Raw genomic sequence first — 72,089 nt, 5'->3', positions numbered from 1 at the left:
GGATATATCGATAAGATTATGCATCGAGTATAAGATGGTTAACTAAGCTACCATAAAAAAATAAATATTTGTTATCCCGTATCGATGATTTGTTTGATTAATTACAAAGCACCAAGGTATTCTCAAAGATCGACCTTAGGTCTGGATACTATCAACTATGAATTAAGGATGATGGCATTCTGAAGACGCTTTTCCGAAAGAGATATGGGCATTATGAGTTCATAGTGATGTTTTTTTTACTCACTAATGTGCCAACTGCATTTATAGACCTAATAAATCGGGTATTCCAACAACATTTAGATATTTTTATGATCATCTTTATTGATAACATTTTGATATATTTCGAGAGCATAGATCAATATCGTGACCATTTGAGGATTATTTTAGAAACACTAAAAGAACATAAGTTATTCGCTAAGTTCTTGAAGTGCGAGTTTTGGCTCAAAGATGTCATGTTTCTAGGACATGTGATCTCAAAGGATGGAATGTCTATAGATCCCGCCAAGGTGGATGTTGTGCTAAACTAGAAACAACTAAAGAACGTTAGTGATATCAAGAGCTTTCTCATTTTGGCAGTATACTATCAAAGATTTATCCAAGATTTTTTTTGAATGGCTTTGCCAATGACTAAACTCTTAAGAAAGAGAGTTAAGTTTAAGTGGAATCACAAGTGTGAAGAAAGCTTCTAAATCCTGAAGAAGAAGCTCACAACCGTGCATGTATTGGCTTTACCATCTGGGCAAGGTGGTTTTATGGCGTGCATCGATGCCTCAAAAATAGGTCTAGGTTGTCTATTTATGCAAAATAATAAAGTAATTGTCTATGCATCTCGATAGTTAAAGATTCATAAATGAAATTATCCAACCCGTGACTTGAAATTAGCAGTCGTAGTGTTTTCATCGAACATATGGAGAAACTACTTATACGAGGAATAATTTGAAGTGTTTATGGATCATAACAGTCTCAAGTACATGTTCTCGCATAGAGCTGAATATGAGGCAAAGGCGTTGGCTGAAATTCATCAAAAAGTATGAGTTTATCATTTTCTATCATCCAAAACATCCAAATATCATACCAGATGCCTTTAGTCAAAAGTCTGACAGTGTTTTAGTCAGTCTTGTGAAGAAAGGATATAAGCTTATAGAGGACTTTGTTGAGTGAAAACCCTTTACAAACAAGCAATGTACTATCAAGTTGGCCAGTTTAACTGTTCAACCTGAGATCCTCACAAGGATTATAGCATGACATAAAGAGGATCTCCAGTTGTTGCACGTCAAAGATACAACAAGGGTTTGGGCACTTAGCAGATGTGGATGACCAAATCCATGAATATGATCCACACATGAGCTCTAAGATGAGAGAAAGAAAGACGTGAGAGAAGTGATGCCAGTGGAAAGTAGAGACGTCTGGAGAGAAGAGAGAATCATTTAGAAAAAGAGGGGATGACTAGAGGGAGAGAGAGAGCTTGACAAACTTCAATATATTTTTATTGTATTAAAGAGGAACCTCAACCCTCTATTTATAGAGTAGAAGCCTACAGTTCAATTCTAAACTAATTGTGACCTACTAAGAATAAGAAACTTAATAAGAGAGAGGCTCTTCAAAGCTCATCTCTATCGGAACTCCTACACTAATTAAAACTCATAAACAATTAAGAAAGATAAATAATTAAAACTCTAACTAATCAATGACTAATTAATTTTAAAAAAAATGAAGAAGCCTATGAAAGTGGCTCTTCTTGCTTCTGGCGTGAACAAGTGTCATGCGTTTGTTTCTTCTAATATGGACATGTATTCATCAACTTTTTCATACGTGACGAGAACACCTTAGCTACCACATCACCCTTATAGGTCTTACTTAAGTTTGAACGACCCTCACTGCCTGCAAGAAAAGATATGTGGATACTTAAACTCAGATCTGCACCATCTTATCAAATTCGGGCCATAACATATTTTTTAATATAATTTTGCCTCAAACTTTTTGAAAATGAGTATGAAGCCACAAGCATTTTTAAAGGACAGCGTTTTCAACTGTTTCTACTGAAGGCCACAATGGAGAGATATTTCATGAAATGGTCCTTATTCAATCTCTTTGTGTCGACAATGTTTTAGTTCCAAACATTTGTTTGTCTCCATGATAAGCCACCGGGCATTTTAAACCAAACCGCTCCAAACAGATAAAGGCATATCTCGTAAAGTTCAAAATTGATGAAACAGAACCTGGTTGCAAATACTCCAACACTTCACTTTTGCTATTGGAAGAATGAAATCATGCATTTTGGCAAGTACAAACAGATTCGAAGGCACTCGGTAAAGCATTCCTATCATCAAGGTCCGCTTCAATCTGGATATGCAAAGTATAGCCATGGTGGATTCACCATCACTGATTAGTTTTAATTTGACAGTACCTACAAAAGCATGAGGTCGCAGACTCTTTCATGAGCAGTAGCAAGTTTACACTCTATAACAGTATCCTTTTTTGTCTTTTTTTTTATACTCACTATAACAGAATATCATTGCAAAGAAATAAAGTCTAACAATCTGTGACGAAGATTACAAATACTGGGAAGCATGTTCCGCAAGGATGGTTAAAATAAATCAGCCTAAAGATACAACAACAATTTCAATGACCATCGACATCCAAATAAGGTTTGCACTCAGCCAAGCAAAGTCTGTCATGATTCAGCACCGATTAGGACTCCTAGTCACACGGGGCATTCATGTCTAGACACTGAAATGTAAGCCATCTGCGCTCTATACAACTCAGGTTGAGCCACCTGCATCATGCATAAACTCTAGCTTCAAGAGATGTTTTTAACTTACTGAACAGCAGCAATCTAAACCCCAGTGGGCACCAACTACCCTTACAACATCAGCATTGCACACTAAGAATCAATTCCCCAAACACCACAATCTCTTTAAGCCTCCACCCAAGTACAATCCATGAGATGTGCACTTGATCCCCAGGCTAAACATGACCAAGCCAGTCTGGCAACAAGGTTAGACCACAACTAAAACTTGTCAGACAAACTCATCTTCCATTTCTTCATCTTCTTCCCAGTCCTCTCCTATCAGCCACTGTTCTAGTTCATCTACTTCCTCATACTCACTCCCACACAAACTGCTGAATGAGTCCCAACAGCCGGAACCTAGCTCCTCTCCGTGGCATGCAATGTGCAAGAAGGGGCGGCTTCTGGTCAGAGATTCAACCATATCCCTATTAATGCTCCCATTAACTCCCAACCATCGCAATCTGGGAAAATAAGGTTTCTGGAACCAACGGAATGCTAGCTTGGTAATGCCACCACAATTGTAAAGATCCAGTAATCGCAAACAACTTCCAGGCCTTCCACCTTCTACCTGCATTGATGCCAAAGCCATCACAGAAGTGTCCCCTACACATGAGCACTCCCGCAATCGCAGTTCTGCAAGGAAAACTCCACTTTTTACCAGCATCAGAATTCCATCATCCGTTAGATTAGGTAAGTTAGAGAGGTCGAGAACTTGCAAAGAACGTCTGAAAGAAGTGAATATAGAAGATATGCATTTATCTGTTAGTCTAGCACAACCCCGTACAGACAATGAGACTAAAGAAGCTGCACCATGACCAATATAAGATGAACCAGTATCGCTAACATAGGATCCATCTAACAGCAAACTCTTCAACTTACAAAGACCACTTATAGCCCTCAAAGCATCATCTCCAATCCCATGACAACCTCTCAAGTCTAAAATCAAGAGATCCTTGTTTGAGACCAATCGTGTAATGGCAAGATCAGTTAGCAACTTACATGATCTCAAGCCGACATATGTTAGAGAAAGAGAGGTTGCACAGATGTCATGAAATACCAAATCAGTTAGTTGGGTTCCATTACAAACCTTAAGCTTATGCAAGTTAGAGCATGAATGAAGGATGGCCCTGAAGCCTGCATCCGTGATTCGACAGAAACCTCCAAGATGAATACTTTCCAAACCTGAACAGGTTTCTGACATTAAGAGGATCCCAAGGTCATTCACTCGGTTGAAGTAGGTCAGTAGGTATTCTTGGCTTCGAACAACTGAAAGATGCTTCAGTTTTCCATTTTGATTAATCTGTTGTATTCCAAAGTTAGTGAGGTCAAGGCTTACAATTGGTTCTATCATAGGTGCATCACGAAGGTCCAAATGAGAAAGGGACATGAGGCCCCCGGAGATTGTACTGACCAAAGAGTCTGTGATGATATCCACAGAAAGGCATAATTTCTGAAGACTGGGGAAAATGGCTGGCTTTGCATTATTCGGCAAACGTTGAATATCCACATTCAGACTCAGAAGTTCCCTCACCATTCCTGACAGAATAAAGCCAATCTCCAGAACAGCTAGTTTTTCTGATGCCAATGCCCAGACTTGTGAGAAATTGTGTCCAACAAATGTTGACATGTTAAGTAACAAAGTCAACGACTGCACCAACCATGATAATGCAAAATAGATTAGTTTCGGTATGAATAATAAGGCATCAAACTAACAAGTTAGCATGAAGTAAGAAGTGTCGCGCGCTCACGCTCACACACACACACAGATTCCTGCACACACGCACAAACAGATTCATGCATATAGATTCACGCAGAGAACTCCAATATAAAACCAGAACACACATGCAGATACAAATTTCATAACTAGCAGACTAAGTTTATGGTTTCTAAATAGAAAGAAAAAGCGAAGGTATAAACAAAAGTTATTCGTGAGCATGGAAAGCTAGGACAAGCAAGATACCTATGAATGGATGCACCAGCCACATACATGAATCTTATCGGTATGCCTATTTCAAGAACGCATAACATTATCATCATATAGATTTTTTTTGGTTTTATAACACAATGCTTTATAGAATGCAAGATTACATAGTCTTGTATATTATAAGTTCTGAACCACTCGGTGCAAGTGTTTGGATGTTTGACACCAAACAAACTAAGGATATAGACGTGCATTATCCCAATTAATTGCATCTTGGTAAACCAGGTAATATATGTGACTACAAGAAGATCCATAATCCAGTAACTATTTGCATCGGTGGTCAATCCATTCATCTCTGATGAAAGCTGCTAATCATATGATACTTCCAGATATTGTAGGCACGACATGTTGGCAAGATGTACTTGATCCAACTTGTGCATGACACAGAAAAAACCATCACAATTACGTAGAGAACTAAGACTATGCTGAGATGATTTAAGAACATTCTAAGACTCCATGCAAGCTGGTTTAGATGTTGATTAGTAAGCCATAATCCAGTTTACCAATGACAGATATTTGGAAAAGCTTAACTCTAAAAGTTTAAAGAGGTGAGACCAGGCTGATCAGTTTGAAAGAGAATTTAGGACTCTATATGCACTGGATCAAGCCAGGTTTAATTATGCGCTGAAGAAATATAAATTTGAATTCTCCATGTGGTAGTTATAGGACACATATTGGCAGCCCAGGCAAAAGAGCAAAAGGTCCCAACTTGTTGATTTGAAAGCTTTCTACAAATTAAGCTTGAGAATGAATGTTTGTTCTCCGTTAGCTTGAATAGAGTGAACTTCATTGACAATGAGGCTGCATTCTTGAACAATTCTACCTACCACAAATGCTTTCTAGTTGTGGGTCATTATGTGAGACAAGACATCCTTGAACCTTAGACCCAAGGAGTTTGGCGTAGTGGGATGGGGCCTAGACTGTTAGACGGGCAGTCTAGGTTCAAATCCCATGGGCATGATCCCCCTGCGTAAGCTGAAGCTTGGCGACTCCCTGGGGTCGAGGGGTAAGCCCTCAGAGTTTTACGCCGACATGGACATAGACCGTAGTACGGCAGGCTGAGCCAGCATGGTTAGGTCTCTGCGCCTGGGGCGGTTTCTCCAAGTAAAACTAAAAAAAAAAGGCATCCATGAACCTCCCTGCAAGCACCTTTCCTAGAATTTTATATAGACAGCCTAATAATGAGATATACTGAAACAAGAAATGCCTTCATCTGATTCTTTAGGAACCAGAACCAAAAAAGACCTATTCATTTCCTTCAGTAACCTTAAAATTCAGACACCTGCATAATATATCGGTAAGCATCTTTACTATAATTTTATAAAGACTGTCTAACAATGAGATATACTGAAACAAGAAATGCCTTCATCTGATTCTTTAGGAACCAGAACCAAAAAAGACCTACACATTTCCATGAGTAACCTCAGACTTAAAATTCAGACACCTGCATAATATCTTATTCAACGGGGGCTCCGCTTGTCTGGTAGGAGCAGCGAGTGCACGTCACCTTGTGTTGGGACATTGCAAGTTCAAATCCCAACGGTATGGTTGTATAACTGGTGGGGGTCGGCCTAACCCCAGCTTGCCTATCTAAAAAAAAATCCAACCTGAGGGCTCTGGTCAAGGGCATATCCCAGATGGCCCCTCTTAACTACCTATAAACTAGGACTTCCAACAAAGAGTTACAAATACTATTCACGACAGCAAAAGGGAAATTCCTAACCTTCCACAGTTGAATATGACAAGCTTGAAATCTTGCTGAAAATTAATCTGGAGGTGGAATCTTCCACAATTCTCAAATTTCAGAGATGGTAATTTATCAGCTCTTCATCTTGTTGAAGCAAGTTAATGGAAGAATTTTTTTTCTACAGGTCCACACAATTGAGAGGCTGGACTTTAGGTCATTTCTTCCATTCAACTTCATATCTAATTTTTCATTCATAAATGGGTTGTGTTAAATATGGCCCTTTCTTGGTTCACACCTGGTGTTTCCTGAATCATAGTGACAATACTGAATCAACTACAGTTCCTTCCTGTGTTACCTGGACACTCCTAAAGACCCAGCTTGTTAGTGTCCTACACTGACACTTCTTGACATGGTTCGGACATAGCTAGTTTTGAACCTCAAAGTGTCTGATACTCTTGGACATGATATCTCAAGTGTTGGACACTTCATGTGCGGTGTACAAATATTTCAAAAGTAAAGAAGCTTCTGAATATTTTATAAACTGTCTTTTGTCTTCTCATGTATAGATTACATGGTGACAATGAATATCTCTAGCACCAAATCTCCTTTCGAGTTTTAGTTTTAAGAAGAGCCTAGCAATCTTCCATTTAAACTTCAAGGATTTTACAGATTAACTTATTATTATTTTTTATCATATAAGCGTCTTCATTTTATTGGGGCTCAGCATAACTCTCTCTCTCTCTCTCTCTCCATGTCATGCCAAAGTGATTGTTCAACTTATAGTTGAGAACTGTTGATCTTTCTTCTCATTGCTTGTTTTGCCTCACTTCTTTCCCCTCTCACTTGCCACATTTTGTTCTTCCTTCTGTCACATTTAACTATAAAACGAGAGCCTGTAATCTTTTTTCTTAAATTATATATACTAGTATGGTAAGCAGCCCATCCATATGGCCGGGCTCTAGAAAAGTAAGGTTTAAGTCAAAATTTTATTATGAGAATAAATAAAATTAACAAACATATAAGTATACAACTAAAATAAAATGTTTTTTCTTAAAAGACATTTGTATGAAAAAAATATTAACGCAAACAACTACATTTTTATACCGGGGTTACCGGAAGCGCCCATGGGCTTAGGGAAGCACGCTACTCCAAAATGCGCTTCGAAAGAGTGAAACGCGGCGCTTTCGAAACACACAGGGAAGCGGCTATTTTGATTGGGAAGTGTGTGCTTCCCATTTCTCTCCCCACTCGCTCCCCAGACGATTCCCACTCGCTTCCCAATATTAGGATGCAAATTTTTTCTTTTCTTTGGGTTTGGAGCCTTTAACAAAAAATTTTTTTGCCCAATATTAGGAAAATTCGATTCTTATTCGCTTCCCACTCGAATCCTAGGTCGCTTCCCTCTTCACTTCCGGTTCACTTTCTAAGTCGCTTCGGTTTGCTTCCCTTCTCGCTTCCGAGACGATTCTCGGTTCACTTCTAAGTCGTCCTATGTTTCCCGCTTTCTAAAATTTTAGAAGGTCCTCGCTTCCCGCTTTGCTTCCCGCTTCCTCGACTGGCAACTCTATTTTATACCACTTGTAGTTGAGGAAGAAAGTGCTAAACCTATGCCATATCTTCACAAGTTCTTAACAATTGATTATTCAAACTACCCCTCTTCCTCAAGGAAGCATACTTGACTAACTTTGCAGTTTACTAAGAATCTCAGTATTTGCAAAAAAGAAGGTTTAGCTTCCTTGGCCTCTTAGAATGAACTCCTTAAAAGCTCCTCTCTACAAGCAAATATATGCTATTGCAAAACCTTCAATGTCAAGATGAACTTGGGTTACATTGTTCTCCATGAAACATGCAAGAAGCACATCTTAGATCAAGCAATGACCAACCAAATCCACCATATATAGTCAAAGGAACTAAGAGGGCACCTAGGCACCATGGTGGGGCGTATCTGTCAACAAGAAATGCAAACAAAAACATGTGTTAAAAAAACTTAAAATTGTAGAAACATTTCCTAAATTCTAATTTAGGATATATATGCCACTATAGGTATCAGTTACTACACATTAGAAAAACAAAGCAACTAACTTATAACTTGTTTTTCTTCAAAACCCAAGATTTTGAAGAAAAATAAGTTGTAAGTTGTCACATGGACTCGTTAAAAAGGTCATCGCACCCACATCGACGCAACACAACGTGACGCGGGTGCGACAAATATTAAAATTTATTGCACCGAATACCCTTGGGTGCAATCAACTCGCACCCAAGGTTATATTTGTCCAAAATGGACTCGATCAACTTTGACTAAGTCCATTGTTGGTCCAATTTAAAAAAATTAAATTTGGGGGGGGGGGGTGATAGGCCACAATCGCAATCCCCCCCCCTCCCTCCCCACACCCCCGGACCCCTCCTCCTCTTTCGACAATGGCGACGACGACAAGGAGGAGGTGAAATAGGTATATCTCTCTCTCCTTTTCTTCCTCCTCCGCCTCCTCTTTTTCTTCTTCTTCCTTCTCCTCCCCTCATTGGCGCAAGGGCTGAACCTAGGGCTGCTCCAAAAGAGGCTATGGTGAACCCAAACCTAGGATCACTAGAACCAAAACCAAGCCAACAGGGTTCGGTTTGGTGAACGCAGACCTAGGTTCACCAGAACCGAACCCAAGCTTGGGTTGGATTCTGAGTTCGTCCAATTTTGTTTTTATGAATTTTATTTTAATACAAATTTTATATTGTTTTTATGAATTTTATTTTAATACAAATTTTATATTTAAGTTGATTTAATTGTGATGTTATTTTTTATTGATAGAGAATAGAAATTGTAGATTGTTAATTTGATTTATTGCATAATTTATGCATGATGAATTGATGATATGATAATTATTTTTATTTCATTAGTATTAACTTAAAACTGTTAAAAGTTATATATATACCCTCCCTGCACTCAAGTTTTTTTAAAGTGCCGCATTGCTGCATTTGCACCTGTATCCGCACCCTCATCTATGTGACATAGGTTGTAAGTTAGTCGCTTTGTTTTTCAATTATGTGTAGTAAGTGATACCTATAATGAAGTGGATGAAAATTAATGGAGGCACTTATTTCAGCTATTTTAGGAAATTATTCCAAGAATTAAGGGCTTTCACTTTTCTAAATCCACAAACTCCGTTCAATGCACAATTTTCAAATAGAGCCTTAGAGAGAAGAAAGAGCTCAAGGAAGAAAATACATGTTAAAATGAGATTTAGTACGAAACTCAAACATTAAAGGATGAAATTGTGAGTTATTTCCAGATGGACAGTTTTCATTTAGAAATTGGACAGAGATTAACCTGTTTTAGGAATTTCGTGAAAAGTTGAGCATCTAAGCATAAAAGTTAGAGCAGATCAGTAAATTAAACATTAAAGGATGAGATTGTGAATTTACCTTCAACTTCATGGTTTTCATTCAATAAAAGGGCAGACACTAACCAGTACACCTTTTGGAGGTATTTTATCAAACTTTGAGCATCTATTTCACAATTACAAAACTTCAGGTGATTAAATGTAAACTGAGCACCATGTGTGTGTGTGCTTTTGCGCATGTGTGTGTAGAGAGAGAGAGGCTACAAAGGGAAACCCCACCAAAATATGAAGAAAAGAATGTAAAATATGAGAACATGCATAGAAGTACATATTGTATCCTATATGTTGTTTGTGTGTGAAAGCAGTCTAATTGTCCCAAGCAACCAACACCCAAAAAATATCAGTGTCAACATAGGTTAGGGGTGTAAACAGTTTGGATTCAGATCAGTTGTAGCCAATACCATACTCGACTAATCAGATGTTGGCTAAACGGATTCGAATTCGGATTTGGATCCGGACAGTGAAAAGCTCATACCATAATTGGTTTTTTACATGTCAACGGATTTGGATATCAGTCAAATCCTGATATTCATCAGATTTGGTAGCAAAAAAATAGAAACAATATTCGCATCTGATTATAATCAGATATGGTTTTGGCTTACCAAATCCAACTAAATAGATTCGGATTCGGTCAGATATTGGATAAAATCTGATCCATTGACATCCCTAATATAGGTACATCAGGTGTTTTGAAGCACTCATGTTACATAAATATGTAGCCAACAGAATTCTGAGAATTGCACCATTGAGAGTTTGTTCTAGTTCTAATGCACAAGATGCACATTTACCATATTATCTCTCCAATTTAGGAAGATGATGCCTACAAAAATTACTTTGCTCTTTAAATTGCAAGAAGTGCAAATGCTTTAATTTTCTTTTACTCTAAGATAAGATGTTTGTTTATATTGATTTGTAAAGCTATACCCTCTTTGCAAAGGACAAAGAGCAAACAAACACGATTATACTCTTTCATAGGTATTACACATCTAACCCAATGGAAATTTTAGGAAAGAGCCTTTCAGAAGAGGCATGACCAAGTATTTAAGAACCCCTCTCATCCTTTCTGAAAATTTGCTACCATTAAATGCTTCACTAAATATACTCAACGGATTTGGATATCAGTCAAATCCTGATATTCATCAGATTTGGTAGCAAAAAAATCGAAACAATATTCGCATCTGATTATAATCAGATATGGTTTTGGCTTACCAAATCCAACTAAATAGATTCGGATTCGGTCAGATATTGGATAAAATCTGATCCATTGACATCCCTAATAATAGGTACATCAGGTGTTTTGAAGCACTCATGTTACATAAATATGTAGCCAACAGAATTCTGAGAATTGCACCATTGAGAGTTTGTTCTAGTTCTAATGCACAAGATGCACATTTACCATATTATCTCTCCAATTTAGGAAGATGATGCCTACAAAAATTACTTTGCTCTTTAAATTGCAAGAAGTGCAAACGCTTTAATTTTCTTTTACTCTAAGATAAGATGTTTGTTTATATTGATTTGTAAAGCTATACCCTCTTTGCAAAGAACAAAGAGCAAACAAACACGATTATACTCTTTCATAGGTATTACACATCTAACCCAATGGAAATTTTAGGAAAGAGCCTTTCAGAAGAGGCATGACCAAGTATTTAAGAACCCCTCTCATCCTTTCTGAAAATTTGCTACCATTAAATGCTTCACTAAATATACTCACCTCTTCCCCAACCAGCCCTCCAAAATGAAAGATAAATTTTGCTTCCAATACACTTAGTTCAAGTTGACCCATTCAAGTTTCATGCTGTTTTCTTGTTCATTCTGACAAAACATTGCAGTTCAAACCCTCTAACTTTATATAAGTTGTAAACTAAAGAAACAAATCCCCAAGTCTTGGGACACGTCCCCGTTTTCAAACATGAAAGATCATATGATATAAACCGTGCTTCTATTTCATTTTGATTCATTTAGGTTATTCAAATATTTGTTCAATCCAGATTCTCAAATAACAGGTAACGTCGATTATTGCCAACCTCATGGAAGAAATTTTATCTATTTTTAAGAAAAACAACCTGAGGATGAAATCCTGTTTTCCCAAAAATTTTAAGCAATAATCCCGCAGTTAATTCGAAGTCCAATCAGTTAGCTTCGAATGCTTGGGCTGTACCAATTAGCTGTATGAAAGCAGTTGAGGAACGGTTGCATGTTCTTTACCCAAAAAAAGGTGGGGAGGGGAGGGGAGGGAGAGAAAGGATGGATGGTTTAGAGTTCAAGAGTTTCTCCAACTATAGAAGCATCCAATCAGCAGAAAAAAGGAAAGAATAAGGCAACGACGAGTCAGAGAAAGATATTCATCCTACTCACTTCCAACTTAGAGCATCCCCGCAGCAACTGTTCGAGATCCGAGCAATGGATGAGCGAGTCGTGCCCTTCAGCGAGAAGCCCTACAGACAACGACCTAAAGAACAAACACATTGCAAACGAACAACACCGTGCACGATCACAATCGCCGCAAATACCTCGCCTATGCCAAAAGAAGGCGCACTAAGGGCAGATACGGATATCGAAAACAGACCTCAGATCCCTGCAATTCCTTCCGATCTCGGAGAGAAGCTTCGAACTGAACATGTCGCAGTTCTGCAGACAGAGCTCGTGCAGGAACGGCTTGACCAGATGAGCGATGGACAAATCGTCGAGGCGCGCGCAGTCGAGCTTGAGGCTCCTGAGGCACGGGTTCAGCGGCAGCAACCGAGGGACCATCTCCGGCTTCAGAGCGATCTCCTGATAAAGAAAACGAAATGAAACGAAACCCTAAAAAATCAAAAGCGGAAGAGAGAAAGCAAGAGAGAAATGAAAGAGAGGGAGAGGTACCAGTAGATGGAAGGCGGGGAGGAAGGAGAGTGCGTGGGAGACGGAGGCGTTGAAGGCTCTGCAGGCGGCGGCGGCGGAGCAGAGGGAGGAAACGTCGAGCTTCGACATGACGGTCTGAAGCAGGGCCTGAGGCAGCATCTCCAGGCACAGCGACTCCGTTTCCGGACGTGCCTCCTCTTCTCCGGCGCTGGCGCCGGACGGAGTTCGAGGCATCGTCCCTCTTCCTCTCTCTCTCTCTCTCTCTCAGGTACTTGGTAGGCTCGGAGGATGACAGAGTAAACACACCTCTCGTTTCGTTTTCAGAGTACACATGCGCTTTTGTTTGCTTTTGGAAGCAATTGATCATGGGGGCATTATAGTGCGGCTGTTATTGCCTCATTATTGGCAAAGACCCAACGTCCATTTGGCTCATGTGGGTCCGGTAGATGGACCCAACCCAAACCAGCTCGTAACATGGGTCGGTTCGTGTAGGGGCTGGCCTTTTCTCACGAGGACACCGGATGCGGGTTCAAAATCTTGTCCACAAATGAGACACAAGCACAAGGAATTTTTATTTTTTTAATTAATAAAAACTAATTTTTTAATGTTTTAATATAAATAATAAGAAAAATTATTTTAAAATATTAAGATAATGGTTGTACGAATCGTGTCCAAATTAGCATAAAGATGCCCAAATGGTGCATTCTTATGACATAGGGACCGGAAAACAAGAGAAGCCGCTCGTTGTCCGGCTTGTGTTCACCTCATAAAGAACTCATTTGAACTCGTGAAATAAGCTCACAGGCCCAACACGACAATGAGCAGTTTGGCTCCGCTTAGTTGAGCCAGCATAAGGTTGTTAATTAATAATAAATGAGGTTTTTTGTAAATTGGTTCTTTTCTTGTAGCCAATTTGCAAAATAATTCCTGCCTTATGCCATTTTGCAAATCGGTCCTTGCTTCTGTCAACTGTGGTCAAATATTGACCATGGTTAACTGGTCGCCGCAATGCCGTTCATCAAATAGTTCTTCGTGTGTGTTAACTTTTTGCAAGTTAGTCCTTACCTTATTCACATTTTACAAATTTGTCCTCCTGTAAGAAATGAACCGTCAGAAAAGCTAACAGTTAATCTCAAAGACTGATTTGCAAGGGTTAATGAAAAGGTAGGGATCGATTTGCAAAAATAGCATAAGACAAGGACTATTTTGCAAATTGGCTATAAAACAGTGATCAATTTAAAAAAAAAGTACTAAAAATGTAAAAATGTTGCATGATTATTTTAAGGTTTTTACAATTTGATCCCTACCTTATAATCTATTTGCAAAATAGTGCTTACCTTATGCGATTTTGCAAATCAGTACCCGTCTTTTCATTAACCCTTGCAGGTCAGTCGTTGAAGTTAACGGTTGTTATCCTTCAAGGTTAGTAGTTAAAGAGCAGACAAATTGACAGTTTTGCCCTTACAAAAAGACCAATTTTCCAAAAGCCAGTAAGGTACGACTAATTTATATAAAGTTATTGCACTAACGACTATTCGATGAAAGGCATTTTGGTGATCAATTAACCATGGTCAGTGTTTTGACCATAGTCAAACATAAGTTGTTGACAGAAGGACCAGTTTGTAATAACGAGGAGAAAGTTGAGGACTGATTTTAGAAAGGCAGGAATTATTTGGAAAATTGTCTATAAGGCATGGATCAATTTGCAAATAAACCCATTAGTTTATAGCATAGTGTCTAGATGGTTGAAGTGTTTGGCTTGCAATCTATAAGTTTAGAGTTCAAATCTTATTGCTTACACTTTCACACAATGTCATTGTTTTATAAATGAGCCAGTTTGAGCTTGGGCGAGCAGGTTTATAGTCCAAATTCTATCATTTTCAATCTTAAAAAAAAAAGTATTTTTTTTGTCTAGACGAGCTCATTTGAGCTCGATTAATTCAATTATGGCTTCCCATAAGCTTGAGCTTAGTTCAGCTCGCCACAAGAATGAGCGGAGGTTGAACACAAGGTTGTTAAATGCGATGAGGCGAAGCGAGGCGTTGAGCCTGTGCTTCGCCTCTGAGGCGTATGCCTCAGGTACTGAGGCGTACGCCTCTCACAACTGGTATGAAAGTGAAGCGGTGGGAGGGGAGGCAGGGAGCGGCGGTGGAGCAGCTGGCCGGCACGTGGCGGTGGATCCACCGGCACTTGGGGTTAGCACAGCCGACGAATCGGGCGGAGAAGGAAGACTTGGGGATGAAGGAGGGGTTCTGGAGGTTGATGAGGGGCAATTTGCGCATCACAGCATGTCTCAGTACCTTGAGCGTGCGCCTCGCCTCTGAGGCGTACGCTTCAGGTACTGAGGCGTACGCCTCTCACAACACTGGTTGAACATTCTCTGTTCTTTTCATTAGGCTTGTTTACAGTCCCTAGGTTCATGCCTTCACAAGCTTAGCCTGAGATTGTATCAAGTTTGTTGTCCTTAGCAAGCCAAAACTTGAACAGCAGCTGCCTGGTTGATTTAATGTCACAAGTAGTGTTCTCAAGAAGATCTAGGCCAGAAAATTATCCTAATCAACTAAATGTTTTTTATTTTTGAGAAAATTTTGAAAAACATTGGGGTATACAAAATATAAATAATATATAATCGTATAAATATACAAGTATTAAATTTTTTTTTATTTTTATCGCATTAATAACAAGATAAATGTGCAATATTATATATGAAAATATCACATTTTTCTCAAGGATGTGTGGGCTTTTGAAAGCATCATGATATTTCCAAAAAAGATCACCAAAATTTGTGACACAGGGATTGAACTCAGCTAAAATAGGTAGGCTCACATAATAAAGCCTGGTCCGGGTAGGATCTAGATCTTTTATTTAGAGTTAATTACAATTAACCTGATGAATCATCCAACTATATCAATACCTAAGTTCTTAACCCACATTTCAATACTGAGTTGTATGGTGCAAATCTTAAAAGATATGGTTTAGACAATGCAAACGCCCACAGACAAGAACAAGCGCTCATTTACGTGGTTTATTTCAGATCTGAACCTACATCCACTGTACTAAGCCTCACTTTCTCTTCATGTGAGAGAGCAGGTTGCCTCCTATATTTATAATATGATGTACCACTATTTGTTTTTTTTTTTGCCTCGTAGAGAATGAATGGCCATCTTAATATGCTTGCTACGACTGTTGTACATAGGATGTGAGCTAAATGTGAAGTGCCAAGATTATCACACCACAAGATAGAAGCTCCAATCAAGGTAACCTTCAATTCTTGTAGAAGATATTGAAGCCAAGTGATTTCTGCAGCAGCATTGGCTAGAGCTCCATGATATGAGATTGTGTGGCTTGCTTTTGAGAGCTCCATGATTTGAGATTCTGAGAGTTACATGATATGAGATTCGGAAAAGAAACACAACATAATTTTCCATAGATCTACGATCATCTGGGCATCTAGCCCAATCAGAAATGGTAGACGACTGTTGATTCGGAGACGATTTGATTTCTAACCCATAATGAAGAGTTCCCCTTCAAGTATCTAAGAATGTATTTGATTGCAGTCTAATAAGTCTCACTTGGATTTTGCATATACTGGCAAACTATGTTGAGCCTTGTCATGGTGGCATACTACAGAGCACCCACAATGTTCCTATACAAAGTTGGAATTTTAAATTTTAACCCAAATAATGCTGAAAGAGCTGGACTCAAAGCCATAGGCATGGAGACAGGCTTGGCACCTTGCAAAAAAAACTTTTCTCAGCAATTCAAGAATATATTTGCATTGAGATAATACCATACTAGAGTTGTTCTGACACACTAATAGTATAAAGATCCTAGATTTGTTAGGAAAATTCTTTTCTCGACTTCGAAATAAGTTACTGAACAAAAGCGTCTGAATTTTCCATAATTATCATGTCATCCACATAAATCATGATATACACAATATACTTTTCATTTTTTAAAACAAATAGAGACATATCATCACTTTTGGCTTATGTGAAGCCCAAGTCTAAAATATATGTGCTCAGGCGATAAAATTAGGTTTTTGTTGTCTATTTTAGCCCATAGAGAGATCTTTCGAGTTTGTAAACATGATTTGGAAACCTATCGTTTGGAAAGTAGGAAGGTTGTTGCATATATACCTCCTCTAACATATGTTTATGCAAAAAAGACATTTTACACATCCAATTATTTTAAGTTTGTAAACACCCTCATTTTGACCAATTATAACCCTATGGATTTTGTCCAGATGTCTGCTTTCTCAAAGCACCAATATCTCTTGTCTAAAACTATTGGATCTACTTCAAATAAAATTTTAGCCTGAAAATGATATTTTTATTCTTTTCATCCTCATGGAACAGAACATCATAATCTTTTCAATACATTAAAAATCACCTCAAACGAACATCAAGCTCAAAAGTTATGGCCAAAACAAAGTTTGTAGCCTATTTGAATTTGGTTATGGATCAAAATACATTCTAGATTGTCATCCAAACTCACTTTTTGTCCTTGATATTTGCATTTGGACCCTACTTGTTGTTCCAAGTATGAATCTGAAACTAAATTATGGTTTGAACTAAATGGATCTTAATTAGATCTAGTTTAATTGGCGCTCTTTCTATTTGGATCTAGATCAAATCCGAGCCCAACTTATCATCCAAGTTCAGTTGTTGTCCTTATTATTTGGATCTAGAATTGATCCAATCTAGTTTGTCATCTTTATTGTTTGGATCTGGATTGAACTCAGGCTGAGTTGTTACCCATGCAAGCCAAGTTGTCATTCTAGGGAATGAATCTAGATTTGATCTAAACTCATTTCACCAAGACGGCAACCTAGGTGTTGTTTAGAACTAGAATTGCTTATTTTAGGCCTAGTTTGCACTTAAAAGCTATCTTGGACCCAAAAGCTTGTCAAAAACCTTAAAAATTGCTCTAAATCCTTCTTAAATCCCATAACTTAGCTTATATTACTTACCAAATCTCATTTCTTAGCCCCTAAGCTAGATCACCAGCCAATAGGAGCTTGCCACATCATTTTTCTATTTAATTAGATTTAGGCTCCTACATGGCACATGGATTTGGATCTTTTGGCCCAAAATATCTCAAACCTATGTCTAAAACCTAGTCCTACACCTATAAATAGGTGACCAGCCCTTAGTTTGGCATCTATGATCTTTAAGCCTTCTTAATCAGACTATGTCGGATTCACCCTAACCCAGTGCACCCATATGCATGCTCTGCTAGAGCTTGGATTTAAGCCTATATCTAGATCCTTAACTCACATGTCTCTGGAGCCTTTGTCTAGCCAAGGTTTTGTCCATCTGTTGTTGCACATATCATTATTGTAAAAAGGACTACTTAAGCTTGATGTGAGATTTGCATTCATTGGTTTTTCTAGTTTTATTTGCTACTATTCTCGATATAAGTATGAACTTGTCTAACCGAGACTTATGCCTTTTGAATCTTTTCGAGTTTTGGCGGTGTTTCTACACCATAAAACTCACTATTTTCTTAGGATTCACGTATAAAGTATGTGGTGTTACACGCTAAAGTCAAGAGCGAAGAAGAGCTGACATTTATGGCGAGGATGATCCCTTCTCACCGAAGAAAGAAAGATGCTCGACTTACAAGTGGGGATCTCATTTCTCCTTCAACAAGATCTAGATCCAGTTCAATCAAAATATTTGTCAAAACCCCTCATATCTGCGTATTCACAATATTCCAACCATAACTCATAGCCATAGACAAGACAAGTCTAATGATGGTAGGTTTAACAAAAAGACTAAAAGTTTCAAAAGAATTTAACCATATACATTAATTGTAGCCCTTGAAACAAGTCGGGCCTTACAATGCTCAGAGTACCATCAACATGTCTCTTTATTTTGAAGATCCATTTACATCCAACATGCTTTGCTTTCTTAGAAGGAACTAAAGATGAGTGTTATTCTTCATGCAGCTATCATATTCATGCTTCATGGCTTCCTTCCACTTAAGATATCTCAAGGCTTCTTTTAAAGTAACTCGCTCTTTGTCTTAGAGCAGATAGGTAAGTAGGACCTTGGGAATACTGTACCTAGTGATTGGGTAAATCTTGGGTTTCAAGGTTTTATCTTGAAGACAAGTTGTCATTGGGTGAGTTTGAACTGGAACCACAGGTTGTGATTAGGCTTTTATGAGAATCGACTCTTGCACTTGGAGATGTTGGTGGACCTAGACTGGAGTCTACATTGGTATCATAATTTGCGGGTTAAGGTTCATTGGTCTCATGGTTGACACTAATTGACTCATGATGACTGGTATGAGACAGCTCAAAAGGAGGAATCATGACAGTAGGTAACTCCACATGACACGGTTTGAAAGACTCTTCATCAAAAACATGCCTACTTTGCATATTCATGTAGTAATATGCATGTCGTTGAGGAGCATACCCCAAAAAAAGATGCACCGATCTGATTTACATTGTAAATTATGTTTCTAGCAATGATAACATTACACCCAAACACCCTCATAAACTTAGAATCATGAGTTTCCTAAAACAAAACTTGGAGACTTGAACTTCAAAATTTTGGTCGAGTTCCATCTATGAGATAAACCACAGTGCTAATGCATATAACCAGAACTTAGCAGACATTTGCATTCGCCATTAATGACAACCCAATGTCAACAATACGATGGTGATGGCGTTCAAGATTGCTGTTCTGTTGGTGTGCGTGTGAATAAGTTATTCAATGACCAACAACACTCATTTAAAAATTTCATTGAAACTCTCCTCCTCAATCCCAATGAAATTTTTTTATTTCTTCCCTGTAATATTTTTCACAATGCCTCTGAAACCTCAAATTTTTGCTTAAGTAAATAAACTCACATGTTTAGAGAACTCATCAACAAAAATCATATAATATCCAAAACCATTATAACTTGATGCAAGAATACTTTGAAAAGATTAAGAATATTGTCCATCGGTTATCTGTCACCGGTAAACCTGTTCTTGAAAAAGATTTGGTGATGTATGTGTTAAAGAATAGGTCAAATGCTTATCGTGCCTCCAAGATTTCTATGGAAACTAGAAGGGAGGCAGTGATGTTGGATGAATTGTATGGGCTGCTCCTTATACAAGAATCTTGTTTAAGCAGTGATGAGGTCGGGTCAGAGTTTATTTATGGCTCCCACTGCCAATGTTGTTACGTGCCAACCTAATAAAGGAGGTTTTTCAAATCCAGCAAAAGGAAATATAGGAGGTCAATATAGAAGCGGAGGTCGTAGATCATGAATGTCATAATATAAAGGGGGTTAGCCTCTGTTAGTGTGTCAGTTGTGTGAGAAACCTGCTCATGTCATTAAGCAGTGTTTTCTGTTTTATGATGGGTTTTCTGTTTTATGATGGGTCCTGCGCACAAACAGAAAACAGCAGGAAAGCGGTGGAGAGCATACCTGAGGCCACCATCAGAGAATCAGATCTAATGGTGATGGCGCTGGTGGCTGGAATAGGGTGAGATTCACTCCTCATCCGGATTGTAGCCCTCCAATGAGCGTAGACACCTTCAGCAATCGGTGGGCAGAATCCCTCTTCCCTCTTTAGTGGAAAAAGCTCGGAGAAGGTATGTCTTCTTAACCCTTCTCTATGTTTTTCACTATATATGGGTTTCTCATTGACACCCGTTTATATAGCCTGTAGCAGGAGGGTCGGTTAGCATAATCGTTCCCTCCCTAAATTTCCTTATGTTTATCGGAAGGGACACTATAAGGGGAAAGTTACCATATTGTGGGTAGCTACCACGATGTGTGACTTATCTCAACATTCTCCTACTTGTTTTGATGATAAACCAGTAAACTTTATGAGAATTGCTTGATGAATAGATTGGCCTTTTAAAATCTATTCTACAAATCCTTAGTTAAATTTATAATATTTATGAGATTAACAACAACTATAATGAGAATCAATAAACTATATGTGATCACTTTATTCATATGCATATGTCAAAATAAAGAGTTTAACAAGTTTATCATCAATACATGTTCGGAATATAATCCTAGTGCTAGCCCTTTAGTAAGAGAATCAACAATTATCTCTTTGGTACCAATATTAACAATATGCACTAGATGATTTTTTGTCCTTTCCTTAATAACAAAGTACTTTAATTCCATATGCTTACATGACGTAGTACTTTTATTGTTATTTGAAAAGGACATCGCAGCTTTAGACTTTTAGTGACTTCTTGATGGAATCGACCACCTTTAACTGTGATATGAAGTTCTTCAACCATATAGCATGCGAAGTAGTCTCGTACAATGCTATAAACTCTGCCTTCATGGTGTGAGCAGCAGTGGTCGTCTGTTTTTCACTCCTCCAAGACATCGTGCCCCCAGCAAGTAAGAAGACGTACCCAGTAGTAGACTTTCTATTATCAAGACACTCTCCTAAGTCAGCATCTGAGTAGCCAGTGACCTCGAGGTGATCAACTTTATGATACGTCAACATATAGTCTTTTGTCCCTTACAAATACCGCAAGACTTTCTTAGCAGCCTTCCAATGAGACATGTCTGGATTAGACTGAAATCTATCAAGCATCCCTACTGCGAAGCAAATATCTGGACGTGAACAAGTCTGCGTGTATTACAAGATGCCAACAACTGATATATATGGATAAGCACTCATCTGTGCTTTATCAATTTTGTTCTGTGGATAATTCTTTAGGCTCAATTTATCACATTTTGATATGAGTGTTGTACCAAAAGAACAATTCTCCATCACATATTGTTTTAACACCTTATTTATGTACGATCTTTGGGAGAGGCCTAGAAAACCTTTTGCTCTGTCTCGACGAATCTCAATGCCAAGTATATAAGCAACCTCACCCATATCTTTCATATCAAAATATGATGCAAGAAACTATTTTGTCTCTGAAAGCAACTTTATATCATTGGTTGCAAACAAAATACCATCCACATACAACATCAATATAATGAACTTACTCTCACTTTTCTTAAGGTATATACATTGATCAATAATATTTTCTGCAAACCTGAAAGTCACAATGACTTGGAAAAATTTAATATAACATTGTCGGAAGGTATGTTTAAGTCTATATATTGATTTGTTAAGCTTGCAAACCAAACGACCATCTTCAGAGAAACCAAGAGGTTGTTCCATGTATACCTCTTCATTCAGATCTCCGTTGAGGAATGTTATTTTCACATCCATCTGATGTAGCTCTAAGTCATAATGAGTTACGAGAGCCAAAATTATTCTCATTGACTTCTTAGTTGAGACTAGAAAAAATGTCTCATTATAGTCAATGCTCTCCATCTGAGTGAATCTTTTATCAACCAATCTTGCCTTATGTCTCTCTATGTTACTTTTGGAGTCCTTTTTGGTCTTAAAGACCCATTTACACCCTACGGGTTTTACTTCTTTAGGTAAATTGACAAGATTCCACGCTTGATTCTTAGCTATAGAGTCCAACTCTTTTTTCATGGCTTTTATCCAGTGCGAAGATTGTTTGCTTTCAACAACTTTCATAAAACTCAATGGGTTAGCATCTATATCTATGAAATCATCAGGCTTCTGAAGGTACACCACATAATTAGGATGTATGACAAATTTCTTGACTCTTGTGGATCTCCAAACAGGTCATTCTTCAGGCTCAGATTGAACATGTTCATCTTGCTCATGCTCTTCTGCATTGTCCATAATAGGTTCACTTTGGATTTGTGCATCAACAATCGGGTGATCAACCACATCATCATTAAGGATAATAATATGGTATCTCTCGGTGTTTTCCTTAACAGGTAATGAAACTGGATCCTGTATTTCCTCAAAACCAAGGTTTTAAAGTGCATTTAATCCTACTAAACTATCTTCAAAGAATTTTGCCTTATCCGTTTCAACAATCTGTGGTGAATGAGATGGGCAATAAAACCTGTATCATTTTGATCTCTCTGGATAACCAATGAAATATCTACTGGTTGTTCTTAGATCAAAGGCTTTAATGTGGAGGTTATACAACTTAACCTCTGCAAGACATCCCCACATGTGCATATAAGACAGTGATGGTTTCCTACCTGTCCACAACTCATAGAGAGTTTTAGGCACAAATTCCGTATGAATCTTATTCAAAATATGTGCATTAGTTTTTAAGGCTTCACCCCACAAGTTCATGGGAAGTGTTGAATAATTCAACATGGCCCTGACCATTTATTTAAGCATATGATTTCTTATTTCAGCTACATCATTCTGGTAGGCACTACTAGGCATGGTATATTGAAGCACAATGCCTTCCTCTTTTAGAAATCGTGCTAATGGTCATTTTCTTTGACCCATCTTTGTAAACCTATCATAATATTCGTCACCTCTATCAGACCTGACTATCTTAATAACTTTATCAGTTTGTTTTTCTACTTCTTTCTTAAATTCCTTGAACATCTGAAAAACATCAATTTTTTCAAAGATCAGGTAGAGATACATATACAGTAAATAATCATCAATAAAGGTGACAAAATATTTCTCACCTGTGTAACAGGGGGTAAATGGTCTATATACATCTGTATGAACTATCTTCAATATCTCACTACTACGTTTGACACCATCTTTATATGTATTTGTATGCTTAGCCTTTATACAATCAACACACGGGTCATTGCTGGTAAAATATAGAGATTTCAAGATCCATTCATTTACGAGTCTCTTTATTCTCTTTTCAGAGATATGACCCAACCTTCGATGCCAAAGCATATAGGATTTATTGTTAATCATGCTATGTTTATTCTCAATCAATGCATATTCAAAAGTTAAAGACTCCTAGGTTTCGATCCTCATGTTCAATTTATACAAACCATCATAAACTGATGCAGAACCAATTTCAATAGAATTTCTGTATATAAATAACTTAGAATTTTTAAATTTAAAGCAATATCCAAATTTATCCAATCTTGAAATTGAAATTAAGTTTCTACTATATGCTGGAAAATAAAAGACATCATTCAGATCCAAATCTATGCCTGTATCTAAAGTGATCCTGCAGGTGTCAATACCCTTCAGATGCGAACGCATCTTGTTCCCCGAATAGATGCTCTTCTCATGCATTGTTGGTTCTCTTCTGTTCAGGAACAACTGTAGACAATTGAAAATATGAACAATAGCACCAGAGTCAATCCACCAGCTATTTTCAGAAATTTGTAATAAATTACACTCACGAGAAACAAATGACAAATTACCTTTCTTTTCCAACAACTTCTTTTACTTTATGCAATTTGCCTTCTCGTGTTCCTTCTTCTTGCAAAAGAAACACTTTATGAGAGCAGAGTCGGATTGCTTGCCTTGGAATGACTTATCCTTTGCTGACTTCTTTCTAGCATTTTTTTAATGCATTCTTCTTTGGTCCTACCTTGGATCTATAAGAATCCATATGTGCACTTTGCATTTTCTTTCCTTTCAATCTCTCTTCCTCTTCAACACACTTGGATATAAGTTTATTGAATGCCCATTCATCATTATATGTGTTGTAAGAGATTTTGAAAGGTTCATACTCCAAAGGTAAGGATGCTAGAATCAAATGCACTAGGAATGAGTCAGAAATTGTCAACTTCATGTCATTCAGCTGAGACGCTATGTTCCTTATTTCCAAAATATACTGACAAATATTACCCCCTCCAAAATATTTTATAATTATAAGTTTTGACATTAGGGTACTGGCTCTGGCCTTATTTGAACTCACAAACTGTGTCTCAATGGCGCTTAGAAATTCTCTCATTGTCCTGCATTGTGGGATAGCACTGCGAATATTTTTAGCCACCTTAGATTGCAAAAGCAATTGATTAAGCCTATTCGAGTGCGCTCACTTCTCAAAAGCAATCTTTTGATCAACATTACTTTGATCAGTCAGAAAAGCAGACTCATTTATCTTTATGGCCAGATCTAAATCCATATACCCTAATTTAAATAATATAGTTTCTTTCCAATCACTAAAGTTAGAGATGACAGAATCCAACTAAGAAACAACTTATCAAACTTGCGCCATTCAATATAGTTTGTATTCAGTTTCGTAGTTGAGCTATCTTTGAACTTGGTTGGAGAAGGTTTGCTCCCATCAAATCATAGGCTTAAGTTGTAACTCTCGTAACAAATAATTTTTGTAGGTATGCCTTATATGACAAGAAAATGATTGTTAGGTACTTGCGGTATTGATAGTCCCACGAACAGACTTGATGCAACAGGTGAGCTAGCCATATCTTATGGCAATAGAGAGGAGACACACAGGACCACGAGCTCACAAGCCGCAATATTGAGGAGACAAATAGGACCACGAGCTCACAAGTCAGCAATGAACACGAGCCACCACCGGGGGCTCTAATACCATAAATGATTTCAATGCACATGAAAAAGATAGATTTACGTGGTTTGGTCGTCAAGACCTACGTCCATTGACGAACTCTCATACTCAATGAAATCTAGAGAGAGGAGAGGTGGTGTATAACTATATATAACACCATTATATAGTTTTAGTATCCCACGTTTTCTAGATTTTGATATATAACCACCTTCACAGTTTTCTTTACATTGGAAGGTAGATTTATAGCCGTTATGGAAACTAATTTCCTTATCACTCAAGGTTCCTTTCTTCTTCTTAGTTTCCTGTTTGAGTTGGCGTGCCCATGAATCCATGTTAATTCTTGCCAGCTTATCAGAGTCTACGTTAACACCACCCGACTTGCTTCTCTAACAATGATAACATGAGGTCCAATCAAATTTTAAAATACATATTTAATCCTTTGAAAAGTATAATAACAAACAAATATCGCAATTACCATAAAATAGTAAAAAAATCAATTCAGGCCGATCCTGAGGACAATCTTTGAAGTGCCAAATCGATTTCAATCGAACGATTCAGTCCCTTATTCGATTTTAACAACATTGCCTGCATCCACACGTGACAGTCACGATAGCCCAAACTCTTCATCTTAGTAACAATGTTATCATATATATATATATATATATATAAAGTACAACAATTTGAAGCACAAGGGTACGTTTGCACGTCACCGCGGCACCTCTTTTATGGTTTTCTTTTCTGTGAAAACAGAATCGAATTCTTTGATTACAGAACGCTTTCAACAGAAAAGGAGGGTTCAGCGTGCCATGTTGGCACGCTCATCGATGCAAATCCACCATCTCATGTTTGTTTCGGCATTTTGTGCTAATGAAAATGCAGCGCTGGTCGATGCATTTCCTTGGAAAAAAAAAGAGAGTTTTCCCTGACAAGCAAACGCCCCCTAAAGGACGTGTATTTAATAACAATAATAATAACTCTCTCTCTCTTATGAACCCTACGAAACGCGCCGAAGGGGTTGCCTACCTCTCGTGTTGACCGGTTTTTCCTACGCGGAAATGCTTCAAAACCATGGGCAGCACACGCCAACCGTTTGCCGAATTAATCGTTGAAGAGAAAATAAACAAATAAATTTACAAAAAAGACACCTAAATTTTTAGCTATTTATAGAAGGCGCTTAATAGTTCGGTTATTGTATTTAAACATCTGCTTTACTTGAACGCAGACAAAAAATACCTGCACCAAGGGTGTAACCAGGTCAGTGGTGGTCAGGCCTTGTAAGACCACTTTTTCGGGATCTGGATCAATCACTGACCTAATTTGATTTAAGTTACGGGTACTGGTTTGGGTACGAGTCAACTTCTCAGTACAGGTCTAGGTATGACTCAAGTTGTGGACCCTATGTTCATGGTTTCAGGTAGAAACGAGTTGGGTATTATGAAGACCTGTTCTTTCATTGTGTTGAAAAAGTCGGACCTCAAGTTAACCCGATTTGTTCGGGTTTGGATATGGATGAGATTGTAGACCCATCTGAGTTAATGGCTTGGGCATAAATTGGGTTAGTTTGCAAATTGAAAATCAATCGAAAACCACTGTTCTAAAGCGTAGCAAAATGTAAAGATTAAAAGACATTACCTGAACTGAAATGCGTTTGGGTACCAAATGAATCCGGTTTTGGTTTAGGTTCCCTTGGGCATCAATGAAACGAGTTCGGGTATAAAAGTGAGTTTGGGCACACATTGCACACAACCTTTTGTGTTGGGTATGAAAGAAATCGTGCACAAACAGGTTCCGGTCTCTATTTTCATACACAAGAACCCGTTTATTAAACGGGTCATGTTCGTGTTGGTTAAAAAAAAATGTGGAATGGGTTTGTGTTAGATATCCAAATTCTTTTTATTCCGATCTCAATAAAGTTATTCAGACCATAATTAACAACCGTCTAAAACAGTAAAAAAAAACTTGCCATCCTTTTTAACATGAAAAATTGCAACTTTTTTGTTTTCTTGAATTTTTCAGACAAATATGGACAAAAAATTAATTAATCAAAAAACAAATAATTACAAAGGAAAAGTTTAAAATTTGGAAAAGTAAAATTTCCAGTAATTTACTGATAAGTGATAATTACATTTTTACGGGCTAGAGAATTATGATTCAACTCAGATTATCTAAACGGATTCGGGTTCAAAATTTTCCAGTCCAATTCGAATTCAGCTACCAAATTACATAAGAATCTTAATTCCGTTTAAAAGTTTTCCCCATTAGTCCGTCTTTCTCAGAGTTGGTACGAAGAAGAAGAAGAAGAGGAAGAAGGAAACAACGTCCATGGCGAGAGGAGGGAAGCATCATTCTTCCTCCAAAACGGCGTCATCGTCCTTTCGGAGGTGGAATTCGGGCTTGATGCTGCTCGTGTTTCTTTTGCTCTTCTCGGTGGTGCTGCTCGCCTTACTCGCCCTGGGGCTGCTCTCCCTCCCCATCGATGCCTCCTCCAAGAGGAGGAGCTCCGTCGACGTTTCCGACCTCTCCTCCCTCAAGTTCCAAACCGACATCCACAATCGCCAGTATGATCCCCCCCCCTCCCTCCCTCCCTCTCTCTCTCTCTCTCTCTCTTTCTCCGTGTGTGTGTTTATTTATTGGTGGTGTCTCTTTATTTCTTGTTTCTCAGAGAGATCGAGCCTGGGAATGAACCGAAACAATGGACGGAGGTGCTATCATGGGAGCCCAGAGCCTTCATCTATCACAATTTCTTGGTACCCACCACCATCACCATCATCCAACAACAAAAATAATAATAATAATGACGAAAATGATGATAAGTGTAACAATAACTGCAACAATTACACGAACAACGACGGCCACCCTGTGGATCTTTTGCTCAATTTGAATATCAGTGAAATGCCGTTTCTTTTTTACATGTTTTTCATGGATGGACCCTTTTGCTCGTCTGCTTGTGTGATCCGTGTCTTAGGTATCTTATTGTTATGGTCAATGCACTAATCAATCGAATGATCTTAGCTTGTTGGTGAAAATTTTCTCAAAATGTCTTTTTTGTCTTCTTAATTTGATTTTTAGACAGGTAAACTTTAATTGGATTCGCGAAAATTTTGATTTTTGACTCTCCCAGCTTCCCACCATTCCCTGGAGTCTTATGTGCTTTTGAAGATGATGTGATAAAACCCATGGTTAGGTTGGTTTTTCCAGAAGATACTGAAACCAAAACCAGAGATGGAACTGCGCATGTCAACTACCGTGCATAGGATCAACTACTTCAAATACGTAACAAGGCGATGTGATCGTAAACTATGCTTTATCTCAAATCTTATATAGCTTGCGTGCAGTAACAGAACCCTTAGTCTTGAATACCTCTATGATCTTTATTAGATCTTCCAGTGGTTATGTGTACTTTGTAGTGCAGATATAAAATTTAGATAGTTAGGACAATTAGTTGACAGTTAATTTGAGGAATGTGCGGGCATTGTGATTTTTGTGCTTTTGTTTGACAGACAAAGGATGAGTGTGAGTACTTAATGAGTCTTGCCGAGCCACACATGAAAAAATCAACTGTTGTGGACAGCACGACTGGCAAAAGTAAAGACAGCAGGTTCCAAGTTGCACAGTTTATTTCTTCTAGTTTTGCTCGAAACTCTATATGCATGATCTCATGAAGCATTTTATTGTTGGTTTCTGTATTTTTGGACCTTAAGAGTACGGACAAGCTCTGGCATGTTTCTGAAGAGGGGGCAAGATAAGATTGTTAGAAACATTGAGCAAAGAATTGCAGATTTCACCTTCATCCCTATAGGTATCTTCTCTATAGATTTTGATGCTGTTGCCTTTTTTTCCTTTAATGTCGGATGTCAGATATGATCCCCTACTTAAAAAGCTTTTAGGTGTAATTCCATACATTATGGCTTTTCCAGATATTGCACACAACTATACATTTTTGTTGTTGGTCAATATTCAGAAACCTTCTTGTTGTTTGCTTGTTTTCCTCTACTTACACCAACTTGCATAGCTACTCAGTTACTTTGTTGAATTTCAGGAATGAGCATGCTTTTCATTCTTTCTTGTCAAGCTCTACCTAATATGGTAGTAGTGGGTTAAAGAGGTTTGACTTAATACTCCATAAAGTTTCCAATCTTCATTTCCCTTCTTATCAGCCATTGATGCATGAATAACAGCAAAAAACAAGTTTGCAAGTATTTCATTAAGAATTTAAGATTGATAGTTAAGGCACTTGGTGAAGCAACAACCTCATGCCTCTCAATAACAATTTCATTGAAAAAAAGTTTGTATAATTTGCAATAGAACTCTCTCATTCACCTCTAATGGAAGTCTCTCACATCAATCACAATGGATGATTATGCAAAAAAAGAAAAAGAAAAAACTTCATGATGAAATATTAAGTATGCTAAACCTGAACGGAGCCTGCAATAGAGAATAGAAAAGAAAAAAAGGTGAAAACACCAGTTGTGACCCCTAAAGTTCTCAACAGAGAGGGGAAACTTTGTAGAATCTCATATATGATTTAACATAATTCGTGTTGTTTATGAACACTTGCTAAAAATATGGCAGAATTACAACATGTCATATTAAGAACTGAAATAAATAAGTAGTAGGACACCATAACATTAATTTTTTTTACCCATGCACATCTATAATGCTAAAATGACCAAAAAAATCCTTAACAAGTTATACTAATAAATCTATTCAACAAGGTAAGCCTGTCTTTGGCTATAAATAGAAGACATCATTAATGGTTTAAATAGAAAGGGAATACAAGCACTCTATTAGCATGATAGGAGTATCTAGTAATCTCTATGCTGAATCAGAATGTCGACAAGCTTAGAAAATCCAATCCTTGTGTGCATGTGTTTATGTTTACATGCATTTATGACTGCCAGAATCTTTGACAGTGTTTTCCAAAACTGCTTTCACTATTTATGCAAGAAAAAACAATTCTTCTCATATTCAATATATGAGATGTGCTGTTGAATTGTGCAGTTTAAATTTCAGTAGTCACATTCAATTTCCAAGTAGAATCCAGATGCAGACCATAAAGCTTAACCATTGGAATGGTTAAGTAACAAAGAAAAAATATCTCTGAAGAAAGTTGATCCTAATGACAATCTGATTTCCATAAATGCCCCCAGCTTGGAAATTGCCCAACTGCAGTCAACTTGATGTCATGCTTAAAATGGAAAATCTAATGATACATAAGTGGTGATATCCTAATAATGCTCATTATGATCCAATAAAAGTAATTTATAGGATCCTAGAAAAGGGAAACCCTTCAATTGCATGTCAAGCACTTAAATTCTTTATAGTGGTATGACATTATGATAAAAGTTGACAATACATGAAGTTTTACAGGAGGAAAATGTTATGAAGAGATCTAAAAGTCTGGTTCATTAATACAAAAGCGATCAGATGAATCCTTGGATCAAGGCGTCTTAAGGATGTTAAAGAATATGTTGGGGACTTGGGCTCATACCTGATTTTTAGATCTCTCTCTTTTTTTTGGATGTGAAATACCTGATTTGTACATATGCAATGTGAATCTGGTTCAGGGATGTGAGAAAGGTGTAGGGAACTCATAACAAGTCAAAAAACAAACAAACACTTAACTATCATTCATTACCAGTTTTGTAAAGGTTCAGTACAATGGCTTCATGGAAATCTTTGGGAAAATATTTGGTGTTTTAAATTATTTTGATGACCATTTATCAGTAGGCAGTTGTCTTACAGAAAGAAAAAAGCTAAATGGTATAGAAAGACAAAAGTAGAGGCGTCATTCCTTTATGAACATCATTACAGTTCTGTTGACTTGGCTTCTTGTATCAGAATTACAACTTTATTGTCAGTAGATTTGATTCTTTAGTTTGTTTTCTTTTATTTTGCCTATTTCTCTCTTCACTTATTAAAAGGAAAACATCATTCTTAGAACATGGAGAGGGGCTTCAAGTTCTTCACTATGAGGTTGGACAAAAATATGAGCCTCACTTTGACTACTTCCTTGATGAATTCAACACCAAAAATGGAGGTCAAAGGATAGCCACTGTTCTTATGTACTTGTATGATACCCACCATCGATATTCATTTATTTTAAAGATGTCAATTTTATTGGACTTCTTGTAATCATATAAAAAACTGCACTGATTTCATTTTTCCTATTACAGAACAGATGTTGAAGAAGGTGGTGAGACAGTGTTTCCATCAGTCAAAGTTAATAGCAGTTTTGTTCCTTACTGGAATGAGTTGTCAGAATGTGGCAAAACTGGACTTGCAGTTAGACCAAAAATGGGTGATGCATTGCTTTTCTGGAGCATGAGGCCTGATGCTACACTTGATTCGATGAGTTTACATGGTCTTATAGAAATTCTTCTTTGATCCTTTTTCATTTTACCATTCTTTGAAGAATTTAACAATTCCTTGAGGAAAATTTTATAATTTTAACAAGCTGTGAAGATTTTAATTCATCAAGTGATTGGAGGAATTTCATTAGTTGATTATGATATTTTGCTGTTTAATTTTTAACTTTACATTTTCTCATTTATGTGACTTTTTTTGCTCAATGACGTTAACTTCCCAACCTAATTGTTCATGACAGCGGGTTGCCCTGTGATTAAAGGAAACAAATGGTCATCAACAAAATGGATGCATGTTCATGAGTTTAAGGCATAACTCACAATGGTTCAAGGTGATATTATGTATGCACAAGGAGGATTATGCATTTTATGCTTTTCTGATAGATGCATTATATATTCTGGCCTTCTTTAGTATATGTGGATAGATTTCTTTTCTTTAGTGCTTGATTGTATATCCTAAATTATAGTTCATAACTGTTCTATGTCTATATTTCTGATTTAACCTTAAATGAAGATGATGAAGCTATTATTGGTCATTGCATTTCTAGTTGCTCATATATTGTATCTGTACACATTTTTCTACAGAACATGAAGACTTCATCCTGTTGTTTTTGGGCATATACTTTTGGACTAATTAGGGTTACCAAAAGTATCTGGTATAAGTGGGAATTATGTATTCTAAGTTTAGGGCGTGTTGCTTCCGAAAAGCAAGGGGAAGTAGGGTGTCAAAATAGGAAGCACAATTCCTGGGAGTTGCTAATCTTGAATACCTTTGTTTTTACTTCTTATTTTTAAAAATTAGATCTTTCAATTTAGTACCAAAATAATGGTTGCAAACGATCAAAATGTGGACACAAAGAGTCCCAAAAATTGAAAGTGCCACATATAAAACTAATTCCTCAAAAAAATGGGAGATCACTTCTATTATATTATATGGATCCAAAAAATTTGAAAAGAGAAAATGATACAGCGACACATATAAAACCAATTCATCAACAAATAGGTGTGCACTTCGATGATATTACATCAATTAATAATATTAAATCATATATGTTATTTATTTATTTAATTTCATTTATTTAATCTTTTGTTGTTTTGGTTTGATGCCATATATAAAAACTGCATAAAATGGGAAGCAACCAAATGTGTTCCAACTTGAGTTTCTTAAATGGGTCATATTTCTTGTATATATAGTACTAATCAATGAATATTATCAATGCAAATACTGTCTAATCGATGAATATTATGAGTGCAAATACTGTCTTTGTAGTAGCATAATATTGTAGTCTTGACTCAGGATGCACTCTTTGAGTTAGATAGGATCATGGATGTCTCAAGAAAAAAGTTGGTCCTGGTGGACTTGGTGAATCAGTGGGGCTAGTCCCACTTGTTCATGAGACAACTTGGTTTGCCTTTGTTCAGCTACTGTTTAATGTTGAGTTTGTAACTTCCTATGGACTATATTATAATGTACAAGTTCATCAAGTGTCTTGGCTAATAACCTATCAGCTATTTCACATGGATATGAATGCAGAAATGGGGTACGATGCAGATGCACTTAGTACAATCTTTGTATATATAATTCTTAACCTAAAATAATAGAACATGAACATGATCTCTCAAGTGCAAACTCTTGAACAATAACTCTAAATCACTGTAATTAAATCATCAAATAATAAAATTGAGTTGAAACTGAAATGCATTGTAATTGATGATAAATTTTAAGAGAAAAAGAACCCAAGTGGTTACAGAGTAAGTAATCAAGATCATAAAAGGAAATAGATAAAGTTAATGACACTGTTTATTGTGGTTGACACTGTTTTGACTGTGTCCATGAAGTTGTAATGAAACAAAAAAGAATACAAGAGAATGCCACTAAGGGCTACAAGAGAGTACAAATACAAAAGGGCCACTTATGGGCCAAATACAATCTCGCAAAACAAGATGCACAACTGCAAATAACAAGAGAGAAAAAGTATAAAAGATCTAACTTGTGTTATTCTCAAGAACGCTTAGAAAAGCATGCATTTTATAATGGGGAACTTCCCCTTATAAAGACACAACAAAGGGGCAAAGGGGCTAGCCCAACGACTAGTTGGGCTGTCCCAACAGCTACCTAATATAAAAAATAAAAAGTAAAAAACAATTTTACAAAACAGCCACTACTAGGCTGTCCCTATTATAAACTGGAAAAGACTAAAATACCCCTGACGGGTATTTTATATTACATACAAAAACACACACACACACATATATATATATATATATATATATATATATATACACACACACACACACACACAACAATATACATTAGCACTCCTCAAACTTACGGTGTAAAAAATGAAAGTTTGTCAAGGAGAAAGTGAAACGGAGGTGACAGAAGCTTCTTGGTAAAGAAGTCAGCCTTTTAATATTTTGGGGTGACATAGGGCAAGATAATGGTATTCTTCAGGAATTCTTTACGTATGTAAGGGCTGCACAATGAGCCAAGCTAGGTCAAGCTCGACTTGGGCTTGACTCATTTAAACCCGACTCGGACTCGTTCGAGTAATTAAACGAGTGGAGCTTGATCAGGCATTCAAGCTTGATTAAGCTTGATTAGTCCGATTAAGCTCAACTAATAGAGACATATGGGGACTACTTTTAGGATATGTAGCATTTTTGTTGGCTAATAATCATAAAACTCACTTTTAGTTAAGTGAGTAACGTGTATGTCGTGTATGTATGAGGTCTTGGGTTCAAATCCCGCCTTCTACACAATTAATTTCTTTTTTTTTTAATATAAGTTATTGCGGCTCGAGCTTGAACTCGAGCCGACTTTATACACAGTCTTTCAAGCTCGGTTAGATTTGAGCCGAGCTTTTTGAGCTTGAGTTTGAGCTTGGCTCGAGTTCGGCTCGTGTGCACCCCTACACGTATGTAGTAGCAGTCCATTTTGATATGTTTAGTCCTTTCATAAAATGTATGGTTGTCAGCTATATAAATGACACTCTTATTGTTATTGCATAACCTAAAGGGTGTCTGCAAATGAACCTCCATATCTTCAAGCAAAATTCACAGCCAAAAAGTCTTTGATGTTGTAGTAACCATCGCACGGTACTCAGTTTCAGTGGATGATAACGATACTTTCTGTTGCTTTTTGCGCTTAAAAGATACCAAAGAGTCACTTAAAAAGACACAAAAACTAATAGTTGAGCATCTATCATTTGGATCTCTTCTCCAATCCGTCAAAATAAGCAATTAACTCAAGAGAAGAAGAGGAAGACAATAAAAGACCCCTGAAAGTAGAATTCTGTAAATATCTAATGATCCTCATCACAACACTCATGTGAACTGTGGTGGGAGAATGTTGAAACTGGCTTGCAGTATGGATTGCATGCACAATATCAAGTCAAGTGATAGTTAAGTAGGTAATCCATTACATGGATTGCATGGCGATACAAAGTTGGATCTTCCAGAGGTGATCCATCATCTTTCTTCATTTTAACATTGATAACTTCTAGAATATCCACCATTTTCTCATCTGTGATCCTGGAGAATAAGCAACGTCGATTCTAAGAAAAAATCTAAGAAATCGAAGACCAGTCATTTTAAAATATTTTTGAAAATAGCTTTAATATTATTAACTCCCTGTTTGTATCAGGGTTACCGGAAGCGCCTAGCTGAAAGGGGAAGCACGCTTCGGAAGCGCGAAACGTCGCGCTTCCGAAGCGTGGGGGGAAGCGTCCCCCTTTTTTGGGAAGCGCGTTTCCCTTTAATGGGGGACGCGCTTCCCTTTAATGGGAAGCGCGCTTCCCATCACGCTTCCCCCACGCTTCCTCCTCGCTTCCCCCACGCTTCCCCCACGCTTCCCCTTGCTTCCCCTGTTTTTTTCAATTTTTTATTTTTTATTTTTATTTTTTTCGCTTCCCCTTCGCTTCCGAGACGCTTCCTAGGTCGCTTCCGAGACGTTTCCTAGGTCACTTCCGAGACACTTCCCGAATCGGTCCTAAGTGGTCCCACGATTCCCCGCTTCCTAAAATTTTGAAAGTGCCTCGCTTCCCGCTCCCGCTTCTCGTATCGCTTCCCGCTTCCTCAACTGGCAACCATGGCCAAGACTATAATCTGAAGAATCCGTCGCAGGTGTGTATGTGGGTGATACACCGCCCACTGGGTCTGCCGGAGGTGGCGGTTGCTCGCCTGCAGTCGAAATTGCGATCTTGCCGTCATGCTCAGCCTTGTGGAGGCAAGCATCCATGGTGTGCCCTGTTTCTCCGCAGAAACCACACTCCTCTGCTAACTCAGAGGGAACAAAATCTCCCGATGACTCCTGTGGTGTCTGATGGTGCACCCGAACGTGTGAAGGCGCGAAACCACCTTCTCGAGCATGCACCTCAGCCCACGCTGCTGCCAAGGGTATCTGGTAGGCGATCAGTAGTGGGAAGCCTTGCTCATCCGTAAAAATGGGTAGAGGAGGGCGGTTAGCCCAGTAACCAGCCCCGAACATCTCACGTCTGCCCCTCTCCCTTACGGAACAGCCACGTACACTACGCGTGCTCCTACCGCGACTACCATTAGAACCAATAAACGGATCCATCTATCCAACGGTACTACGAATAACACAAGAATATAATTTAGTCTAACATGCTATAAAATATCAAAGACTTACTTACAGCCCGATGGGATGCTCAATAGTCAAGATTTCACCTCTTTCTGATCTGGCTCTGATACCAAGTTGTAACGCCCCAAAATTTCGACTTGTGATTTCGAAAACCTTATCGAAAAACCTTTCAAAGATTTAAAGTTTGAACTTTTAAAAACGACAGCTGAAGACATTTAGAAAGGAACACAAGTCAACAATCTTGGGTACGTTAGCTGAAAAACCATCATTCACATGTACAACAACTTAAAGGACTTTAAGAAATAAGGCAATAGATTAAAAATCTGCAGTTTATTACAAAATGAGCATTTTGTCCCAAAGTTCAATAAATCTAAAGAAAACTCAAAAAAAAAACTCAGAGCCAAGCCGCCAGCAGAAAGAAGATAAACGATCCATGTTGCACCACGCCATCGGCCGCCAGTGAAGTCCTACTCCTCACCTGCCCATGAAATGGGTCAGTTTCATAACAAACCAGTAGGTGCACGAACAGATAAGTAGAATGAAAATAAAACAGGACATTCATGAGATAAGCAATTATGATATTTAAGCAATTAAAGCAATTGTAGTCTATTCTAACAAATATAATAAGTGCAAAGAGCTGTTAGTTGAAGCAGTGTAAGTCTCAGTCATCTACAACTATTCATGAATATATTCTTTAAGTTCTGATATTAACTGGCCTGTGGGTACGCACAGACGCGAAACGTAGAAACAACCGAGACCGATCCGGGGGTTTATTATGTCAGGTGTTTTCATTAACCCGGATGGCTGACTGAGTCCGCTCCTAAGGGGACGGTCAGTGACCAAGAGAGTAAATCCCCAAAGGCATTCGTGGCCCATGGATGCATCCAACTTCTGCAGAAGTGCCTGGGAGTTACCACCTAGGATAATTTATGGTAATCCCAATTCCCCTAACTCCGATGACTGGGGAAAACCGAGTCTTTTGCCCGTGGGGTGGTTGTTAACAACCTGTCCATCGGAGTCTTTGTACCATCCATCCTCTCCCTTGATGAACCGTGAAGATCGGATGGGTACGATGGAGGTTTCTTAACCGCCGCCCCATCCTACATGCTCTGGTCCATTAGACCCACTCGAGCATCTTGCGTGTGAAGGCGAATGGTCACCATTTATGTGATCTCAGCATTGTGCTAATTGCATTCATCGAGGTTGCTACAACCTCATCCTCTAACCATCGTAACCCACATGGGACGTACTTGTTCAAAAGTACGGTTGTACCTCCCTAGAGGTACGACTACGATGAGAGGGCAACATATAATGTTTTATGATTCTTTTGGTTCATAAATGACATGTATTGCTCTTTCGAGAAATTTGGCCTGTGGAGGCCAACATTAACTCATCTATATAAAGTGTTGAGTTTCTAATTCAAGGTTCTCCATGACCTCTTGTCAAATTTATACCATACCTGCCTTAAGGTTTGGTTATAACAGTAATTGCAGTGGTTTTCTTTCCAGAAATGAGTCTATTCACAAAGTCTACCTTAGGTATGCAGTTTCAAAAGTATAAGCATGCCGAACAGAAAATCACGAGTTAAGTAATCCTACACGTAAACAGGTATGCCAATTAAACTACTTGATTCTTTCTAGAATGAGTCTAACCATAGAATTTACATTAAGCATGCAATTTCAAAAGAATCAAAATGAGTAACCTCTGATCAGCCAATACTTTTTCAGATAAGCAGGTATGTAAAATAACTATTCTATCTCAGAAGTCTTATTTTATTTTGTTTATACAAACTTTTCGTGCGACTTTCCCCTACCTCGGGATGTCGTGCAGCTGCGTGCGTCTACGCGTGTAGATGATACGAGGCTCGGGCCGCGGAGCCAGAGCGGGGGTCCGATGCGAGGTCTGCAACAGTGCTACGTTAATTATTATGCGGAGAAATAGAAAAACAAGCCTGCCTATAGGAAAAGAGAGAGGCAGCAGGGGTGTGCCCCTGCCTGCCAACAATAGCGGGGCGACAAGGGATGAGCCCCTGTCGAAAATAGCATGGCGGCAGGGGGTCAGCCCCTGCTGACAGCAACGAGGCGACAGGGGTCTAGCCCCTGCCGACCGCAACGAAGCAGCAGGGGCTGAGCCTCTGCCAACAACCACCAAGTGGCAGGGCTGAGCCCCTGCCGAAACCACCGAGGTGGTAGGGGACCAGCCCCTGCCGACGGCCACAAAGTGGCAGGGGCTGAGCCCCCGCCAACAGAAACGAAGTGGCAGGGGCCGAACCCCTGCCGAAAGCATCGAGATGGCAGGGGGCCGGCCCCTGCCGAAAGCACAGGTCGACAGGGGGCCAACCCCTGCCGACAGCACGAAGTGGCAGGGGCTGAGCCCCTGCTGACAGCTACGAGATGGCAGGGGGCCAGCCCCTGCCGAAAGCACAGGACGGCAGGGGGCCAACCCCTGCCGACAGCACAAAGTGGCAGGGGCCGAACCCCTGCCGAAAGCATCGAGATGGCAGGGGGCCAGCCCCTGCCGAAAGCACAGGTCGGCAAGGGGCCAACCCCTGCCGACAGCACTGGACGGCAGGGGGGCCAGCCCCTGCCGATGGCCACAAGGTGGCAGCAAAAAGGGGTGTCGCAGGGGCCACAGGTCCCCTGCCGGCACTCCGGCGAACCCCAGAGAGAGAAAGGGGACGACAGGGGCCCCGTAGGCCACCTGTCAGCCCCCCGATGGGCACAGGGGGTGGTGGGAGGCCGCGGCAGGGGCTGTGAGCCGCCTGTCGGCCTCCCGGCGAGGTGACAGAGGGGGGGGGGGGTGAAGAAGAGAAGAGGGCGGCGTACCTGGGAGTGGTGGCCGGCGTCGACGGCGGGGCGCAGCGAGGGAGGAGACCGGCGCGGAGGGGGGGGGGGGCGAGGGCTGCGAGAGGGAGGCGTGACTCCCCTCGCCCTCCAACCTCTCTCTTAAAGGCACAGGGGGGCAACCGAATGGGGAAACCCTCGATGGGTTTCCCTAACTTGCCCGGAAGCGAAGGGGGAGAAGGGGGGGTTGCGGCGCCCGAAAACTCGGGTTTTTAAAACCCTAATAAAAAAAAGGGGCCCGGGTCGGGTCCGGACCCGACCCGGCCCGGGTCCAAACAAATTTTTTTTTAAATGGGGTTTTACATCCTACCCCTCTTAAAAGAATTTCGTCCGCGAAATATTTATTACCTTGAATAATCAAAATACAGGTCAGGATATTTTTCCCTAATATCGTTCTCAGGTTCCCAAGTACATTCGTCAATTCCATGATGTTGCCACCGAACCTTTACAAAGGAAATGGTTTTTGATCTTAGCACTTGATCACGACAGTCGACGATCTCCACTGGTCTTTCTTCGAATGTCAAGTCCCCTCTAATGTGCACATCATCATAATGAATGATGTGCGATGGGTCGTGAACATACTTCCTCAACATGGATACGTGAAAAACATTATGGATCTGAGCATACTGCGGAGGTAACGCCACGCGGTAAGCTGCTTCTCCAATCCGCTCCAGGATTTCGAACGGTCCGACGTATCTAGGACTCAGCTTTCCTTTCTTCCCGAACCGAAATACGCTCTTCGTCAGAGATACTTTAACAAAAACCATCTCGCCAATATCGAAGGTAAGCTCTCGTCGGCGTCTATCTGCATAGCTTTTCTGCCGACTCTGAGCGGTACGGAGTCATTCCCGAATCATCTGCACTTGTTGAGTATAGTGTTGCAAAACTATAGGTGCCTCCAAACTTCGTTCACCAACCTCGTCCCAGTAAACAGGTGATCGACATGGCCTCCCATACAAAGCTTCGTATGAGGCCATCCCGATGCTCGCATGATAGCTGTTGTTATACGCGAACTCCGCCAGACTGATGTGGGAATCCCACTCTCCCTTCCAGTCCATCATACAGGCTCGAAGCATGTCTTCCAAGGTCTGAATCGTACGTTTCGACTGCCCGTCGGTCTGAGGGTGAAGCGCAGTGCTGAACTTTAACTTTGTGCCCAACGCCAACTGAAGTTGTCCCCAAAACCTTGAAGTGAATCTAGGATCACGATCGGAGATAATCGAGACTGGAACACCGTGGAATCTCACAATCTCTCTAATATAGAGATCAGCAAGACTATCCAACGATTGGTTGAGACAGATATGTAGGAAGTGAGCCGACTTGGTGAGTCTATCGACGATCACCCAAATCGCGTCATGCTTCCTCCGCGTCCTCGGAAGACCGACTATGAAGTCCATGGTAACATCTTCCCACTTCCATAGGGATCTCTATCTGCTGTATGACCCCACCGGGTCTCTGGTGCTCGATCTTGATTTGCTGACACGTTAAACACTTCGAGACATACTCAACCACGTCTCGCTTCATACCGTTCCACCAATAACTGCGTTGTAGGTCCTTGAACATCTTCGTGCTACCTGGGTGAATTGTGTACCTAGACTTGTGGGCTTCCGCCAAAATTTCATCTCGAAGGATCGGGTCGTCAGGAACCCAAAAGCGCTCCTTCAACCATATACTTCCATCCTCCTTCAGACGAAAAGGTGTATCTGCCAATATCGCTTGAGCCTTCAACTTCTCGTAGCGTGCATCAGTTTTCTGCCCATTGATGATCCTCGCAAGTAGCTCAGGTTGAGCAACAAGGTGGGATAAGCCGATTGAACCTTGAGTGATTGCGAAAGGTTCCCATGAGGCTAGGTCTTCGACCAACCTCCATCCAACAAATAAAGCATTAATCGAAACTTCCGGTGCTTTGTGGCTGAGAGCGTCAGCCACGACGTTCGCCTTTCCTGGGTGGTAGGAGAGGGTGAAGTCGTAATCCTTGAGGAATTCAAGCCAACGCCGTTGTCTCATGTTCAATTCTTTTTGCGAGAATAGATACTTAAGGCTCTTATGATCGGTGAATGCTTCAAACTGCTCCCCATACAAGTAATGTCGCCAAATCTTCAGTGCGAACACCACCGCAGCTAACTCTAAATCGTGAGTTGGGTAGTTCTTCTCGTGAATTTTAAGTTGCCGAGAAGCGTAAGCGATCACTTTCCCATTCTGCATCAGCACAACCCCTAGGCCTGACTCAGAGGCATCAGTATAAATCACGAATCTGCCTTTACCAGAAGGTAAGGTCAAAATAGGAGCACTGGTAAGTCGCTCCTTCAATAACTGAAAACTAGCCTCGCACTTCTCGTCCCATAAGAATTTAGCCTCTTTCTTCAGCAACTTCGTCAGGGGTAACGCAATTTTAGAAAAATCCTGAATGAATCTTCTGTAGTAACCCGCTAGTCCAAGAAAACTTCTGATATCACGTGCGTTCTTTGGTTGCTGCCAACTAAGCACAGCCTCAACCTTTGCAGGGTCCACGGACACTCCTTAGAAATAACGTATCCCAAAAACATAACTTCCTCGAGCCAGAATTCATATTTAGAGAACTTGGCATACAAACGTTCCTTTCGCAAGGTCTCCAACACAATTGTTAGGTGCTCCCGATGTTGCTCTCGACTTTCTGAGTACACCAAGATGTCGTCGATGAACACGATCACGAAGGTGTCCAAAAATGGCTTGAACACCCTATTCATTAAGTCCATGAAGGCTGCGGGGGCATTGGTCAGTCCGAACGGCATGTCTGTGAACTCGTAATGTCCGTATCTCGTCTGAAAGGCCGTCTTAGGAATATCCTCATTCCTAATTCTGAGCTGATGGTATCCAGACCTAAGATCGATTTTCGAGAAAACCTTGGCCTTCTGCAACTGATCGAACAAGTCTTCGATACGCGGCAATGGGTACTTGTTTTTTATTGTGGTCTGGTTGAGCATTCGATAGTCGATGCACAGACGCAAGGTCCCGTCCTTCTTCTTCACGAAGTGCACAAGAGCTCCCCAAGGAGAAACGCTGGGGCGAATGAATCCCTGATCCAACAACTCTTGCAACTGCTTCTTCAGCTCCTCAAGCTCAGCTGGCGCCATTCTGTAGGGTGCTTTGGAGATTGGTGTCGTACCTGGTAGTAATTCAATATTGAATTCTACCTCATGAGACGGGGGAAGTCCCGATAGCTCTTTAGGAAAAACGTTGGGGTAATCACGAACAACATCCAGCTCACTGATGAGAATAGGCATTGGATCTGACTGGATAACACTAACCAAAAAGGCAGTGCATCCCTTCCGCAAAAAATTCTGTGCCTTAAGCGCCGAGATCATCCGGCTTGCTCGAACAGGTCTGGGAATTCTGAATTCTACTCTCGAAGAGCCTGGAGGTGATAAAACGATCTTGCTATCACGGCAAAAGATCTTGGCATGATACTTGTGCAACCAATCCATGCCTAGGATGACGTCAAATTCGGTCATCTCCAGCAGGATAGCACAAGCAGGCAAGTGCCGCTCTGCCACCACTACATCCAATTCAGGTATGTAAGTGGTGCAAACTGCGTTCTTCCCAACGGGGTTATACACGTCTAAAGCATTATCAAGTGCTTTTACCGTTATATGCAATTGTTCTACGAATTTTTCTGAAACAAACGAGTGTGTAGCACCACAATCAAAGAGTGCAAAAGCTGCTTGATCAGCAACAAGAATGGTACCTTGAACGAGATCCCCTTTCGTCAATTGTTCGACCGTGGCTGCATAAACTCGACCCGGCTCCCTGACACTGCTTGGTTGTGCTCGTTGTTGCTGCTGATGAGGTGGTCGAGGAGGTTGAGATATGTGGCCGGTTCGCTTGAGGTCATCTGCTGCTTTCTTCCGGCAGTCGCGTATGAAATTGCCCATCTTGCCACAGTACAGGCATCCGCCAGTGTCCCGCGGACAAGATTGTCCTACGTGAGGCCTCTTGCACCTGGGGTAGTTATCACCAGACGGCTGCCTGGACGGTGGATGGCCCTGCTGTCGTTGGCGATTTGCTGGAGGAAACTGTTTCTTCCCTCCCTCAGTCTTCACTGGAAAAGGTGGTCGCTGCCCTGGGCCGCCGGAAAAGGTCTTCTTCTGCTCACCACCGGACGCGGTTGACTTTTTGGCTTGCACACTTTTTGAACGCTCCCAATCCTCATTCAGTAAGGTGGCTGCTGCTACCGCCGCAGAAAAAGTCGCGGGCATACTGGTGAGAACCCTATGCCTGAGTCCTTTCTTCAGTCCGCGAATGAACTTCCCGGCCCGCTCATGATCATCCTCGAATAGGTGAGGACAATAGCGCTCCAACCGTTGAAATTTGGCGATATATTCGTTCAAACTTAAGCTGTCTTGGCACAGCTCCAGAAATTCCACCTTCTTCTTTTCCCTCGCATGAGGAGGAAAATAGTTTCCGAGAAAAACCCTTCGGAAGGCCTCCCACGGAATCACCTCAGCACCCGGAAACTGCACCTCCCGCGTAGTGTCCCACCACTCGCGAGCGTCGTCCTTCAATCGAAAGGACCCGAACATCGTCTTCTTATCATCAGGGACGGACAACACTTGGAACACCCGTTCCACCTCTTTAACCCAACTCTCCGCCAAGTCAGGATCAACCTTGCCAGAGAAAGTAGGAGGGTCCAGCTTCAGAAAATTTTCATAAGTGGCAGTTGGTGTATTCCCCACAAGAGAACCTGGATCCTGTGATGGGCGACCCTGGCTACGAATCACCTCAGCTAAAGAGTTGAGGGTATCCATCATGAATCCCCTCTGCTCACGCAACTCATCGGCCATGCTGTGACTTGAGTTTCCCGCCATCCTTAAAAAGTAACCAAGATTAAGGTCAAAAATACTGAAGACGTACAAGTAGGCATAAGTATAGGAGCAAAGGCAAAAACATAGATCTTTATTACGAAAGCCAAATATTTAGAATCCAGCTGTGCTGGTACAAAAGTTCTATTCCGTAATTATAAATGAGTTCACAGACTCCAACAAAACTGGGTAAGTGCTACTTCCCCTTAGGGACGGCTAGAGTACTTCCTAAGATATTCCCTTCTATTGCCTGTGCGCCTGAATCTGCGCTTAGGGGTGAAGGGAAGTGGCTCATCGTAGGAGGGCTCCTGCCCCGTAAAGGGGCGTCGCCGGAGTATATTCCGGGGAGCCAAGACCAGGGTTACCGGAAGCGCCTAGCTAAAAGGGGAAGTGCGAAACGTCGCGCTTTCGAAGCGTGGGGGGAAGCGTCCCCCTTTTTTGGGAAGCGTGTTTCCCTTTAATGGGGGACGCGCTTCCCTTTAATGGGAAGCGCGCTTCCCATCACGCTTCCTCCTCGCTTCCCCTGTTTTTTTCAATTTTTTATTTTTATTTTTTTCGCTTCCCCTTCGCTTCCGAGACGCTTCCTAGGTCGCTTCCGAGACACTTCCCGAATCGGTCCTAAGTGGTCCCACGCTTCCCCGCTTCCTAAAATTTTGAAAGTGCCTCGCTTCCCGCTCCCGCTTCCCGTATCGCTTCCCGCTCCCGCTTCCTCAACTGGCAACCATGGTTTGTATTCACCTGCGATGATCATATCATCAATATAAAGAAAAAAAATGATTATTCCAGCATCAGATTTCTTAATAAACATAATAGTGTCGGTATAACAAGATTTAAATCCAAGTGTAAGCATAACAAAACTAAATCTATTATACTAAGCTTTAGGTGTCTATTTTAAACCATATAAGGCTTTTCTTAAATGAAGTACTTTTCTAAGAGGAACCTCGTATCTAGGAGGTGAATCCATATAAACTTCTTTTAAATCTCCATTTAAAAAGACATTTTTGACCTTCATTTGGTAAAATTTTCAACCCTGGATAGCAACAACAACTATAAGAGTCCTAGTTACGGATGCAAAGGTTTTATCATAGTCTATACCATACTCTTGAGAATAACCTTTTGCAATTAATCTAGCCTTATATCTCTCTAAGGTCCCATCACTCTTAATTTTAACTTTATAGACCCACCTGCAATCTATAGTTTCCTTCCTTTTATGTAAGTGTTAATTCCCAAGTGTTGGATTTTTTAAGTGCTTCTAATTCGTCATTCATGACTCTTATCTATTTAAGGTACCTTTTAGCTTAGTTGTAGGTTGTTGGTTCAAAATAGAACATGATTTTAGCTAGGTAGGATCTATATTGGGGAGAAAATGATTCATATGAAACAAATCTATTTGGAGGTCTTGAGACCCTATCAGATCTTCTAACTTTCCCTAATTGTTGTCTTTTTAGGTTGTGTGTCATTTTCACGTCTACTATATTGGATTACTATAGGTTCAATTTGATCAAGATTGACACCATCTTAGATATTGGGTTGAGTTTCTTCATTTCCATCAACACTAATTGTGCAATCATTTCTCTTAGGCAATAACTCAGGTAAGAAAAAATATTCATTACTTTTATTAGGCATACTTTGATCAAAAAAGCTTTTTTTCACAAAATAGACATTTTGAAAAACATAAAGTTTGTCATTTTCAAAATCATAACATTTAAAACCTTTTTGGTTTTCACCGTACCCAAGAAATACACAAGGTATAGCTTTTGGAGAAAGCTTATCGTTTTTGTTGGTAAGAACAAAACATTTGCATCCAAAAGGCCTTAGTCTAGAATATTCGGGGTAGATTTTAAAAAGTTGCTCATAAGGTGAAATGTTTTGGAGTTTGGTAGAAAAAAGTCTATTGATAAGATATCCGACAGTTAAAAAAACTTCACCCTAACACTCTTTTTCAATATGTTTTGATATCAAAAGGGTCCTAATAGTATCAACTATATGCCTATGTTTTCTTTCGGCCAAACCATTTTGTTGAGGTGTATAGACACATTATCTTTGATGCAAAATCCCATTTGTTTCAAGATATTTTTTGAAATCATTTGACATAAATTCTCCTCTTGAATCATAGTGAAAGATGAAAATATCAGTTTTAAATTTATTTTGGACTAGGTTATGAAAGTTTTTGAATGTTTGAAACACTTCATATTTGTGCCTAAGAAAATAAATCCAAGTAAATCTAGAATAATAATCAACAAATATCACATAGTAATTATAACCATCTTTAGAAAGAATGGGAGCGGGACCCCATACATTCGAGTGCAGTAATTTAAATGACTTAGAAGAGAAAAACGTCCTATTGGAAAAATGAAGAACTTTCATTTTGCCAAGAATGCAATCATTATAATAAAATTCTTCATTATAATTTTTTTTCAAATGTGGTATATAAGACAATTTGGATATGCTAGGATGACCTAGCCTTTGATACAACAAAACAATGTCCACATTTTGTATATTATAACAAAAAAATTCTTTTGGAAGGACAAGTCAATCCATGTAGTAGAGATCCCCTTCTCTATAGCCTTCCCCAATCCACTTCATTGAGTGGAGATCTTGCATCATACATTGGTTTGATGAAAAAGCAACAGTACATCCATGGTCGACAATTTGAGAAGCAGAAATGAGGTTCAAGTTTAATTTTGAAATAAATATAATTTTTGTAATGAAAAAATTTAAAAGCCTTTTAAAATTTCAATACCCTTTATATCAAGGGAGGACCCATCGGCGGTAAAAACATGAGTTTTTATTGAATTAGTGCCACAATCAGAAAGTAAAGTCTCTTTTAGGGTCATATAAAATGAAGCTCTAAAATATAAAAGCCAAGAGACCTTATCGGGGGGGGGGGGGGGATGATGTAGAGACCGCACCTCCCAAAATGGAGGAAGGGGAAGTCTTGAGTTGAGAAGTGGTTGAAGAGCAGGGTTACCAGAAGCGCCTAGCTAAAAGGGGAAGCGCGCTTCCCCGAAGCGTGGGGGGAAGCGTCCCCCTTTTTTGGGAAGCACGTTTCCCTTTAATGGGGGACACACTTCCCTTTAATGGGAAGCGCGCTTCCCATCACGCTTCCTCCTCGCTTCCCCTGTTTTTTTCAATTTTTTATTTTTAATTTTTATTTTTTTCGCTTCCGAGACGCTTCCTAGGTCGCTTCCGAGACGCTTCCTAGGTCGCTTCCGAGACACTTCCCGAATCGGTCCTAAGTGGTCCCACGCTTCCCCGCTTCCTAAAATTTTGAAAGTGCCTCGCTTCCCGCTCCCGCTTCCTCAACTGGCAACCATGTTGAAGAGTCTCCACGAGTTGGGAAAAGGTCATGGTTCCAATGGATTTGGAGTCTCCATTGGTTCCACTTATCATATTGTGAAGATCCTACATATGCCACCTTCTTTTCTCCTCTTTGAATTTTGGGCAATAGATCTTGATGTGCCCCTGTTTTCTATAATTGTGACAAATGATATTCTTTTTAGCATCTTCATTGCGAGTCTTTCCATAGTAAGGTTTGAAAAAATGAGGTGGTTTATAGGTATTAGTATTGGCTCCTGGACTAGAAACGTCCAACACATTATCTTTGGATTCAGACATAGAATTCAACGTTGTCACCTCCATACAAACTTTGACCAAGACTTCATGTAGGGGAAAGGATTTTTCCCTATGAATGATATCCACCCAAACTTGTTCAAATTCGAGGCCTCTCATGAATTGAAAGAGTTGTTCCTCCATAATTTGCTTCTTTCATTGGAGAGCGTCATTTGGTGTTTCCCATGTTTAGCCATTTGATTCTAAAGTCGCTTAAGAGAACTATAGTAGTCTCCCATGGTTTTATCACCTTTTTTACAATTATGGATTCAATATCTTAGATCTCATTTGCAAGCGACATCTTTTTGGGTATTGGTTTGTCTAACAAACTTCCAAGCTTCATCAGCTCTTTCAAACTCAATAGTATTGGAGCATGGTTCTTCATGTATGCTTCTTATAAAAAGAAAAAGGACATTGACATGACCCATCTCTCATTCCTTATAGGTTTTTTTGTATTCTAACAAGGTTTTTTCTCTTTCCACCTAAGGGTTTATTCTGTAGGTTGTCCATTCTCTCCAATAGTGGTCTTTGTGAGAATAAGTTGAGGTTCCGGAGTGGAACCATCAACATATTGCCACAATTTCTTACCCATAAGAATTTGTTTCACCATTGTGACCCATATGTTATAGTTGCTCCCATCAAATTTGATGGTAACAATGGTGACAACTTCTTTATCGGCCATAGAGGGGAAAAAGGATGAGAGAAATAGAAAGAGAGAAAAGAATGGAGAAGGGAGGTTGATGAGGATCCAAGTTGATGAAGTTCCCACCAAGAAGCTTTCACATGATCACCCGGACCTCTAACACAAACACTTTCTTAAATCCACAAGCTCCAAGAGCCCAAGGCTCTGATACCATGTAATGAAACAAAAAAATACAAGAGAACGCCACTAAGGGCTACAAGAGAGCACAAATACAAAAGGGCTACTTATGGGCCAAATATAATCTCACAAGAGTAGATGCACAACAACAAATCACAAGAAAGCAAAAATGTAAAAAATATAACTTGTATTATTCTCAAGAATGCTTAGAAAATCATGCATTTTACAATGGGAAACTTCTCCTTATATAGACACAAAAAGGAGGCAAAGGGGCTAGCCCAACTAGTCATTGGACTAGCCCCAACTGCTAGAAATCTAGCTGTTGGGGCTTGCCCCACGACTATTTGGGCTGTCCCAACAGATACCTAATATAAAAGCTATAAAAAATAAAAAGCATAAAACAATTTTACAAAACTGCCCCTACTAGGCCGTCCCTATTACAAACTGAAAAAGACTAAAATACCCCTGATGGGTATTTTATATTACATACAAAAATATATATACATATATGCACACACACAAACAACAATATACATTATTAAAACATGAGATGCACATGCTAAGTGAAATGTCTGTGTAGCATAGCCTATCAGAGTATTAGTTTTTTTAATAAAACATACTATTGAAAAAGGTTAAATAGCAGTTTTGTTAGGGTTGTAATCAACTATATCATGGTTACAACTTACAACAATATTATGACATGCCACTATCAATAAGCTGTCCCTAAGTTAGCCAATTGACAAAGGAAATATTATAGCCATGCCATTTAAAGGTGGTGAGAACATATAAGGAATAATCTTTTTTGACGTGGAAGGTACTATCCATGCAATAATCAAAATTTCCCTGTAATAATTTTTCAGTTTACACTTTGCATGTAATATTTTTTCTGTTTACATTTTTTTGGTCTACTGTTTCATCGTTGTAGATACATGAAGGTCCATATCCTTTAAAATATGCACTGCTTGAATGGGTGCCCTATTTGATTGTAATAGCTGATTGTAGTTTTCTTAATATTTTAATGGACAAAGGGCTTTAACCCCAGCCTTATTCTCAACCTTATTATAAAATGAAAAGAACACTCTTCTCCCTCTAAAGATTTAGCCCCCTCTACACGGCTTAGCTGGACTCCTTTTTGTGCAATCTTTAAGGCGTGGATTATGGGTTTGGGACCTCACAAGTTCTATTTATTTTGCTGAGTTTGCAATCTCTGATGCAGGAACCATTTTGGCTGAAACTACCAAAGAGGTCTGGATCTCTTTTGTTTATCATGTTTCTCTCTTCCATGATATCCTTGTTACTTATTTACATGGGCAGTTAAACAATGTATCCAGAAAATGAAGGGGACTTCTTTCAATTTTTTAGCTTTAGCCACCGGTAGTCATGTAAGCTCTCGCCCCACTTCTCTTTTTGCATAAACGGATACTATGTTGCATGATCCCCAACTAATTTGGACCAAAGACCATGTCTTTAGCTCTTTCTCATGATTGTTTAATGGGGACTAGGACAATTTGTGAACCTTGTATCATCCTATTCCTCATGTTTGAGGTATTTTAGTAATCTTGATTCTTCTACCATGTGTGAATTCCTTGAAATGGTCGATGTCATCATTTGGGACTTCCGAATGTTATCCCATTCCTTAGCAAGTTTGGATTGGTTATGGCCTATGTCACATGGGTGCGGGTACAGGTGCGACACGGGTGCAGAGCAATTTCAAAATTTTTGGACACGGGGACACGGTTATATATATATATATATAATAAGATTGTAAAAATTAAAGCAAAAATAGAAAAGTAATTCTATTGAAGTAACAACACAAACTTACCAAATTAATTTTAATAAATGGACAAAAATAGACTCGGTCAAAGTTGACCGAGTCCAAAATGTGGATGGACTCGGCCCTGGTGCGTTGACCGAGTCCAACACTTAGTTGACTGTGTCCGCCTCGTGTTCGAAGCCGCACCCATGTTGGGGCGTGTCAATGTTGGTGCATCGACCTTTTAGCCGAGTCCGTGTGACTTAGGTTATGGCTTTTCCTTTCTTGTCATGCACAGTCTCTCCACCTTTGTTTGCCCTCTTTTTTGCAATATGGTGTTCTCCTTCTCATATGGCCTGAATTGAAAGTAGAGGTGTTAGATGCGGTTCACAAGGCAGTGTTGCCATTAGCGTCTGGAGGGTCATTTCGGGCCTTGAGTAGGGTTGACCGGTTATGAGTCATTACGGTTAGGTTGAGGCTAAGAGTATAAAATGTAACTTGTAAGTAATGACTTCAGTGAAAATCAAGGAAAGAATTGGCTTGTTGTGAGGTGGCCTCTCTCTCTCTCTCTCTCTCTCTCTCTCTGCTACTGCTGCCGCATTGTGCACCTGCACATGCAGCAGCCCCTCACTCATAGCGTGCACTCCTGTGAGCATGCTCTCCATGGCATCCGAATGGGGCAATGTGCTCAGCCACGCGCGTGCATACCACACAGCATTGCCGCGCCTTTCTGCTTGTGTAGGGAGGCAAGCCTCCTTCCTGGTACACCCTGCATGCCTGCTGCGGCCCTGCACCCTGCTGCGCATGCCAGCATGCGGGTGTCCTCTCCCTGTGCTCGCCCCACAGTGGGCGTCCTACCAATTGACACACTAATAAGAGGCCAGATGGAACATTTAACCTTTCTCAATCAAACCAGATCAAATTTCACATGCCTCCAATTTTTGTGAGTGTTACTCAGAGAACTGTTGGTGCATATTCATCATAATTTGGCCTTCCTTTCACCATCTCCAATGAATGAAAAGAATGTGAGCTTTGATGGGATTTGCCTGGGGTTAAATCTTAGTTTGCTTAGCCTTGGTAGTGAAATGCTTTTGGTTATATGTAAATATCCTAGAGGGATGCTTACTCTTTCTTAGATTGCAATTTGCATCAAGACCTGAAAGAGGCTATTCATAAAATACTGGAATCATCCATGAATCCTGATGCTGTGAGACACGCATTGGTCATGAGAGGTGTTTTGTTACTGAAGACTTAGTTTTCATCGAGTTCCATTACTATGTTTGACTGGATCTCCTCCTAGTATGGCTTTGTTTATTTTGTTTTCAAGCAGTCTGTTCTTTTTTACAGTATTGTATCTAGGAACATTATTGGTGATTGGTTTGTTTAACCGCTTTTGGTTAACATCCTTTGGACGTCTCATCAGGAAACTGCTTTAAAACAATTGAAATTATATGGAATAACTGGCTAGTAGAGACGTGATAAATGCATTATGCAATAAAATTGTGTATTCTATTCAGATGACATTAGTTGATCGTGATCTGTCTTGAAAACCAGGTGATGCTTTAGGGGGAAAGAGAAGAATATCTTATGTGACTTACTGTTCTCTATAAAGCAACTCTTTTCTTTTTTATAAGGTCTCTAAGCAATTTCATGTAATTAGTGAGAATGGAAAGAAGCTTGTGTTTGGTCCCTTTTCACGAACTGCAGTGATTCCTTATTTTCTTTTCCGTAGGCTTGGACGTGATGAAAGTGCTGAAAATGGGATACTGATTTCAACTTTATCAACTCCATTTGGTTGTTTAACCATTGTTGTATTCTTTCTTTTTGGGTACTTTGGGTCTTTTGTTGAAGCAAGTTTTAGTTACTTGTACAAGCTAAACAACATTGTCCTTTTTTGAACTTGGAAGGGAGAGGGAGAGAGCTAAGCATTTTGGTAGATTGGTGTCTGTAAAAGAAAAGATGTATTTTTTAGTTTTGACTTGAGAGCTCTAGTTTTTTTCAGCCTTGGAGTGGCTCATTTCACTATGTTTTCTTCGTTGATTAATATTGGCTACTCTCTACTGTATACTGTCTAATAGAAACAATTTTATTTTTCACATGTTCTTTTTTTTTCTAAATCAAAATGCTACAGATATCATCTGTACGGTTTGTTTAGCTGAGTACATGTTTTAGATTGTTCGATTGCATTGTGTAAGCAAGTTTTTTCAGAGATGAAAAATCAACGGTCATATTTTTACGTTAGGACCACTCTATCCAAGGTGTAATTCTTATTAAATGGACGATAATAGATGCCAATATTTGTCCATGATAAGGTGTCATTATTTAGGAGTATTTGGCAATCCTTGTATTTTTTTTAATGCTGGGGTTAGGCAGTCCCCTACCTGTAAATTGAAAAGATGCATCGTATTTTTCGCCTTAACAAAATAGGTGGATAACCATAGTTAAAGAGGCATGTGGGTATCAGTAAGTGGAACACTATCCTCATGTTTTTTGGTGATTGGTTGTGCTATTTCTCCTAAGGCTGGCAAAATGGGACGAGCTGCTCATGAGCTCAGCTCCTTCAACTCACCCAAAATTCATACATGAAGTTCCATAGTGTTTAGGGATAAGAAGAAGGCGACGTTCTTGCTCGTGTCATTGATGGCTTGCCATGCTTGAATGAACTTAAATCAGACCGTGCTGCGAATAATGGAAAGCGTTTGTGGCACTTATGATGGACATAAACGTCACAAGGGTATGCCCTAGGAGGACAAGCTCTCCCATAAGTGTCGTAACCGAATGGTACGCTTTATAAAAGAAGAGGCATCAACTCGTCACTGACGGCTTGCATTGCAGTTATAAGCTCCATAAAATAAGAGTCGTCACTCCGTGCCCTAGGTTGTAGTCGAAGAGAGTGACTTAGGCTGGTCCGTTGTGAACAGAATATTGATCAACAGTAGGCCTTTGGAAACACTACTCAAGCAAGCAACCAAGTCAGTGAGAGTCTTTCCGGTCATGAGCTGAAATCACTTGTAAAGGGACATAGGTAAGCCAAGCCATGAGCAACTCATAACTAAGCATGAATAAGGGATGTTCAGCTCAGCTCGACTTGTGTAGGATCATGTGTATGTGTGTGTATAGGGAAATGGAGTAACAGTGAACAGTTTAAAACTGTCCAATGAACCAGAGGTGCGCAATCGTTGTGCAAAAATGCCTTTTAGCGATGGTCCTAGATCGCAGCTAAAAGGCATTTTCTGCAAAAATAACGTGTCGCTGATCATGCACAATCAACAGTGATGTAACAGTGGACGATTTGCTCGAACACTGTTACTCCCATCGCTCTCTCTCTCTCTCTCTCTATTATATATATATATATATGAGAGAGAGAGAGAGGTTTGATGGCGTGCCCTAGGGTCAAGAACACATCCTTTCATGCAATCTAACCCTATGGATGTGTTAAGCATATTTTTCTTGCTAAGAATCATACCTTGGATCGTGTTTTCTGGAAATAAGGTCATGATTTTTTAAGTTGTGGATTTTTGGTGTATTGTAAGCCGTTGATCTTTCACGGCCTCGAAAATCCTTCTTATACAGCACAATGATATGATAAAAATGTTTCTTTATCAAACAAACCATGTAGATCACATCTGATCATTCGATCGGGCAATTTTGGGCCAAGGTACCCCCCCCCCCCACACACACACACACACATATATATATATATATATATATATATGTGTGTGTGTGTGTGTGTGTGTGTGAAAGAGAGAGAGAGAGAGAGAGAGAGAGAGAGAGAGAGAGAGAGAGAGAGAGAGAGAGAGATGCTTGGTTTTATACAAACGGACTCTTAGACCTTCAGATTATAATGCATAATAAGGATCTTTTAAGGCTTGAAAAATCAGCGGCTCAGAACTTTTGTAAATATTAAAGCATTCAAAAAATATATTTTTCATCAAAAACACATGATCTAACAGTCGATTCTTAGAAAACGGACTATGCCAAATATATCTGTAGAGTTGGATTTGCAAAAAAAGTGTGGGGAATGCCTAATTCTAGTGCAACCAATTTTAAATATATTTTTTGGCAATTCTAATGAATCATAGTTTTCGATGTAAAAATATGTTTTTTTAGGTTTGAAAAATTGGTATATTGTAGGCCATTGATTTTTCAACCCTTGTAAAATCCTATATATATGTTAGAAAAACATGATCCAAAGGCAAGTTTCTACTAAACTTAACATGTAAATCACATTTGGAGTGTTAGATATGCGAAAAAACTCAAAAAAAAAAAACTCACACTTTTCCTCTAGGGAGTTCCTTAATCACAAGGGTAGAAAATATTATACACACACACTATTGAGCTGTGAATCATAGGTTGAAGTTTCACTAACTCAATCTGACCACATGGATGTGTTCAACATAGTTTGTTTGCTATAGATCAAACCTTGGATCATGTTATTTTGATCTAAAAGTACGATTTTTTGTAACAAAATTCTAGTGCATTGTTGGCCAATGATTTTTAAAGCTTTTAAAAACATGCTTATATGTGACAATTACATGATTAAAACTCATTTTCTACTAAACAAACCATGTACCTCACATCTATAAGGTACAATATATATAAATACATAAAGAGAAAGTGGTAGCTGTTAACCACTTTTCTAGCTAACAGTTGTGCTAACCAGGATTTCAAAGAGTTTTTTCATGTTTTTCTTAAATCTAACCATACATATGTCTACATGCTTGATTTTAAAGGAATTGACTCTTGGATCATCAGAGTTTAAGGTTTAGAAAATTAATGGTCTAAGATTTTCCTAAATGTTAAAGGCTTTAAAGAGCAGTTTTTCATTGAAAAAATATGATCCAAGTGCCTAGTAAATCGATCATGCCAAACACATTTGTACAGTCAGATTTAAGTAATACATGAGGTTTCTTAGCATGGTGGTTTGTAGCTACCACCTTCTCTCTCTAGAGAGAGATAGAGAGAAGGTGGTAGCTATAAACCACCATGCTAACCGGGTTTTCAAAGGAGTTTTTTCATATATATATATATATATATATATATATATATATATATATATAGGGTTAATATTTGATGTCTTTAAAGGCAGAAAATTGTATGAAACTATTGAAATAAAAAACATAAGTTCAAACTTTATCAACAAAATCTGACCACATAGATGTGTTCAAGAAGGTTTGTTTGCTAAGGATCAAGCTTTGGATCATTATTTCAATTCAAATATATGATTTTTTAAGTTATGAAATTTTGGTGAATTGTAGATCATTTATTTTTTAAGACCTTAAAAAACCTACTTATGTGTCATTCATATAATTCAAAGCAGTTTTCTAATAAACAAATATTATGAATCACATCCATCAGATTTAATTTATAAGACATAAAATTAAACCCCACTCCCTTCCCAACACACACACACACACACGTGGGTAAGTAACCCTCTAGTTCGAACTTATAGGGGGAGGCTGTTTTGACTAAATCAGACCTCATGGATGTGTTCAGCATGGCCAAAATAGTAGAATCCACTATTGGGTCATAGTTTTTCAATGTAAAAATATCTTTTATTGATGTTTGAAAATTTTGGTACATTGTAGGCCATTGATTTTGGATTCTCAGTGCACCTATGATCAAAACAACCAGCTTTGATCACAGGTGGAATGAGACATCCCATTGAGAAAGTTCAAGCTTGAGAAAGTTGGTCATGGGTTCATACTTGTGACCAACTTTCTCAAGTGTTAAGGGAAGAGCATTCACAAGCTAGAATCGCTATTGCGACCTACACTTTCTCATGTTTGTAAAAACTTGAAAAAATACTATAGTTGTGATTTGCAAGCACAAGATCTTGAGAAAATCCCACTTTCACAAGGCATTTGCAAACGTGCCCTACAAGTGAATTTGAATCGTATGAGATGCAGGTAGACATGCCCTAAAAGTCCGGGTCAGATCAAAAGGAGGAGGTAAACAAACGCAAAAGAAAAAAAAAAGACGCTTCCTCTAACAAAGGATAATTAGAGTGAGAACCATTCACAACATTGATTGTTGAGCAAGAATGGTCCCAAGTGGTCCCCCAAGGGCAACCTTGAAACACAGTCCAACCGTATAAGCCAAGAAAATGAGTAGTCTCACAGAGCAAAACCGAGAAATGGGCCAAGACCATCTGCAGAATATGGTCAATGCGAATCAACCAATTTCAAATAATTCAATTTACAACCATGAAAATGTCGCCCTTCACATGGACTATATGGAACATTGTGCTTGTTCATGACAAACCTTATTGCATGTTGTCCAAGTACAAAAAACAAAACAAAAATAAATAACAAAACTGCCAATCTATCATCATCCAAAGGCATGCCAAGCCATAAAGAAAATTACCAACTTTGCAACTTCGCTCACTAGTACTAGGGAACCATAGACATTGTTATGTCTGCCTTTTCTGATATGATTCTTTTGTACATTAGCCATAATCAGGCATGTAAAAAAGAGGACAGTGGACCCACTTTCCATGCTGAGAAATAAATGATAATCAGAAAACGACTACTGAACAAAAAATATAACCCGTTTCCGAAATACCCTACAATTTTTGCTATTCTTTGCATGTCCAAAATCACAAATACCTAACTTCACTATGACCTTTTTAACCCTTGTATGTGTAAAACTGGTGAAGTTCACGTGATATATCGCTTTGCTCTTCGGGTAATGCAAACTCCTATTTAAAAGAAGATTCACACATTTTTTTCTTGCGGACAACACGATGGGCACATAAAATTTATGTGTGAACTTAATGTTAATATCGAACTTTAAAACATCGCATATATGTTATGAAGTTTGTACATAATTTTATGTGAGCTTCATTCTACTCTCAAACTTTAGAACATCGCACATATGTTACGAAGTTCGCACATATGTCACGAAGTTTGTGTAAAATTATGTACGAACTTTGTGAGTATAAAAACCAAAACACCACAACCTAGAATCTGTTTATATAAATTTTTAGGGTTATCTGTGATCTCCAACCAGCGGTCCCCAACTAGTGGTCCCCAACTTGCTTTCCGACGATCACTTTTTTGACACTATTCCGGCAACTATTTTGGCGAGACTTCATCTTCAAGTATTTTGGAATCTTCGACTATGATTTTTTCTGGTAAGCACATATTTAATGGCTGAACTAGTTTTTTTTTTAAACATGATTTTTTTGAAACATGATTTAAACGACTTGTTTCAATGATTCATATGCTTATATTCTATATTGTAGATGTTTATATGTATATATTTATTTATGTTTGGTTGTTATTGTAGATCTTTTTTGTGTTTCTTTATGTTTATCGTTTAGAGTTTACTATGTTTATGGGTTTTTTCATATATATGTTTTGTTTAAATGGATGGCCTTTTTTTACATGCTAGTTTTTGAAGATAAATGATATATGTTGTGTGGTTATTATAGGCGCCTAATGATGGCCTCTAAAAGGGTTAAAATATACTATTGTAGCATTGATCACTTTACTTGAAGATCTATAGTGGTCTTCAAAAATAGTAGCTATAAAGAATTTATAGTTTTGATGTCTCTTAAAATCGGATATGCAGAAGAATCAATTAGCCTCCAATAAAGGAGAGATGCCAAATCAGATAACCAACACTTATGGATAGAAGCCTTAGATGGTTAGGACGTAGAATCCATGTTATTTAGTGGTGATGTTTACTTAGTTGCTCACAAATTTGAAAAAAATGTTATTGCTTTGGAGTTGAATAAGTAGTTGATGAATAGAATGATGGGGATCATTTGGAGAATGTGCATCTATTTCAGGCACCATCTATCGAGCAGTCATTTAGAAAATGTGCTTCTTCGATATCACGACAATGAAAAATGAATAATTGATATTGTGTATGATCAAATTATCATTGTAGATAATGGAGAACCATTTCAGCAAGCTAGTGTCAGTGATAAAGCTAAGTACAAATTTTAATTTATGCTTAAGATACATGTGTAATTATTGTATTTTTTCATATATGGTTAATCTTGAATATTAGAAATGCAGAAATGTTGAATGCATGGATGGGTTGGAAGCGATGTATATGATGAATCATGACTCAGATTGTGTAATCAAACAACCAATTAGTGATATTAATAGAGATGATATCGATGATGATGGCTATACCATACCGATGGGAGATGAGGAAGACAGTGATGACATGGGACAAATAATGTCAAGTGAAAGTGATTCACGAATGATATTTGAGAAGTTGAAGCCTTGGCATGTTGTAAAAGTTATATGAACATTTGTTGGGCATAAGAACTGTTTTATGTTTTTACACTAATGAGACGTTGAATAGGTTGTCGTTTAATAAATTTTCATATAATGAAGAGCAATTAAAAATCATTGAAGTGGAGATATCTCATTTATATGAGCAATTGCGTAATGAATCACTTAATTATTGTGAACAATTCTAGTAGCTAACAACAAGCTCAAACAATCAAGAAATTGCTATCGGCAAAATGTTTAATGATATCCAACATTGTCGTGAGTTTCTAAAAGATCATGTGATAAAAATAACTATAAAACAAAATTTTTGAAGAGTTGTGATAACAGTCACTGTCGTATGCATAAGACCAAACCCGCAGACTACAGTTGTTTGCTCGTGAAAGATCCATTATGTAAAGGTATATGGAGAATGGTCATTTCAAGTAAAAAAGTATCAAATCGAGCATACATGTGGTGAATCACTAAGCAACCTTGTGGTGAAAAAAGTGTCTTTCAAGTGGATTTTGAATGTTATTCATAAATACATGCATGATAATTTAAAGATAACTCCAAGAGAATTCATGAATGACATCAGTCATGAGAAAAGAGTGGAGGTCACTTACAAACATGCATAGTATGGACAAGAATAGACTAAGGGGGCACTTATGGTTCATTAGAAAAGTCCTTTAAGATGATTTTTGTCTATTTAGATCATTTGATAAAGGTTAACCTCGGATCGCTAGGGTACATTCAGACCGATCAGAAAGATCAATTTTAGTATATGTTCTTATCCTTCTGTCCAAGCATCGATGGTTTTTTAAAGAATACCGCCCAGTTCTTATGGTAGATAACACTTTTCTAAAAAGAAGATACGTCAATATATTGTTGTTGGCCCATGGTATTGATCCTTATGGTGAGATATTTTCGCTAGCATTTGCAGTTATTAATAAGGAGTTGAAGGATTCATGAGAGTGGTTTTTGAAAAATATGAAAGAATCACTTATATGCTATGGCAAATATAAAGAGAGATTAAAGCTTACAATTATCTCTAATAGGTATGAAGGTCTAAAATATGTTGTTACCCACACATGACCTACATGTTACGTTGGATATTGCATGAAGCATTTGATAGAGAACTTTTCTAAGAAATTTGGTTCACTGCTCAGTGCACTTTGGTGGAGTACAGCTCAAGCAGCCACTAGACAACAATGCACTTATTTTCTTCAAAAAATTTAAGAGCAAGACAAAACTGCATACAAATATGTTGTCACTGATGTGAAACTGAAATATTGGGCTAACAGTCATTTTTCAATAAAAAGATATGAGTTTTTAATGTCTAATATAGCAGAAAACTTCAATGAGTGAATTCTTGCCATATGTGACAAGCTCCTAATTCTTCTTATTCAAATGTTTTGTCTCATGCTGATGAAACTTTTTGAGAAAAGAAAGAATGTCGAATAACATATGACAACTATTGTGGTGTTGAAGGTAAAAGAAAAGCTATAAGAACTCTCGAGGAAGGAACAACAAGTACGTCTACTACTGTACTGCCACTGGAAATGATACAAAGCACGCAACTGATCTCAAAGTTATAGTGTTAATCTTCAAATGTACTTATACTCTTGTCAAGAGTAGCAGGTTAGAGGGATTCGATACAAACATGCGATCACATGCATTTTGTATAAGAAAAACCTATCAAAAGATTATTATGACAAGTTCTTCACAGTTGAATTGTATTGAGTTGCATATAATATATTTTTACTCTTCTTGATGGTGAACAATGTCTCACACATCGGTCCATCAACTCTTATACCTGTCTATCCACCAAAAATGTTTTGTAAAGCAAGACGACATAAAGTCAAGAGATGAAAAACATAACACAAAGATGTTGTGCCATACAAGTGCAGTGTATTTGATGAGGTTAGCTACAATAGGTGAAAGCATCAATAACAATGTAAGATTTGTTTAATGAATTGCTTCTTTATATTTATCTAGTATTTTTTAATGAATTGCTCTAATGTCTTATATTTTCTATTTATATGTTAGGTAGAGAAAAAATGTATCAATATATGAAATGTGGCAGAAAGAAAATCAAATCTCTGTCAAGCTTATCTCGAAGCGAAGAACCAATTGTGGTGCCTCAGGTATAATCAATGTCTTGAGTCATGTGTATATATTTGTCCTATTGTGAATATGTGTTTATATACAATTTTAATTGGTAATGAGAACAGGGTAATAAGGAAGGAGCATCTATGCCCATAAAAAAGTATGATTTTGGTGAAGAAACTTTGTTAGCAAGTGACCTAAGTATTAGGTTTGCTCATTTCTATAATTGTTCTTACGTTTGTATGCAGATTCATTTAAATATGACATGAATGTAACATATGTTTTTTACTATGTAACATCTAGCAGATTTGTAGAAAAACTCCAAGTGGCCCACATCGAGGACATGAAAAAAAGAATGAAACTATCGAAGACCTTTACATTTCTTTCATAATAAATAATCACAACTAAAGGGAAAAAAGATGGGGCAACTTCGTGCTTGGAGAGAAATGATTTGTTGTATCAATTCTTTAATGCTAACAAGGTATTCATTGGACAAATTTGTATACTTAGAAAACTAAATTTTTCATGTGCATAATAACCTTAAACTTGATTTATGTTGCATGTCTTAATTCTTGTCAATTGGAGCAACTACCATAGGGTTCTTTGGAAAATGAACATGCAAGAGAAGATGTTTAAGTTGTACAATTCCACGGGGTCGACAAACTTTGTAGATAAGTACATCAAACAACTGGTGTAATAATATTATGTGTTTTTGCTCTTTATTGCATAAGTTTGTTAACTCGCTTGTATGTTATGTGCTTTTTTCAGGCTAAATTTTTTGTTGTGTAGTTTGGATGTGATTATTACATCAATTGGACAACTGAGGTCATGGAGGGTACTCATTAATAGGAAAAAAAATAATTTTCTTTTATATGTTTATTAACTTTTGTCGTGTGTTTTATACGTGTACATGTTCTTCATGGCTTGGTATATGACTGCTACAGTTTTGATTATGGTATATTTGTCCTTGCATACATAAAGTACTTGGCCAAAAATTGAGGATTGAAGTTCATGCATGTACGTGTTTATATGTCATGTTATGTTCACTTCTTCAAGATGTAATCTACAATTAGTTGTTTGCTAATGATCTTTTTTCATAATACTGTGACAGAGTATCGTTGGCATATATTAAAATTCAATAAACACCAAAATAAGAAGTCTTTAGAGGCTGACAAAGAGAAGGTTGAACCCAGCAGTACGAAGATGGTACAGACAGTGAGGTGTTTGTTGGTAGGGGTGGCAAAACCTGACACGACCCGCCAACCCGCCTCTTAGGCGGGTTCGGGTTTGGAAAAAACCAACCCGTTTAATAAACGGGTCGACCCGCCTAACCCGTTTATTAAACGGGTCGAGTTCGTGTTAGGGGTATGCCAACCCGCCAACCCGGCTGACCCGTTTAATAAACGGGTTAGGCGGGTGGGTCAACCCGCCAACCCGACCCGCCAACTTGACCCGCGAACCTGAGAACCCGTTTACCCGACCCAACCCATTTATTAAATGGGTTGGTGGGTCGTGTCGGGTTACTCGTTTATTAAACGAGTCGGGTTCGTGTTTGCCACAACCGACCCGTTTAATAAACGGGTCGGGTTCGGGTTGAGGTATGCTGACCCGCCAACCCAACACGATTGCCACCCCTATTTGCTGGCGATGTCACGATAGCTGAACTATGGACACTTACGATGATTTTATTTTGAATTGTCAATGTAAAACTATAGTTTTTATGAATTCAATGTTGGAACATAGTTTGCAAATTCATAATTGATTTTGCATGAACTTGAATTTGACATATTATGTTTTGTATGAATGTAAATTTGTTAAATGTTTCATAAATTCATAGTTCATTTTGTAAATGATTCTGTAATTTTCAATTGAGCAGGTTTTTATTCTGTAAATGATATATTATGAGTAGGTTTTGATTATGAAAAAAGGAAGTTCACAACAAATATATGAGAAAAAATGAAGTACGCAATAAATATATGCAAAAAAATAAAGTTTGCAACAAATATATGTGAAAAATGAAGTCTACAACAAATATATATGAAAACACGAAGTCCACGTCAAATAATTTATGTGAAAACAGGAAGTCCACAAATAAATGTATGCAAAAAAAATGAAGTTCATAGTAAAATATATGCAAAAAATAAAAAGTCTGCAATAAATATTTGTTGCGAACTTTCATTTTTCGCATATATTTGTTATGAACTTTATTTTTTTCATATATTTTATTGTGCAGACTTTATTTTATCTACATATATGTATTTACAGACTTCTTGTTTTTGCATATATTTGTTATGAACTTTTTATTTTCACATATATTTGTTGCAAACTTCGTGTTTTCTCATATATTTGTTGCGAATTTTATTTTTTGCATATATTTGTTGTGTACTTTATTTTTTTGGATATATTTGTTGTATGTTTTATTTTTATATATATATATATTTGTTACGAACCTCCTTTTTATAGAATCAAAACCTGCTCAAAACATATTATTTATAGAGTCAAAATCAGCTCAATTGAAAATTACATAATCATTTAAAAAATTAATTATAAATTTATAGAACATTTAACAAATTTATATTCATACAAATCATATCAAACTGAGAATATATATAATAAATTCAAACTTGTTGTTCAATGAATTTAATTCATAATTCAATTTCATGCAAAATCAAAACTTGCTCAATTAAAAATTTATAGAGCATATATATATATATATATATCATGTAAAATAAAAAATCTAAAAACATAAATGATACAAAACATTTAACAAAATTAAGTTTTAAAACCCTAAAAATATACAATGAATCTCAATGTTGTTTGTATAAAAATATGTAATTTACACTAAAAAAATATAAAATAATCGAAGGTTCTATAGTCACTATTGTTGTAAATATCTTATATGTGCTTGTAGTTTCTCATTGACCTTATTTGCATTTTTAGAAGGCCAACTTGAGTTTGTAACATCTCCTTCAGCATGCAGATTTAGTTTAGTGCAAGAACTAACTGAGATTCCACTGTGGAATCCGTCTTTCTCTGCTTCGCCCCAACTTCCTTCTCCTCCTCAATGGCTCTCTTTGCGGAGGGACTGACTGAAACCTACTGGGATTCAGCAGTTACATCCTCATCATCGATGGCACGTAACATAGATGACAAGATGATGTCTTCGCACCGTTGTGTCACTCTTCAATTTTTGAGAGGAATAAAGTGGGATAGTCTTTTGTCTGATCCTGTTTTCAACAAAATATATTTAGATATGGTAAAAAAGATACAAGGTTGCTGAACAAAACCAAACGGTCAGACGACTCGATTGACCATTTGGTGTTCAACTTCATTCATGTTGTACAACCAAATATTTGTCCTTACAATATCCTTCACCCCCTCAACCACATCGGCATTCTCCTTCTTCATTGTCGTGTCTTCTTATGGTCACCACTTTATCAATAAAATATCAAGTAATTCATGCTTAGTCATATATCGCATTATGTTTAAGAAAGTATAAAAAATTATCAACAAAACTTACATCTTCCCTGCTCAACTTGCGCAACAATTTTATAAATTGGCCACGTCCTATGTGATGACCCATCAATCTTCCATCAGTCATCTCTTTGCTACGTAATTAACAAAATATTGTAATATGTGAAAATACACGTAGACAATCACATATTGGAAGCCTTATAGTGGTTATGTGCCTCTATATCCAAACTTGCAAGGATTAATACACAATATAGTACCTCAATAATTTTTAAAATGTTGGTATATAAATCATGTCCTATTGTATAATAAAAAAATAAATACCTCCAACAACACCAACATCCCCATCATATTTTTTCTTTCACTTCTCGCATTACTCAAACTTGCATACAGGTGTGCAAGTGAGGTTGCTCCTCATGCATATTAATCAACATGATCCAGGTCTTGTAAAAACTATATGTGTGATGCATGGATCAACTTTCCACCAGTGTCAATAAATAAGCATGTCTCGAAGAAGCATGTTCATATATATATGAATCAACAAGAAAATAATAGTTCATGCTTCACACACACACACACACACACACACACACACACACATATATATATATATATATATATATATATATATATATATATATATATATATATATATATATATATATAGCATTTTAAACATTGAATCAAACTAGAAGATAAATATATAATTAATACTTGTCTAAGAGCACGAGACCTTTTTTTTTCACTGCAATATCTTCTTCTGAGCTTGCACTTTCGCCTCCAAGATCAAATACTTTGACTCATGAGGATGATCCCCCTTACAATCGTTCAATGCACTTTCCATCTCAGCTTAAAAATTGCCCTCAACATCCAAAATAGCCATAGGACCATGGGATACATCCACTTCTTGAAACCGAGCATTAGTTTTCTCATTATCCACTAGATGAGGTACCTCCATTCTCATCTCACCACTGCAGTTGGTCGTATCTTCAGCTTTATCTATTCGGACATTCAAGTCTGCAACAATATCAAATTGAGCCAATGAGTCACTATTCTTTACCACTAAGTCACCCTCCCGCTCTTTAGATACTTCTAAGACAGAAGATAAGATCGTGGCTACAAACACTTCAAGTTTTTTACACATTCTTTCTTAGATATGGGCTACTGTGAAATGGTTAGTTGTTATTTAGCCAACTTGCTTTGCATTTTCTGCTGACTGTTTGAGTATAATTTTCTAAGTTTTGAAAGGTGCCTTTTTCATATAAAATGTTGGACACCTAAACTCTTGGCATTGGATGTGGATCCCTCTCTATCAACATGTCAAGCAAGCTCCTTGCCTTATAGTACAAAGGATGACTCATTTCATAAATTTTCTTCTTTGGTTTTTTTGTTGTGCACTACTTCGATACAGTCTAGGTGTAGACCCCTTCGATATAGTATTCCCAGTTGACATATTGTATTAAACAAATTAAGATTTTTCTATAATACCAAGACATGGACTATATGTAAACAAACGTGCAACAGAGACACCGGACAAAAAAACCCAAATCATTAAGGAAACAACAAAAAAAACTCATATTGTCCCTAACATATCATGTTTACTGTACAAGATCCTTAAAATATCAAAACCTGAGGATGCAATAGAAACATATAAATTATCAAAACAAATAAAAAAATTTGTGTTTAAAATAAATAATTGGTTCAACCATTAAATATGTACTTACTGCAAAAAAAATCACCGTCGAAGATTCTTGAATACTTGAGGATGAAGTCCTATCAAAATAATGGACAAAAAAGTGACAGCTAGGAAGCATATTAGGGACCATTGATTGGGGACAGTAAATAACCCTAAAAATTTATGTTCACAAAGTTCGCACATAGTCTGGGTTGCGGTGTTTCGGTTTTTATACTCACAAAGTTTGCATATAATTTTATGTGAACTTCAAGACATATGTTTGATGTTCTTAAGTTTGAGAGTAAAACGAGGTTCACATAAAATTATGTGTGTGACATATGTGCAATGTTTCGAAGTTCGAAATTAATACAAAGCTTGCACATAAATTTTATGTGACCTTCGTGATGTCCGTAAGAAAAACTTGCAGATCTTCTTTTAAGTGGGAGTTTCCGTTACTCGAGGAGCAGATCGATATACCATGTGAACTTAGCAAGTTCCGAATATGCGAGGGCTAAAAAGGTAATAGTGAAGTTAGGTATTTGAGATTTTGGACGTGAGAAGAATAGCAGAAATTGCAGTGCATTTCAAAAAATGAGTCATAGGTATGGTCACTTTCAGAATGATAATCACTAGGAAGAACAGCTTTAACATTTTGCACAAGACCCAAGTAGAGAGCTTATTTGCACAAGGTGAAGAAACCATACACCGATATAGTATGTTCACAGCAGAACTGCCATTTCCGCACTGGATTTTTAGAGTAATTTACAAAAAAATGCATAACTTATCAGCTATTTACAAAAGGACACCAACATTTGGGTTATTACATCTAATTTCCTACTTTATCTGAATGTGTTTCAAATACCCGCATGAGGTATAAAATGATATCTTTGTCCTGTTTTATTAAACTTATGTCATGTCATGGTCTTTTAATAAACATATCAATGATGCCTTTGTAACTTTTTTTAGTGGGCAACTGGACCAACTTGTCCGTGAAACATATCTAACTTATAAAAGTAGGTGGCTAAATGCAATAACCTACACATAAATGAAATAACCTAAACATTATGTTTTTTTTCGTAAACAACTGATAAGTTAGGAGGCCTTTTGCAAATTACTCAGATTTGTTTTTATCAGGTACAAAGTTTCAATGCTTCTTTGAGGACACATTCCATAACTATGAATCCTGCCATAGATCAAAACAATAACGATAATAACAGTACTACTAATAGTAACAACAACAGCCAAAAAGCATCTATATACTTTGCAAACAATATCCTCACCCTATTCTCAAGATTTTATGAAACTCATACCAAATTCATTTCACAATAATATTTCAAGGACACTTTTCAAGGTTCCCAAAGCAATTATTTTACATTGGCAACTTGAAGCATCTTTGTCAGCCATCATTAAACTTGTCAATACATAAAAAGTGAGCCCATAAACAATTTCCACTTTTCTATTTCCCAATGTCTCACCAAGGTCAAATACAGTCAAAACTCCCGACATCCCACTTTAAAGTGGTCTTTTTAAATACACAATTAGGAAATGGTCAAGGTTTAACATCTGTTGATATACAAGAGTGCACCAACTAGCACATACTCAGGTGCCAACATACTAAACATGAGATTCCTCACAAAGAGTTTACACATTCTCTCCAAAGAAAAGCATTAGAATTAGCAAATTCAAACTTTACCATAAGAAGGATAGTTTTGTCAAATAATAATCACTCTGTCTTATAGAGTACCTATTTCCCTGGAAGCAAGCATCCAACTTCTCCCAACTTGCAAAATGAAAAGTACTTCAAACATGTGCACACCAGTGCCAAGTCTGACAACATTTCCATGAATGCCATGATTATGTGGAATCTTTCTTCTTTAAGATTTCAAACTCTTAAACCCATCAGAGTTCTTTGTTTGGATCTTTCTTTCTTTTGTGTTCTTCCACTTAATTCATTTGTTTCTTTCTTCTTTTCTCTTTCTTACATTTCATTTCCTTCTATTTCAAGCATTTAAAAAAGGAAGAACCCTTTTTAAGGTCATTTAATGCCAAAAGGAAAGGAAAAATACGTTGATACATCCTCAAAATCTGATTCACCATATACAGATTGCCCTTCAGATCCTATATGCACACACACACACACACACACACACACACACACACACCGAAAAGAGAACAAAAATTCATATCTTGAAATGATTGAATTTGATTAATAACATGACAGCCAAATGAACTGAATGAGGTGCACTCGTGAAATAGCTTGCTATGTAAGTTGCCAGGACTCGGCTGAGTCACCGAGTTGACTCCGCAAGTCATGAGTCAACCCATGCCAAGTCTAATTGCGAGTCACTGGGTTTTAAAGCTATGGTGCTGATATAGCAGTAAACCTTAAAAAAAAATTAGAATGACTTGAATGAATCACAAGTTTTGACAACTTCAGCAACAATTTGATGAGAAGGTCCAAGAGAACAAGGGACAAAATGCATTGGGATTTGAAACTTAAGATACATCCAAGATGCACAATCCAGAACAAGTTTTAGGCTCATGGCAACAATTCAGTAGATCAGTCCCATATAATTACATGTCAAATCCAAAAGATCACCAATCTTACGTGCAGTCTCAATCCTCTTCCCAGTTTACCGATCCTACACATAACAGTCAAAAAGGGTGTACACAGTACAATTAGCATGAACAATTTAACCAATTAAAAGGAAATTTATTGCCAAGGATGGAACAGGGTGAACATCATGAATGCACCATTTTCATGAGGGTTAGCAACAAAATTAATGGAACCAACTTTGCAACATCCACATTAGCTCCATTGGCAGCATTAGTTGAGAATTCTTAGGCTTACAATCGTTTTTTTTTTGGTAAACAAGCTGGAATGACATGGTATTTATGACATCCACATTAGCTCCACTTGTAACCCTAATTCTTTGGGCTTATAATCAGTTATTTTTTCTATTTTCCCTGTATTGAAACATTGGACTAGAGAATTTTCAAAGTATGTTTTGACCTCAGGAGTGACGTGAGCCAAAGTTCCAAAGAATATGCTTAGTGGTGATAAGCATAGTAATAGTACTATGAAAGTAGGAAAGTCGATGAGGACATAAATTAAATGCTTAATACCTCTTTTGTTTTGGAGAAAAATTCTTAACACCTTTCAGTTTCAATTAATTACCATTGCCATGTTTGCTCCTGCAAGAAATTAAAGGCCCTCCTTCATGTCCTATGGTCATAGAAAATTCGTAGTATTCATTTCCTCCTTTTGATGCGAACCAAACCGGTAGACCTTTCAATTCCAAACCATTCCACACTCATTTCCAAACATTGGCTGAGGCTGTACACTTGAAAAGTAGATGGTCCATGGTCTTTCTTGAGAGCTGCACATTGGGTATCTACTAAGTAGGGAGGTACCAAAATGTTCCAACTTCCAACTTACCCATGGTCAATATTTGCCCATTAGCAGCAAAATAGAGGCACCAAGCAATGCAAGGAAGGTGGTTAGCCCCCAAAGTTAGATCTCAAAATTTGAACAGTCCCATATATCTCTCCTCACCCACATCTTCTATTTGACCAAACTACCATGTCAGGTTGATCATTAAGCTTTGAAGATATTACTATATTCTAAAATCCACAGACATTGGGCAAAGGTGATCCATTGTCATACCTGGTCGTGCCCTCAATGCTAATGCAAGCATATACTTTTTTTTCTTGCTTGGACACTAGCTCAACAAGAGACCGCTATACAAATTATTTGTACAAAATCTTTCTACTTCTCATTTCCTATCAAAATCATTACATTGTCTTCATATGTTCTCAGCCATAAATAATGGATGCACTCCAGGCTCATGATCCCCAGAAATGAATTACTGCTCCCCAGATATGTTTCATATTTAAGTAATTCTTTCACATAAAATAGCCCATTTGCAAGCGTGTATAGTCAAGGACATGTCTATCAGGGGCTTATTTGTCAAAGATGGCGCCTAGGTAACCTAGGCGCAGCCCCACCGCCTGCGCGACCAGATTTGGACGGTGGGGCCCTATATTACTGCCTAGGCTGCGACCACCTAGGATTTTTTCAGAGCCTAGGCTTTTTTTTTTTTGAAGATTTTTATTTTTTGAAATATCATTTGTTTTCTTCTTCAAAAAAGAGAAGACATGTTATTTGTACATTGCTTATATTATGTCTATTGTTGAGAAGAAGAAGAAGAAATGTTATTTGTTCATTGCTTGTATTATGTCTATTGTTGAGAAGAAGAAGAAGAAAAAAAAAGAAAACATATTATTTGTCTATTGCTTGTATTATGTCTATTGTTGAGAAGAAGAAGAAGAAGACATTATTTGTCTATTGCTTGTATTATGTCTATTGTTGTTAATTTTTTTGTATAAATGATTTTATTTGTTGTGTATTGTTCTTCACATTGTTAGTTGTATTGTTTGTTTATTTAATTGTTAATTTATGCTTAATTTGTTAGAGCAAGTTAAGGTTATGTAATATAATTGCTTTATAGTGTTCAACAACATATTATTTGTTTATTGCTTATTGTAGATTGATTTTATGTTGTATACATGTTTACTATTATGTTTTTTATATTTTTATATTTTTTTTATTTTGAGTACCGCCTAGGCCTCACCTAGGCCCTTTTAGGGGCTCACTGCCTAGGCTACACCTAGCGCCTATGGGGTAAACACATTGAGCAAGCAAAATCAAATCCTCCAATACACTTTGCCTCGAAGACAGCTTGAACTGAGGTACGCCAACAACACCAGATTCCTTAAGAATTAGGATTTGAAAAGATCTGATAAGCTCCTTCCAAAGCTTACATATGCATGAAACTCCTTCATGATAAGTGCAATACCAACTCTCAATCCTACTAAAAGAACTGAAAATCAATAGGAAATTGTGTTTGAAGCATTTTTTTCATTAGCCCAAGCTTAGAGAGCATTTTTGACTTATTGATTAAATGTACCTCAAACTCTGACTGCAGATCCTCTACTTTTGAGACGTCTGATCTAAACAAGTTGGAAGAGAGAATGAAGAGGAGCACAAGAAATGTGACAGGAAAAAAAAAAGATCATCCATGCCCCCTCTCTAGTTAGACATCCCATTACTTAAAATGAGTTGCAAAGATAAAATTATGTATCTGCCCATATTATGTTGCAGATAAAAATACACTAAATGCCTAAATATTACAGAAGTGCCACCAACTAAAATAACAAATCTGCTAGTAATTAAAATAGCAAAATTTCCCCTCATTAACATGTTCTCTCTCTCAAAGACACACACACTCTCTCAAATACTGCACAGTTAACTAAGACGGGCAGTTTGCCTTAACATCCAATGTCATAAGTAGTAAAGATTTGGTATATAAGTCAGCCACTTGAAAATCACCAATGAGGAATCTACAAAGAAACTCCGGTTCAACAACTTTTTCTTGAGCTATATGTTGAATGATTTCAATACTCTCTCTCTCTCTCTCTCTCTCTCTCTCTCTCTCAAATACTGCATGGTTAACTAAGACAGGCAGTTTGATTTGGTACATAAGTCGGCCACTTGAAAATCACCAATGAGGAATCTACAAAGAAACTCCCGTTCTCCAACTTTTTCTTGAGCTATATGTTGAATGATTTCAATATGTTTAGTCATCACATGTTAAATTGGATTAGCGGCAACAACAATGGCATTAGATTATCACAATACAAAACCAATTAGTTAATCCTGAAGTAAAATGAGCAATAATCAAATCCAAGATAATATGAAATGGCAGCCATAGCTCTATACTCTACCCCAGTAGAAATGACAAGTGGAGTTTTTTTTTAATTCTATGTGAAGCAAGAAGAGAGAGAAGGCCACAAAAGTATAGGAAATGAATTAGGACAGTTTTTAGAATTCACAAGAAAAGAATTATAAGTATTATAGTGTATAATATCACCATTACAGTCCCAAATTACTACCTAAATTCTTGGTCTGCAAAAACATATACTCATGGAATCTATAAAATCTTATTTTTCCTGCTCTTTAATTCTACATCTTAAAATGATGTAGAAGATTAACTGTTATTGTATTGTGAATTCTACATCTTAAATTGCTGGAAAAATAATTACAAATCATTGGCCATTATAGATATCAAGTAGCGGACGATAAATGAATCCACATAAAATTTATAAATTACATATATGCATATCTACTTATAATCTTCTTATAACAAGCAGAAAATGCTATTGTTTTTATTTAAGAGAAACCACTTTTTTGTGTTTTAAAAAATATAAAAAATGAATTCATCTTTACCATCTATATCAATTAAAATGCGACAAATTTATTGCTATTTTATGGAAATTGTAAGTCCTTTAAATTTGGAAGCATATAATTAATTCATTAGAAGCATGATTCATACATGTTGAACTCATGATTCCCATGACTCATGAAAGAGTAGCTTCGGGGAAGTGACATGTCCCAAACTGTCAAGTAAACTATAGATTCGCTAAGGCGGGGCCATTGTTTGGCTGGTTAGGTTCGAGAAATTTGTCGCCAGGGTCAACAAAGGGGAAGAAGAAAGTCACATAACTCAGGTTTAACCAACTTTGCATCGTGTTAACTTCTGTGAAATCTTGTTAAAACAAACCAACCTTTTCGAGGACTTTTAGGATCTGAGAACCATAGGTCAGGGAGAAAATGGCGCCACATGAGAAAATTCAACCAACAAACACAAAAAAAATGTAGGAATTTATATAGTTGACATTCACTTCTTTA

The 72,089-nt window shown here is 38.0% G+C and overlaps 2 protein-coding genes across 8 annotated transcripts; one reads left to right on the top strand and one right to left on the bottom strand.

Annotated features, from left to right (window-relative positions):
* Positions 1-2,455: 2,455 nt before the first annotated feature.
* On the bottom strand, positions 2,456-13,006 carry LOC149842503 (F-box/LRR-repeat protein 10-like). Of its 2 annotated transcripts, XM_090001459.1 has the most exons (5): positions 12,717-12,970; positions 12,421-12,626; positions 12,210-12,303; positions 4,203-4,439; positions 2,456-4,091 (listed from the first exon to the last, which is right to left on the bottom strand). In XM_090001459.1, exons 1-5 carry the CDS (start codon positions 12,927-12,929, stop codon positions 3,021-3,023), a joined length of 1,821 nt encoding a protein of 606 aa, XP_089857585.1. In that variant the 5' UTR covers positions 12,930-12,970; the 3' UTR covers positions 2,456-3,020. The 2 variants fall into 2 exon arrangements, with proteins under 2 accessions (XP_089857585.1, XP_089857584.1); XM_090001458.1 differs by having other exon boundaries at positions 2,456-4,439; positions 12,717-13,006.
* A 14,294-nt stretch (positions 13,007-27,300) lies between these two features.
* On the top strand, positions 27,301-51,813 carry LOC149842502 (putative prolyl 4-hydroxylase 3). 6 transcript variants are annotated; one of them, XR_016430775.1, is made up of 10 exons: positions 27,301-27,579; positions 27,684-27,768; positions 28,522-28,619; positions 28,723-28,820; positions 30,963-31,092; positions 31,198-31,385; positions 31,629-31,728; positions 49,319-49,347; positions 49,434-49,484; positions 51,588-51,813. XR_016430775.1 is itself a non-coding variant. In XM_089999232.1 (8 exons), the coding sequence occupies exons 1-7, from the start codon at positions 27,344-27,346 to the stop codon at positions 31,700-31,702; spliced, it is 909 nt and encodes a 302-aa protein (XP_089855358.1). In that variant the 5' UTR covers positions 27,301-27,343; the 3' UTR covers positions 31,703-31,718; positions 51,588-51,813. The 6 variants fall into 6 exon arrangements, 4 of the variants coding, with proteins under 4 accessions (XP_089855358.1, XP_089855361.1, XP_089855360.1 ...); XR_016430774.1 differs by having other exon boundaries at positions 31,629-31,718; positions 49,319-49,484; XM_089999232.1 differs by lacking the exons at positions 49,319-49,347; positions 49,434-49,484 and having other exon boundaries at positions 31,629-31,718.
* Positions 51,814-72,089: the final 20,276 nt, after the last annotated feature.

The sequence above is a fragment of the Nuphar pumila genome, chromosome 3, assembly GCF_984573655.1.
Source record: "Nuphar pumila chromosome 3, dmNupPumi1.hap1.1, whole genome shotgun sequence".
NCBI classification, from domain to species: Eukaryota; Viridiplantae; Streptophyta; class Magnoliopsida; order Nymphaeales; family Nymphaeaceae; genus Nuphar; species Nuphar pumila.
The sequence above is the reverse complement of the archived record's forward strand: the minus strand, read 5'-3'. Positions and strand labels throughout refer to the sequence as shown.

What these genes read in the sequence shown, in the direction of transcription:
- LOC149842502 (XM_089999232.1), top strand. Translation starts at nt 27,344, where the DNA reads ATGGCGAGAGGAGGGAAGCATCATTCTTCCTCCAAAACGGCGTCATCG. An exon ending in GCCACTGTTCTTATGTACTT is followed by an intron (nt 31,093 to 31,197) that starts GTATGATACCCA and finishes TTCCTATTACAG; the next exon opens with AACAGATGTTGAAGAAGGTG. An exon ending in TGATTCGATGAGTTTACATG is followed by an intron (nt 31,386 to 31,628) that starts GTCTTATAGAAA and finishes TGTTCATGACAG; the next exon opens with CGGGTTGCCCTGTGATTAAA.
- LOC149842503 (XM_090001458.1), bottom strand. Translation starts at nt 12,929, where the DNA reads ATGCCTCGAACTCCGTCCGGCGCCAGCGCCGGAGAAGAGGAGGCACGT. An exon ending in TCCCCGCCTTCCATCTACTG is followed by an intron (nt 12,627 to 12,716) that starts GTACCTCTCCCT and finishes TTTCTTTATCAG; the next exon opens with GAGATCGCTCTGAAGCCGGA. An exon ending in AGGAATTGCAGGGATCTGAG is followed by an intron (nt 12,304 to 12,420) that starts GTCTGTTTTCGA and finishes TTTGTTCTTTAG; the next exon opens with GTCGTTGTCTGTAGGGCTTC.